The sequence below is a fragment of the Lutra lutra genome, chromosome 3, assembly GCF_902655055.1.
Source record: "Lutra lutra chromosome 3, mLutLut1.2, whole genome shotgun sequence".
In the NCBI taxonomy this organism is placed as follows: Eukaryota; Metazoa; Chordata; class Mammalia; order Carnivora; family Mustelidae; genus Lutra; species Lutra lutra.
The window spans coordinates 104125730-104196540 of NC_062280.1; the positions used below are offsets into that span (position 1 = coordinate 104125730).

General features: G+C 49.9%; 1 protein-coding gene and 1 long non-coding RNA gene across 4 annotated transcripts; both read right to left on the bottom strand.

Annotated features, from left to right (window-relative positions):
- Nucleotides 1-4761: 4761 nt before the first annotated feature.
- On the bottom strand, nt 4762-54966 carry LOC125095462 (uncharacterized). Of its 3 annotated transcripts, XR_007125903.1 has the most exons (5): nt 54684-54966; nt 43524-43614; nt 39224-39440; nt 8865-8989; nt 4762-5370 (listed from the first exon to the last, which is right to left on the bottom strand). It is a non-coding gene; the product is annotated as an uncharacterized LOC125095462 (long non-coding RNA). The 3 variants fall into 3 exon arrangements; XR_007125901.1 differs by lacking the exon at nt 43524-43614; XR_007125902.1 differs by lacking the exon at nt 43524-43614 and having other exon boundaries at nt 8865-8994.
- A 6859-nt stretch (nt 54967-61825) lies between these two features.
- Nucleotides 61826-67628, bottom strand: EN1 (engrailed homeobox 1). The gene is made up of 2 exons (XM_047723038.1): nt 66164-67628; nt 61826-62997 (listed from the first exon to the last, which is right to left on the bottom strand). Exons 1-2 carry the CDS (start codon nt 67011-67013, stop codon nt 62681-62683), a joined length of 1167 nt encoding a protein of 388 aa, XP_047578994.1. The 5' UTR covers nt 67014-67628; the 3' UTR covers nt 61826-62680.
- Nucleotides 67629-70811: the final 3183 nt, after the last annotated feature.

The following is a 70811-nucleotide window of genomic DNA, read 5'->3' on the forward strand; positions in this document are numbered from 1 at the left end:
TCCTTCTTCTCCTTCCTTCTTCTCCTCCTTCTTCTCCTTCCTTCTTCTCCTCCTTCTTCTCCTTCTTTCTTCTCCTCCTTCTTCTCCTTCTTTCTTCTCCTCCTTCTTCTCCTTCTTTCTTCTCCTCCTTCTTCTCCTTCTTTCTTCTCCTCCTTCTTCTCCTTCTTTCTTCTTCTCCTTCTTCTCCTTCCTTCTTCTTCTTCCTTCTTCTTCTTCCTTCTTCTTCTTCCAATAGATACATGCTATGTATCTTTCTCCTCCTCCTCCTCCCCCTTCCCCCTCCTTCTCCTCCTCCTTCTTCTTATTATTATTATTATTTATTATTATTATTATTATTATTATTATTATTATTATTATTTATGAAAATGCCCCCACAGGGCACTTCTAGTTTTAGATTTCCCATCTATGGAAATTGTACTAGAAAATGTTCTTTCCCTTCTCCCATATCATCTTCCGTAAGAACCCCCGACCCCAGCCTGCCTGGTCCCCTAGACTTGGTAGCAGAAAAGCATGAAGATGGGAGCGAATTCCCCAAAGTTGGGCTTAAAGGCACTTGGGAAGCCATCAGTGAAACCAACTGTCCATGAATGCAGAACAAAATCCATCGACACGGGAAAGAATACACAGCTGGTGATCACTGCCAGGTGATAGCTGGCAGGAGATGAACAATTATGTCATTTTTTTCCACTTCTTTTTTCTTTTTTCTTTTTCAAAGTGATGCAAATAAAACAGAATGATTTAGTACACAAAGCAAAAGACTCAGAGATAGGAGAACAGAGTTCTAATGCCACAACTGTCATGAACCAACTTAGAGGCCTCAGCAAATCTCTGGACTTCGGTTTCCCCAACAATAAAAAAGATTGGACTAGATCAGCAAGGGCAGACAGAGTCCCCTTGCATGTCCACTCCAGCTGACCCACAGTGGCTACCTGGACACCTGCACAGAAAGGGATTCTGAGGCTGATCTTTCTTGGCTCAGTAGGAAAGAGTGCTGTGATTGATTAATGATGCCTGCCATGGGCACAAATATAAGTTGTGAAATGCATGCCATGGATAGGCCATCCTTGAGATGAATGAGTTCTGGGCCTCCCAAGATTGCATCCCACCAATGCTGGATTCTGTGAAGCCTTTATCAGGGCCCTGAGAGAATTCATCCTCCCATTTTTAGACTGACCTGTCAGTTCTTTGGACTTTAACTGCCCACCCCCATCTCCAATTCCTTGCTCTAAAATACCTTCCTCAGGCTTGGCCCAATTGTCTCATGTCCCAGGACCCACCTCACCCTGTCATTGAATATGGTGTGAGATGACACCTATCAAACAGGTGAAGAGGAGTTAAAATATTTTTTTCAGAAAATATGGAGCAACAAAGCCATATAAAGTGACTAAAGTAGCTAATGTGTCATAAAGAGAAATGAGCCATGGAATTGGGAGTCCTGGGCTATAGCCCCAGATTCACCATCTACCTGCAGCCTCTAGGCACCCTGCTCCACTGGAGGACCCAAAGCCCTCACTTTCCCACCCCTGGTGGGTGATGTCCTCACCTGCCCCCTCTTCACTTGTTACTGTTCTGAGATTGTGACCACTCCCTGAACTGATTTCTGGGAATTAATGACCCCTTAGACCTAGAACTTCAGAGCTAGAATGAAGCTCAGCCCTTCCCTTGGGTAAGGAAACAAGACCTCAAGCAAAATGAGACTTCTTCCAGAAACCTGAGATGGAGACCAAGTCACTGAGCACCCAGGCAAAGTCAGAAATAGTGTCCCCTCCCATGATCCCCCAGCCCCCCTGCCTTATTCTCTCCTCACCTAGACTGGAGGCTCCAACAGGTAAGGAGCATCGAGCAAACAGTAGCAAGATATCATGGAACGTGAATCCCCTCCCCAGCCTGCCACCACCCAGCTGCTATCCCCTTTATCATGCCATCTCCAAACCCTTGTCCACAAGACAGAATCACATATCCCCTCCCCCTGCACTTTAATCATGCTTCCCTACTTGTGCGGTCACCCAGAGAATGTTAGCTAGTGATCTGTCTTCCTCCCTACTAGCCTTCATCTAGCAGAAAGTTTCTTATTCATGTCTTACTCATGTCCACTGTCCCCCAGACTGCAAAGCCACCCAGAACAAGATCACATCTGCAAACCACTGTCTTCCTCCTGATTAAAAATAAACACTAAAACTAAAACAGCAACATGGATAGCACTAGGCTATCCCAGTTCTTTATCTCACTGGATTTTGTCACTATTTCCATGTTACCAGTGGAGCAATCAAGGCTTAGAGAATGAAGGGACTTGCCATGAGTCTCCCAAAAGAAAGAATTGAAGCTGGGAGCTGAACCCCCACAATGTGGAAACCAGAGGCCCCTCTTAACCACTATGTTGGTCTATCCCTACTGGAACCCTAACTATACCCACCCAGACAGCTGCTCGTGGGAAACCTCCTCCTGCCAGCTTGCCCTGGCGGGATTGATCTGTGCCTCTCTTTGGACTGTCCTTGGCCCTCTGAACCCCAATTCAAGGGCTCGAGAGAGACATAGAAGGTGATTCTTCAGGAAGCTTCAGGACTTCCTGGTCCTCTTCCCAACTGCCATCTTCCCACAAAGGAGGGAGTCCTAAAGGGTGCGAAAAACAGTGACCATGTGATCCTCCCAAGAAACACAGACTAAAGCTAGAAGATGCTTTGAAAAGGGTTTAGATGAACCCAGGGCTGGCTGTCCTACAGCGAGAGGTCAAGGCCAACAATGAGTCATCCAGCCTCTAGCTCCCCATCTGTGCACCACATTCTCCCTGCCCAGAGCACCTCCTGCAAGGGCACTTCATCATTCTTATTCAATAGGAGGGCACAAGGAGGGGGGACAGACAGATTGCTGTGACCTGCTAGCTATGGGGCTGGCATTCATGGTGTGCAGTGTCAAAGTTGGGGCCACCCCACTGGGTGGGTGGTGCTTCAGCCCCATTTCACAGATGAGAACCCTAGGGCTCAGAGCTGAAGTGACTTCCCCAGGGACTCCCCCAGAGGGAAAGGGATCCTAGGGTAACACACCTGTTCACCTGTTTGCAAAGAGGGGGCAATTTGGGGTGGGGAGGCATAATGGTTGAGCCATCTGGTGTGACAGGAATACGTCCACCCTAATTGGGCAAAAAACGATCATCCCTGCCCGACTTCCCTCCTCCCGCCTCTCCCACCTGCTGTCTTCCTTCATATTGCCTTGGCTGTAGATGCACAGGCAAGTGAGAAGTTTATCTTAGCAAAGGATGCCCCCAAACAGAGCCGCAGACCCCGGGGCCTCGCGGCAAGAGGAGGCAGGGGCTGCAGCAGCCAGGCCCTCTCAAGGACGGCAGCCAGTGGCCAGCCAGGACCAAGGAGGCAGTGAACTTAAAGCCAGCCCTCTGGCCAGGAGCTGCTGGAGCTGCCCCTGGGCTAACTGCCACACGCCCAAGTAAAGTTAATAAAGTTGCATCCTAATAGTCTGGGAGATCTCCCGAGCTTACCTTCCCGAAGGTCCCAGGCATCAGGATGTGTGCTTTGTTCATTTATTTTGGCAAGTTTAGCTCTGTAGGCTTCTCACTGCACTTCCTCATCTGCTTTGCAAGGTTAATAAAGTCTTTGTAATGAGGCTTTCCTTCAGTGAGGCTGGGGAGAAGCCACTGAGAAATGGGGCAAAAGTGACAGGGTTTTTTTCTTTTGCCTTTTCTTTTCTTTTCTTTTTTATTATTGTGTTTGCAAGAGAGAGAAGAACTAATGAACTTCTACTCCATTTAGAGGCGACCTTGCCTGTTCTGAGGCTATGCCACTCCCCAGGGCACCCTGTTTTCTACTTAATTCTTTCCAGGTTGAGTTTTCACATGGACACTTTAAGGAAACAGGGTTCAGGGCAAGAAAGACACAGCATTCCCAATGGCTGGGTGAAGGTTCCCTGATACCCACTCCAGGGGAAAACGTCTACATGGCTCCTTCTGTGTGGCCTGCCTTGTGTGAAACGTTGATGGAAGCCACAAGAAAAAGAGAGGAAGCAGAGGAGGAGGCCCAAGGATGGCTCTCCCAGGGACGAGAGGTGGCGGGGAAGGTCTGTGTACCTGAGAGGGACAGCACACAGAGTTTATGCACAAGGCCGGATTGATGACACAGTCAGTGAAGACAACTGCACCTCATGGCCCAGATAGGACTCTGGGACTAAGATTTCTTAGAGAAGGCTGCCTCGAAGAAGGTCTTGACTTCCTTTGGACTTGAAGGAAAAGGAAAAAGAATGAGAACTATGATTTGGTAAACACTGTGTCAGGCACATTACCTTATGCACCTGTCTTAGGAGGTGAGGCATGATATTTTACTGATGAGGTACATAAAACCCAGACAGGTTAAGCAACTTGCCCAAGGTCCCACAGCAAAGTCAGCGCTTAAAGGCATCCCTGTCTGACTCCAAAGCCCATGCTTTGCCATTCTTTCTCACAGCCTCTAGAAAGGATAGGATCTGGAGTAACAAGAGAAATTTAGAAAGAAGTTCAAAGACGGAGAGAAAAGACTGTTAAAACACACCTATACACATATACACACGAAAGGCAAATGAATGTTCAGTCTGTAAAGACGAAGGTCAGAGTGTCTGCAAACCAACTGTAAATTCCAGAAGGAAGACCCAACTGAAGGTCAAAGATTTTCTCCTATGAAAGCAAGCTCTTCTCTGCCTGTCATAAGAATATCCTCAGATTGTCCTAACAAACAATCACAATGGAGGAGTTAAAACAACAGATATTTATTTCCTCACAGTTCTGGAAGGGGGAGTCTGAAATCAAGGCATCCGCAGGGCCACACACTCCCTCCTCAGTCGTTCCCCGCCTCCTCCAGCTTCCAGTGGCTGCTGGTGCTCCAAGGTTTGTGGCCGCATCCCTCCAAGTTCTGCTTCCATCTTCACCTGGACTTCTCCCTGTGTCTCCTCATGATCTGTTTCTTACCAGGACACCAGTCATTGGATTTAAGACCCACTCTAACCCAGGATGATCTCATCCTTCGATGAGTTTCATTCGTAGCTACCAGGGTTTAGGACTCGGACGCATCTTTGGGGGGAAATGAAGTTTAACCCACTGCATCCGCCATCTTGAAAATTTAATTGCACACCTATCATCCAAGTGACTGTACAGCAACCAGACCTATAAAACAGCTTCAGAAGGAATTAAAGACCTTTGGAGGAGTGCAGGGACCTCCTCTTCCTCGGCCTGAAGCAGGCCACAAAGGGCAACTCCCAAGGCCTCCCCATTCCATCCTTTGCAACTTCCGTCAAGGTGAGACCTGTTGGGACAGGTCTCCCCCATGGGTGCTGGGCGTACTTTTCCTTCCAACTTTGTAATGTCTTGCAGATGTATATTTTTGAGGCAGCTTTCTAGAACAGAAAGAAAAGAACTTTAGAGTCCAGTGACCTGAGTTCAAACAATTAGTCTGCCACTGACTAGCCCTGTGATCTTGTGTGAGTCATCTATCTGTTTTAGCCTTGGTTTCTCCATCTATAATGGGTGGGGGAGGGCAGATAAGAGAGCCTATCTCCCCAGGGCATCATAAAGATTGCCAAGGTAATCCACGCAAGCTTCCATCATCATGCCAGGCGCGTGTCAGCTAATACATTTCTCAGATCTCAGTTCTATACGGTGTTGCCACTCCCGCACCTAGCACGAAGATCTGCCTATCAGGAGCAGCCTCAGATGATGGCTGGAGAACAGACACAGAAAGAGGGTCAGCAGGAGGGACGCTTGGGTAGCTCAGTCGTTAAGCGTCTGTCTTCTGCTCAGGTCATGATCCCAGGGTCCTGGGATCGAGCCCTGCATCAGGTTCGATGCTGCTTCTCCCTCTCCCACTCCCCGCTGCTTGTGTTCCTCCTCTCACTGTGTCTCTCTCTGTCAAATAAATAAAATCTTAAAAAATAAATGAGTAGTGTCAGCAGAAGGTCCAGCATCTGGAAGGGCGGTGGATGCTACAGGTTAGTTTTTCAACCTCCCACTTCTTGAGCAACTTCTGATACTACAGAGACTGGAAAGTGTAGAAATACATTTCCCAGAGTCCTTTATAGCTGGTGGGCTCGATGCGATGGGACTCCACTAAGGTTTGGAAGGCAGGCATGAAATGGAGTCTCCTTTGGGTATTTTTTCTCTCTCCTTCCCTGTCTTGCCTGCCAACAAGAAAAGTCATGACGAGCAAGGAATTTCTCCAGCAGCATTCCAGCATCCCTTTTCAGGTCTCTGGGTCTCAGGAGATATGTGGGGCAGTGGAGGCAGCCCCCTGAATCCAGCTTCCTAATGCCTGGATCACAACAACTCCTTGGTGCCCTCTGATGCCATGGCTCCCCTGGGGATGGGTTGTGCAGAGCCATATTCTGGACTTGATCCTGGACACCCAGCCTACACCCTGCCCTTGCAACACTTTTGTAAGCATCTAATTCCCTCTTTGAGGTTTTTCCCTGCTCAGATCATCAGTATGTCCATCCCTTTAATAATACCACATTACCTTGATTCCTGTAGATTTACAGTAAATCTTGAAATTGAGTAACAGGAGTCCTCTAACTTCTTTCTGCCTTTTCAAAAATTGTTGGGCTAAGGGTGTCCGGGTGGCTCAGTTGGTTAAGCGTCTGCCTTCGGCTCAGGTCATGATTCCAGGGTCCTGGGATCAAGCCCCACATCGGGCTCCCTGCTCAGCGAGGTGTCTGCTTCTCCCTCTCTCTCTGCCCCTCCCCCCTGCTCACACGTGCACGTGCTTGCTCTCTTTCTCTCTTAAATAAATAAAATCTTGAAAAATAAATAAAAAATAAATAAAAATTTTTAAGCTAGTATGAGTGCTTTGCCATCCACATAAATTTTTAGAGTCATCTGATCAATTTCTACCAAAAAAAAAAAAAAAAAAAAAAAAGAGTGCCGGCATTTGGGGATTCTATTGACTCTTGCTTAAAATAGCAAGAGTTGATTTTAAAATGCCACTCCCTATCCAGACTGACGAAGCTTCCTCCCTGCCCCTCATTTCTGGGCTGCCCCTTCCACTCAGTTAGCCTGTGGATCCCCGGTCAAACTAATAACAAACACCAGAGCCCTATTAGCCTCGTCTCAAGTCCTGGGCCTTTGGCTCCAACGAGCAGTTGGTGAAATTCTCCTCGAAGTTTATTCTCAGTGATGCATGCCTCCTTCCCCGTTCCCCTCCCCCCCTGCCTGACACTCCATTTTTCTTCCCCCACCTGGCATCCCCTCCTCCCCCCAGCCCCCTCCTGCCACCCACCACCTCAGCGTAAAGTTAAAGGGCCTTTAAATCTCCATGCAGATTTATTTTTGCCCAAGAAAGTGCAGCTCTCTCCATTTCCCTCCCTGGCCTCTCCCTCCACCCCACCCACTGCACCTCCAGCCCGCCTCTCCCTCTCTGCCCCAATATACAAAGCCACAAACACTCTCCCCAGGGCTAGAGAAAAAGATGGCCCAAATCCTTCCTATTTCTGGCCTCCAAATTGCAGGCTTCTGCAGATGGGGAAATATAAGGTGTGAGGCCCCAGAAAGTTCATAAACTTTTATGCAGATTGGTTTTAGTCTGGTTTAAATTAGGCAACAAAATAGAATTTCCAGATGTTCTATTTGGAATTAACTTGGCTACAGAGAAAAGGCTACTAGGAGGAGGGGTTGGTAATAGTGTTATTTTTACATTCCAGAAAGGGAGTCACCCAAAGCATCTGGACTGGATTAGAAGAGAGGAACCTGCTGGTTGGCACATTAGGAGCTCGCTTCTCGTTTATTCTGCTTGAGGACATGCAAAGGTGCGAGGCAACATTCTCAAGCCCCTAGGAAGAGAAAGGGCGAGCACCGTGGGGTTTTGTCCCAGCAGTCAGTGAAAGCAGTGAAGACGTGGGTTAGACACAAGGAACTCAAGAGTGTGTGGCTACTGGTTCTCAAATTCAAGGGTGTGTTTATATCCCCTCATTCAGTGCAGATCCTGAGCGGTGATCAATAACGTCGATGCTGCTGGGCTGTACATTGTAGAACAAGGACCTGGGTGGCCAGATGGAGCTAGGAAAGAAATCCCCTTGAGACCAAGGGTTTATGAAGGACCTGCCGTGGATGAGACACGTCTCCAAGGCTGGAGGGGTGGGAGAGGCAAGAGGGAGCAAGAAAAGTCAGGCTTCCTCATACTCTCTAGGGAGAGTCAAGTATGGATGAATAACTAAAGCAAAATTCGGTCTCTGGTGGCCTCCATGTATGACTTGGGGTTTTACAGGGACCCCGAGGAGGGAGTGGTTAATTCCATGGAGGCTTCAAACAAACCAGGTCTTGGGGAGGGTGGCGCTTCAGGGAAAAGAGGGAAGAGCACTTCTTGTGAAAGCAACAGTATGTGCCAAGTCCCAGGAAATGTTTAGGAAGTGGTGAACTGGGGAGGGGGGGTCAGAAGAGCTCATGGCAGATGAGAGAAGGATTAGCCAGGGTTAGCTGGACTGGGAAGTCCTGGGAGCCTGGCAAAAGAGTTTGGAACTGGAGCAAAAGGAGTGGTAGGCAGGTTAAGCAAGAGCAATAGTGGCTTGGATCTAGGTCAAGGGTGATTATTGGAGAAGAGGGTTGAATGAGATGGCTTCTCCTTTTTCAAAAGAGATAAGGGGACCCTCTGCTTAGGTGGCTTGGACACTAGCCAACACTGAAGGCAAGGAGTTAGACTTGGTGCCCTGCCTCTGCCTCCCTCTTTCCTGCTGAGTTCAAGACCAATCCTCCTTATGGGTTCAGAGGTAGGACTCACGGCTCCAGAAACAGAATAGAAAGGCAGGTGTCTGGGACAACAAAACATAAGCTGAGAAGGAAGAAAAGAAGGGACCTCAGGATGAGCTGGGCACTTTCGTTCATTCAATGAACCTGAGCTACGTACCTGGGCAGCGTCCTGGGTGTCCTCCGGGCAATAGTTCATGTAAAGGTGAGGAAAGCATAGCAAAATCCAGGCCTCAGTAGAAGGAGTCCAGGTACTGGGAAGCTGTGAGGGTGTACTGTGCCAGCCTGCGCTGGGTAGAAAGAGAATGCGGTCAGGAAAGAGGCCCAATGGAGGTGGTCCCTTGGCTGAAGATTGAAGGACAGGAAGGACTGAACCAAAGAGGAGGAAGAACAACTCTGGCTGCTGGCACAGATGAAACCATGGAATGTAGGTCCCTTTCATCAGGAAAGGAGCAATGAGGCTGGGAATGGCTTGGGGTCTGGTGGAGATGTGTGTTGGGCAGAGCTAGATCTTCAAGGGGCCGGGGTCAGAGTGTTAACACCAGAGAAGCCTAGCCCACCATCCCAGCCCATGGGAACTGAGCAGAACAGTGGATCCAACAGGAGAAGCTAGAGGTTGCTTCTGCCAGGAACATCTGAGTCCATCTGCACAACCCAGGCCAGGCTATGGTAAGAAGTAGACTGAGGGGGTGCCTGGGTGGCTCAGTGGGTTAAAGCCTCTGCCTTCGGCTCAGGTCATGATCCCAGGGTCCTGGGATCAAGCCCCACATTGGGTTCTCTGCTCAGCGGGGAGCCTGCTTCCCCCCTCTCTCTCTGCCTGCTTCTCTGCCTACTTGTGCTCTCTGTCTGTCAAATAAATAAATAAATCTTTAAAAAAAAAAAAAAAAGAAGAAGAAGGAGTAGACTGAGCCAGGATCCCACCAAGCACTCTCAGTGATCACTTTGGGTGGACAGGTGAGGTCACGGCCTGGTCAGAGGCCACAGGGATCACATACTGGGGGCCGGGGGGAGAGATGAGGAGTCTGACCAGATTTTGAAGGTGGAATATTCCCTCTAAACTAACCTGGTAAGAGTCTTGCTACAATTGGACTTAGTAGGCTAAAGATGGGGCCCAAGGACAGGCCTAGTCAAAAAGACGACGAAAAGAGCCTGACTAAAGTCTGGCCAAGGGGAGGGTCTTTGCCATTATATGTGAAGGAGGATCTGTCCAATAGAACATGATGTTTCCTCACTGTTGGCTAGAACATAACCGGGGAGCCAGTGCCTCCAGGGTGTTCAGGAGCATTTCTTTGCTTGGGAGCACTAAGTGTCCCTCTCTATGCCCAATGCATGCGCCATGCTGCATGCTGTCCCATCCAGCCTCAAAGAAACCAATTTGGGCATGATGTCCTCTCCGGAAACTTCTTAGATGCCTCCGAGGAGCAAGCAGTACCCAACCCCAGCCTCTCGCTTTCGTCTGCTGTCACTCCATGTGGCACATCCCATCTGCAGGGGCCAGTGTCAAACATAAGACAAGTGAAGGATCTGGGCTCTGGTGGTCTGATAGGGCCAGGGCAAATCAAGCAGTGTCCAGCCTGTAGCTGGTAGAGACAGGCTAGATTGGGGTGTGCTGATGAGCTCATGGTTGTCGAAAACTCCAGTTAAGTGAGCACCTAGTCCAGGCCAGAATTTCTGTTCACTGAGGACCTGCTTCATTCCAGGCTCCTCGATGAAGCCCTTTAACACAAATAACACAACAGTGGTGGTCACCATGGATTGACCACTATGTCCCCAACACTTATAAACAGTATCACACTGAATCTTTCAAACCATCTTATAAGAAAGTGATCACTACCACTGTTTAAGGAAACTGGAGTCTATGCTTGGTGTTACTACCTTCCTTTTTATGGTTGACAACACTGAGGCTCACTGAGGGGAAATAACCAGACCCAGTTCACCGCACTCTTCGTCCAGCATCTACGTGGCCAGTATGCTGAGTCCTATGCCTCTCTGACATCAAAGAGGAGGGACATGGAGAAGTGGCCATTTGGGAACGCTTACCAGGGATCTACGTCATTGTGTGTCATGGTGTGTCATCACCGTGATCCAAGACATCAGAAGGCTTGCACAGCGCCACCTTCTGGGGGTCCCAAGGTGATGACCCACAGGTCCACCATCTGAGTTGGGCATCCCTGCAGTGTTGACAGGGGCCACCCAGCTGGGCCTGAGCATGGAATGTGTGTTGGGACCATTAAAGGAGACCAGAATGGCACTGAAACCAGCAGAACAGAAGGTCCCCAGCACACTGTGGGATGCTGGAGCCCAGATGGGGATGCATGGAACAGTCTCCTGACAGAGGTCCACCCCCCAACCATACTTCTGCCTGCCTGAGTCAACGCCCAGAGCCTTCTCTGCTTCTCCACTGCCTGCAAACAACATCAGAATGCCTCAGCATGACATTTAAGACTCCCCTCACCAACACACTCACATACATGCACTCGCACATGCACGTATGTGCACACACACATACACACTTAATATTTCCATTTAATACTGATCAGTTGTTAGTCCCTAAATATACCTCATGCTTCCCTGCCTCTGGGCCTTTGCTTATGCTGTGTCCCAGGCAAGAATTCTCCTCTCTTCCTCTACTTGCCAAAAACCTACTCGTTCTTCAAGGCCCATCCCGAGCACCTCACACTCATTGCTGTATTCCCTCACTTGGAACAAATCCTTTTTCTCCCAGACCTTCCAGAGGACACCACTCTCACTTCATTTCCGAATTTCCCATGGTGGTCTGACGTTCTCTTTCCTAAGGACAGGATCGTCTCTCCTCATTTAGGGAGAAAAGATGGAAGAAGCTGATCTCCGTGGCCCTCTGTGCTAATCACTGTCCTTGGCAGACAGCAGCAGCTTATTCCCGTTTGTTGAATTTGAATCACAGTGGATTCAGAATGCATATTCAGCGCCTGGCCACATGCATCCCAAGCTGACGGCAGCTCAAGGACTGATTCATTGCCAGTGGAGGCCAGGAGACAGTCTGGCAGGCAGATCCCCAGCAACATGACAGGCGCTGGGAATGAGTCCTTAGCCACTTGCTAGTAAAGCAGAGGTTATCTGTAAGCAGTGGTGTACTGGTAAAAGTCTAACAACCGGTTCTCCACAGAAAAGAAAGCCCTGGTTTGTATCATTTGTTAATTTCTATGGCGTCAGTACGTCATCTTATCTGGTTTCAAGACAGCACCGCGATCCCCTTCTTCCACTGTCTTCCTGTTATTCTAAGATCCTCCACTATCCTATTCAACATCATCATTATCAATAGCTTTCAAATAGTCTCCAGTCTCTTAACCTTGTCTGGTTCCCTCCCCTAATCCACACACAGTTGAATCACGGCATTCCCTGGGTTTAAGACTTTTAGTGGCTCTCCACTTTTAAGATGAAGTCCATAATGAGAACTGGGTATTATATAAGACTGATGATTACAGATCTGTACCCCTGAAACAAATAATACATTATAAGCTAATTAAAAAAAAAAAATGACGTCCAAAGTCATTGCCCACCATCAAAGGCCAGTTGTGATTTTGCCTCTGGCCGCTTCTCCAGCTTCATGGGGAACTGCTCCTGGCTCAGCCACACTAATCGGCTGCTGAGTCTTTGAGCCAAAAACTTCCCTTTGACTGCAGATTCTTGCACACTTTTTCCATCTGTCTGTTACCCTCTTCCTCCTCCATTGTCTCCTTCCGGCCTCAGCTCAAAGCCCTCTTCCTCAGAGATAATGTCTACATCTAGGTCTTCACTGCCTTGAACTTGGACTTTGAGGAATTGAGGAATCTGGATGTATTTCCTGGGTGGTGGGGGCTAAGGAGACATGTACCCATGAGGACGATTACACCAATAAGCCATGTCCTCTGAAGTTTGTTCCTCAGACCTGCAAAGAGTAGATGGATTTAAACTGGCCACGTGGAAATTTCAGAGCCCTGAACCTCAAAACTTCTGACCTCATTAGGGGATCAGGAAAGGAAGGTGTTTTCTAAGTTTGGGGCTAAGAATGAAAAAAGGAGTAGCAGTGTCTCCCAAACCAAAATGTGGTGATGGGACTTAGCAGGAGAGCTCAAGGGCACACTGCATCCCAGGGCCTGGGACAAGAGACAGAGCTCTTAGCACCTCTACAGACACCCACATGGAGGGAGTCCTTCCATGGCCGACAGGGGAGCATCTGGCCATGGTTTTTAGGAAGCATGGCAGGAAACGTCTTTACATTACTGTGATCTACAGTTTCTGATCCTTCACTTTCAGGGCTGATATCTATGAGAGCTGCTGCCTTCAGGGTTGGCCAAGGTTAAGGTGCCCAATGCAGACAAAAGAGTCTCAGGGCAATGATTCCTGAAGAATTATGCACTGGACTGGTCAGGGTGGCTGGACCGCTGCTGAGAAGCCAGGATACAGTGATACCAAGACCATGGTGGACATGAGTGGGGAAGGACAATGGTTCCACCAGGAATCAAAGGAGCACCAACCCCAGCCACCAACCCCCAACCCCGTATCATGTGGCTCCAGCTTACCCTCAGTCAGAGGAGGTCGGCTTCTTGGCTTCAGATCAGCCTGTCAGTCTCTGCCAAGAGGCAAGGCCAAAGGAGAGCCCACACCTTCCCAGAAGGCTGCCCAGGGTGTCCTGCCTGCCACAAGGACCCTGATCAGCTCTTCTCCCACTTCCAAAACATCTCACTCATCCAGTGCCCAGCCTGAGCTCACCCCCTTGATGACAACTACCTGACATCTCAGCCCACCAGACTCAAAGCCTATGCCATATAATTCTGCAATGCGGACCCTTCTGGATCTTTCTCCAATTGAATCACCTCCAGCGTAGGGTGTGTGGACAACAAGTAAGAAATTCTACTTGTGTTTATTATGTTTCTAAAAAGTAGCACACACACAAAAAAGTAGCACAAATTTACAAATACCGAATTCAGGATTTCACACCCGTTGCCCTCACTGGGTCATTAAGTCAGAGCCTTATATGTCACGTGGTAGATAGGGAATGTAGAGGGGACTGTGGCTGGTCTATAGTGTGATGAGGATGACAATGGCCTCCTCACTCCCCTGACTGTTCCAGCATCTCGTGACGCCTACAGTCAGTGTGGGTTTTATGGATGAAATTAACGGGTAGTAGAATGCTTACAACACTGTAATACGATGCGGAGTGGCCACGAGAACCTTTTGTACTCTACAAGGACTGTAAGTCTTCTCATGGCAAACTAGTTTTTAAAAGGTGATCAATTTGGGGGTACCTGGGTGGCTCAAGTCAGTTACGCATCTGACTCTTGATTTTGGCTCAGGTCATGATCTCAGGGTCGTGGGATCAAGCCCCCGTGTTAGGCTCTGAGTCTGCTTGAGATTCTGTCTCTCCCATTCCGTGTGCCCCTCCCCCTGCTTGTGCTTGCTCTCTCTTTCTCTAATAAATAAATCTTTTTTTAAAAGGTGATCAGTTTTAAGACGAATTATACATTTTTCTTGGACAAAAAAAAATGTGTTCTAAAATTGCTGGAGTTTTCTGTGATGAAACTAGCTATTACAGGGTAAATAGCCAGAATATTCTTAATTTTTTAAAAACATATCCTTTCCAGGTCAAAGTAGTACCTTAAACAAGTGATAATAACTCTTTTGCCGAAGTCTAGTAAGCTGTAGTAAAGGACCTTTAGCATGGATGTTTGAAAACATTCCCATCATTGCGTGATTTTGTTCTCTGAGATAATGTACGTAATCCTTTTTCTTGAAAAAACCCTAATATGTGCACTCTTTAAAAACTTGGAAACAATTCCTAACTTATTTAAAAATTTTCCCAAAGAAGAGTGTCATTGGATCTTGAACCCATTTGTTAAAAATATAACCTCTGATTAGCTTACAAGAATTGACATTATGGAAGATGGAAACTGACTAGCTGACTAGATGAATTTCGCTAAAAACCTTTGTGTAATTGCTGGGTGGAATCTTTTTTTAAATGAGCATCTTGATTTAGTAAGCACAGCCAGCATTGCATTTCTTCCATTTGGATCTCTGTGTCTTTGTAGAGCTTGTTTTTTTTTGTTTGTTTGTTTGTTTTCAGCTCTGATAACCATTAAAACTAAGCATTAAAAAACTAATTAATTAATTAAATAATACGGAACCAGAACTTTGAATTCAAAGGTCTATTATAAAGTGTTAACCCCACCTTAAAACATCTTCCAATGTATTTTTCTAAAGTTCCTGACAATTTGGAGTGAGATCAAAAGACTTCTTTGCTGCTAATAAATAAAATTTTTTTTTTTTAAAAACCAAGAAGAATTACTTAATATCCCTCTGGCTCACCTACTTGTTCTTCTATAGTAGTCTCCTTTGTATTCCTTTTTATTTTCTATTTAGTTCCTTTGGTCCTACTGATAAATCAAATATCTTAACATTTTAAAGGGCCACTTGCTTTATTTTTAGCACACTTACTCGTTTCTTTTGTGCATGTTTTATCCTGAATGTAATAGTGGTAAAGAAAGAGATGCATCTTGTTGATAAATAAGTGATCATAATAGAGGACCGAGGATGTCTGATCAAAAGGACGTGGCATTCACTCCCGATTCACGTGAGTGCCTCACTGCGAGGACAGACAGACAAAAGGCTCCGTGGGGACTGAGGGAATGACAGAATCCTCATGTCTACTCTGTCCAACCCAATACCTGGCTGTGGCTCCCCAGGAAACATTTGTTGAGTGGAGGAATGACAGAGCAGTAGTGGACGGGAAAGGATGAATATAGACGTTGGGGAGCCTGGAAATATTCTGCCCCTTCTGGGAATCGCATTGGCCAGGGCACCTGAAGACCAGCACTCAAATCATAGCTTTGCCATCAATTTGTTTAATGACCTTGTGAAGGCTATTACCAGGTCTTTTTATCATTGACTACAAAATTATGTTTCCCAAACTTCAAGCATTTATGTGCCAACAGGATTGTTGCCACTTTCACAAAATTAAACCTAGTACTTCTTTTTTTAATAACTCACTTTTCTCCCAGCTTTATCCTAAAACAGTAGCCTGAAATCAGGTACCAATGAAATAGTTATTTCTGTCTACTACACGTTAAAATAAAAGTGTAACCATGAAAATACAAAATGCTTATATTCTTGTTAGCCAGAGTATATGCCCCACTCTTTAGGAAACATGGGACCAGATGGTATTTCTAAGGTCCATTCAGCCCTAAGCCCTGTAAGTCTATAATTCTATGAATGGGATGAGCCCTCTGATTTCCTGGGAACTCTCCAAGTCTGGGTGCCAGCTTTGGGATTCGCGCTTTCACCTCATTTCCTCAATTCGGAAAACACCTCCTGCTTTCCATCTGGAGCGTGACCTCAGACAAAGTTTTGGGGATAAAAGTGGGATCATTTTTATTTCAAACATGAGAATCTCTGTCGCGGTATTGACCACTCCAAGCCAGAGCAATATGATATTCTATGCATGAATCTCTGGTGATTTTTTTTCTTAAATTGTAAGCTTTTATCTCAAAGCTTCCTTCCCACCCATAAACACAGAAGAAGCAGTCAAGAATTGTATTGTCCAGGCTGTGGGCTTTATACACAGAGGGAGGAGGGGACAGAACCACATGCTTCAAATCGGGGGACTGGTTTCTGGGTCTAGGCTACCGAGAACTGTCTAGAAGTGTCACTGCAGGCAAGGTGCCTAAGCCACCAGGCATAAGTGGAGCTATGACTTCTCCCTTCCCTCCCATGCATGAAGGATGGAGGCAAGTATGACCACTCTTGCATGTGTGTGCATCGTCACTATTGTTCATTCAACAAACACTGTAGGGGCCAGCTCTGCCCCAGGCCCTGTGCTGAGCATGGGGGATACAGCAGCAACCAAAATAAAGCACTCTGCTCTCATGGACCTTACATTCTACTGGGAGGACACAGACAATGAAGATAATAACACATTGTCATGCGGTGTGGGATATGAGGAGGTGCAGAAAAATCAAGCAGGGTCAGGGAGTTAGGGACTTTCCAAGAGTCAGAGACCCCTTCTTCCCAGGGCTGCAATTCCCCTCCATCCCCTTCCTTCCAGCTCCCCTTCCTTCCCTCTCAACTCCAATTTCTAACCCCCACTCCACGTGGGTCAGGCCCCTTTACTCAGGTCACGACTAGTAGTGTGAACCACCCACCAGTCCCCAGACCCAGACAGGATGATGTTTCCCATCTGGTCCTTGTCAGACAAGCTCTTGGACTGTCACTTGACTAAGCAAAGATAGAGCTGGAATCTCAGATCCATTCAGAACCAAGGCAGAAGCCTAAGCAGCCTTCTTGTGGGACCCTGGGTGAGCCACTCAACTTCTCTTTAATATTGGGGCTTCTTTTCTGTGAAACAGGGAGTGGGAATTAGGTTACTTCTAAAGGCTTTTCTAGGGGCACCTGGGTAGCTTAGTCGTTAAGCGTCAGCCTTCGGCTCAGGTCATGATCTCGGGGTCCTGGGTTCGAGCCCCACATCAGGCTCCATGCTCGGCGAGAAGCTGGCTTTCCCTCTCCTAGTCCCCCTGCTTGTCTTCCCTCTCTTGGTGTGTCTCTCTCTGTCAAATAAATAAATAAAATCTTAAAAAAAAATTATAAAATAAAGGCCTTTGTAGTACTCAAATGGCTCAGGGATAATTATACCAACAGCAATAAGAATGTATAATATATTAAGAGAAATGGATCGTACCCAGAAAAACATAATGATACCCCCAAGATCATACAAATGACATTAACACTGAAATAGAGACTGAAAATTGAATGGACCTGGCCCCCAACGCTATCACTCACTCATCTAAGTGATCCTGAGGAAATAGGCACTCTAGAACATATAACCATAACGACACTGAATTCCAATTTGCCCCCACGGGCACTGAGCTAGACCCTCATTTAATCACCTCCACATTCTTGCGAGAGCCCGCTTAGACTTTCCCAACACTTCCCACAAGATGAAGTGCCTAGTAGCTTCTGCCTTTCTGGGCTCCACCTAGCCTCGGGCCTCTCCAGAAGCAGGCAGGCTTTCTGAGCCAGAGGTCGCACCCGGAGGCCCGCGTCTGGCCCGCAGCCATGTTTGGTTTGGCCACACAGAGTCGGCCTGAACTGTATTTTCAGAAGATATTAAGTAAGCAGTTACCAACTAGCCTCACTCCAAAAGAAAAAAAAAAGTCTGGCTTTCCTTGAAAATTCTGGGGCTTTGGCACACGTGTATAGCCAGCATTAACTAGAGCAGATCACAGTCACCCCCTGAGGTTTGCCACAGACCCCACCACTCTCTACCGCCTCCCGATCCAACCCCTTCACTCCTGGACTATACTTGCCTGGCCTGGTTTGAGACAACCCTAACCCCGATTCCAGACCTTTGTCAGGGCACCAGAGGATGTTAGGATCCAGTGAGGAATGGGGACAGTGAGGTGTTCTTGGTTGAGAGTACGGGATGAATGCCCTGAGATGTATGTAGGATCCAGAAATATGAACGGTAATAGCTCCCCTAGACGGAGTGACCCCTCCATCCCAATCACCGTGCAAAGTGCTCTGAACTGATTATTTCACTTCATTTCTAAAAAGGACACAGAAATAGAAGAGCGGTTCAGTGACTTCTCCAAAGTATGGGCATTTTGAGCCCAGACCAGCCCTATTTGCTCCTAAGCCAGACTGCCCCTCCACCCCACCTTGTGTTTGTGTAACGCTTTTGACTTTTCTAAGACATAGACGTGCACTCACTCCATCATTAAAATCAGGATTTTGTTCAGGATAAAATGATGTTTAAAAGGGTCAGTCTGGGGGTGTCTGGGTGGCTCAGTTTGTTGAGCATCTGCCTTCAGCTCGAGTCATGATCCCAGGGTCCCAGAATTGAGCCCCGCATCGGGCTCCCTGCTCCTTGGGGATCCTGCTTCTCCCTCAGCCTCTGCCCCTCCTCCCTGCTTGTGCTCACACTCTCAAATAACCAAATAAATACAATCTTAAAAAAAAAAAAAAAAAACCCAGAAGGGTCATTCTGATATATTTCCTCTGCTATGTTGGTGGCAAGGATGGTGGGGGCTGGGCAGTGGATGGGGGTGGGAAGTACAAGAAGCAGACAGAGATAGGCTTGCAACTGTTGAGTCGTGTCAAATTTGGGAGTGTATGTGAGACCCACCAACAAACATGCCTGTGTCTTTTGCAAGACTTCAGACATTCCAGGCCACCAGGCTGATCAAACCAATTTAACGGGGCTAGGGGTGAGGGTGAGCTCAGATTTGCTCCATGTTATGCCGTGTCTGGGCACGCAAAGGAGCACATTTCTCACCGACTGGTCCATACTGCCACAGCAGGGAGACAATGAAGGAGAAATGCAAAGTCAAAACTATGCACGGCGCTGGTGTTAGGTTATCCTGCTGTTTGCTGGTCTGTTCTTGTCACAGATGAGCCTCCAGACACTGCTCAGCCAGCCCCCATCCTCGTGGGAGAGCCATTCTTTGATCCAGCCCGTCCTTACTAAAGTCGTTTCTGCCAGGTGTGCGCAGACCAACTCAACTCGATCCTTGCCCGGGACAGACGCAGAGACACAGTGCCCTGGGAGCTGGGTAGCTCACCCCCCAGCTGTGTGATTTTGACAGCCTAAAAACCATCCTGGGACTCACTTTTCCCCCTCTCCAAGATGGTGACAGTACGACACCGGACCTCACAGGTTCCCCGTGACAATGACCTCACTACGCACCCGTGAATTTCAGTTCTTATCTTCCTAATCAAAGGTCAAGTTTGGAGGGCAGACACCTCCCCTGTGCCTCCCCTCCACCCAAAGAAGCCTCACATCTTGTTGGGGCCCGAGGGACCCTCAGATAATACTCACGTATTGAGAGGACAGGAAGTGTGCTGGGACCAAAGATCTCAGCATCCTAAAAGAAAGACTCTAGCATCAGCAGAATTCTTGAGGAATTAGAGGAAGGCCCTCTAATTAGAGGAAAAAGAGGAAGGCCCTAAAAACACCTAAAGGTAGGGGGGGGAGATTCAATAGTCTTTTGCAAGCAAAGAACATCCAGAAGGACAGATGCGGATTTTAATTTAGTTGCAAGTATAGTTTTTGGGTGGAGTGCCCCCTAAGCAATCAGGGTGGGAGTTCACAAAGATGCATCATGTCCTGTCCCCTCCCCCCGAGTGTTTATATTACTCAGAAGATCTCTGGGGACTAACTTCACATCATTTAACCTGGTGCCTTGTTTATCCTATAGAGGCCCAATAAGGATTTGATAAAAGTGTGACCAGGTCCCTGGGGGCCCTAACATTGCATGCTAGAGCTTCTTCAAAGCCCACCCACCATCCCCTGCCAGCTCCCTTATCACACAAGCCCCGACCCTGAAGCCAGCCCCAAGCCTTCCAAACCCCTCAGTCTGACCTCTTAGGAACACCATCTATACCAAAGGCTTTGACACCAAATTATACTCTGCCTGCACAGAGCTTCCTCAATCTCACCAGCTGGATACATCCCCCTATACCCGTCATAAGCTGAAAACACTGTTAGATCAAAGGCATATTTACTATACCTCGCCTACCAAACATCACAGCTTAGCCTCCCCTACCTTAAATGTGCTCTGAACGCTTATGGTAGCCTTCAGCAGGGCAAAAACACCTAACACAGCCTATTTTTAAAAAGGGAGGGGGGGGCTGAACATCCCAGGTCATTGATGGGAGACCTTACTGCACATGAGAAACCAAAAGGCTATCGGGGTACAGAGTAGTTTGAAGTGTATCAGCTGTTTGTCCTGGGGACCCCCTGGCTGAGCAGGCGCTGAGCCGCACTGCCCTATGCCCAGCCCCACAAGAGAGCACCTCGTAGCCCTGGAAAAGATCCAAATTCAGAAATCCAAGTACAGCTTCCACTGGCCTGGGTATCACTTTCACACTATCATAAAGTTTAAAAATCTTTAACTGAACCATCCCAAATCAGGGAGCATCCATCCGTATTGTGCCCTGCTTTCTTTGCTCAGCACACGGGAAAAGCACCACAAAAATTAATGAATTAAAGTTCCCTGAAGGCAAGGATCATTCTTTCTCGACATGCCAGGGCTGTTTTATATGTTAATAAATTCTGGCAGCTTAGTTGTGCGGTTGCCACTGACTGAGAACATGTGGACGGCCGGGGAGAAGGGACAGACTTGGCCTCAGTCAGTGGGCATCGATCAGAGGCCAGCAGTGGCGTTGGCCGTGTGTCCCTGGGTGAGTCCCAGGGCAGAACTACGGATCCACACACAGGGGCTAAACCGCCAGAGTGCCTGTTAAAAAGACTAGCCCTCCGCCTTATTCCCCAGCTCGGAACCCGGGCTGTCCCTGCCCCATCTGCTCTACCACCCTGGACCGAGCAAACATTCTCCTGCGAGCGATGCTGAAGTCTGAACCGGCTATGTGTGGAAAGCCCCAACGTGGGGGAAGTGGTTGCTTGCCAAGTGATACTTCTCAGACCACGTTTTTAACAAGTTTAGAAGACATGGGTTCCCAACCCATCGCCCTCTCCTTCTTTGATTGAGGTGATAGGCAATGAAAGGATAGCCTTTGTGTTTTTCCCGAATTAAGGAGCGTAAACCTGTTTAATTAACTGGACAGACAAAACCGACATCTCCCCGGTTTGCATATTTAAAGAAGAAATGCAAGAGACAGTGTGAATTTCCCGGAGGTTGGCACTGATTATTTTTCGGTGGAACAATAAGATTTATAGCTCCAAAACTGAATTCAGGCAATTTCAGAAATTGCATGTCAAGCCCCTCAGGGCCGGGTTTGGTCTCAGACGACTCTTCTGCTAGCACTTGGGTCTAGGCAGGGAAACAGCACATGAAAAGCAAGAGGCCAAGGGCTTGTTAAGGCTGGACGTTCCTCCCACCCGGAAATTCTCTTCTGAGCTGTAAGTAGCTGAAAACCCAATCTACATTCTTAAATTCCAGTGAAAAAAACATCTCACCCTGGTTGCGTTAAATTCGATACGTCTGTGCTCTGTGCAATATGTGTGATATATAATCCATATCAAAATTTCTTAATCCTAAATGTATTATGCATCCTGGAAAGACAGTAATTCTTTGCTAATCTTCGGCAGTTTATTGCATTTGCTGTCTGGGAGTCCTCGTTTCTAACAAATCCACTTCTGGCCTTAAAAATCACTCACGGACATTGTTTGTCTACCTCGTAATGTTATCAATGGCGATGGGCTATTTATTTGATGAAGAGCGAGGACTGTCCTGTGAGACCTCTTTCTCTGACTCTTTCACAACTGCCATAACGGAGTCATTATCCAGGAAACGAAACTCCCCATTCAAAATGAATTTTAGATTTTGTTTCTCTGCTTTCTGTACGGTGAATTGAAAGTTCGTGAGTTTTACGACACCATTGTGAGGGCACAGAGGAGTTCTGGGGAGGGTGGGGAGATCCGAAATCCATGGGATTGTCATACAGAGAGAATAACTGTATAAAATTTTAATTATCTATCTTGAAGTAATAATAAATGTTTGATGAGATAATAATGAGACATGCAGGGAAATGTTAATGAATGTGTGGAACATAAAGCGTTTAAATAAAGGAAGAAGAGGAATTGCTCAGAAATAGGCTGCTGCTATTCATACGTGGTTGACGGCGTTCCGTCTGGAAGTCAAGCAGAGGACACTTCGTGGGTCATACTGTAGTCAGAATAATATTGTGTTTGCTGATGATGGAGACAAGAATCTTTGCATGTTTTTCCCCTGGCAAAACACCTACCAAAACAACTCCCGAATTTCAGTGGGGTCTGGAGCCCTGTCCTGAAATTCTGCTTTGGGTTTTTCTGGTTGTCACCCTGGGATGGCTCCCTATGTCCTTGGTGCTCCCATCCAGGAGGGCAGGCAGGAGCACAAGGACAGCATGAGAAGCCTCCAGTCACTGACTTGTCAGTGATCATGGTGCTGGGATCGTTCCTCACTTAATGGAACAAAAATCAGAGGTTGTTTTCTCTTTCGGGAGAGTTGTTTATTTGGAAAAGCACCGTATAATTAAAACCAGTTTATGAGTTGTTGCAAAAACAGAAGTGATGAGTCAGGCCTCAAGATGCGTTGTTGGGGGTGGAGGCGGGGGGGGGGGGGTTCTACTCAAGCGAGAAATAGAAAGTCTTGGCCAGATGGGACATTTGCAAATAGTTTTTATTTTCTCTGTATGCTCATCAAGGCCGTACGCCAGGACTCCAAAAAGATATGTGAGAGGGAAAGCAGAACCAAAAAGAAGGAGAATGTGAGAGGAGAGGCTTAGACCCACCTCAGGACCAAGGACCTCAGCATCCACCCTGAACCCAGATCTGAGTAACACCGAAGCTCTTGAACTTGGCAGGAAAACACACTGGGGGCAGATGAGCCCTCACAACTAGCTCCAGGCAGATTATGCATTTGACCCTTACTGAAACAAAAGGGCAGAAAGGGACTTTTCCTCTGGTTACAGGGGAGTAGCAACGTTCTAAGTCTTGGAGTAGTAAAGACAACTTTCAAGAGGTACTTACCATGTTCTAAGGGCCCTATTAGGGGAGCCTGTGTGGCTTAGTCATTAAACATCTGCCTTTAGCTCAGGTCATGATCCCAGGGTCCTGGGATTGGGGTCCCACATCGGGCTCCCTGCTCAGCGGGAAGCCTGCTTCTCCCTCTCCCACTGGCCCTGTTTGTGTTCCTGCTCTCACTATCTCTCTCTCTCTCTGTCAAATGCATAAATAAAATCTTAAAAAAAGGGGGGTGCCTATTAAGCACGTCACAGGTATCAGCTCATGAGATCCTCAAAACCCCAAGAAATAGAGATTCTTACCCCCATTTTGCAGATTAGGAAAGTCAAATGTGCAGAGTTTCAGCATTTGTCCCAAATCTCAATGCCAGGAAGTGGTACAGCCAGGATCAAAACTCAGTCTCTCTTAAGCTGTCTGTGGGTTCTCTTTGCACTGGGTGACGCTGGTGCTCCAGGCCCTTCCCTCCGACACGTGTCAACACTGAATGCACACTCCACACCTACTGTGTCACCAGCTCTCCTGAACTCCCGTGTACACGTGCAGCAGAGGCTGGGAACAGACAGCCACCTGGACAGTCAGAGGCTTCCAGGAAGCTCAGGGAACACCTGGTACAACCCTTCACCTTATAGACCAGGATATGGAGGCCTGGTGGGGGCGGGGCGTGGTATAGAAATGATCTCTTTGTTCAGTGCCAGGTTTTCAAGACAGAATCATTCATACACATTCTGGCCAACTTCATTAACCAACGCCCCCAAAGCACGGTGCATTGGAAGTGTTCTGGCTCTCAGAGCATCCAGGTGGGGACTTGAGGAGGGGCAGGAGGGGGCCCAGGGAGGGGAGGAAGAAAGTAAGAGTGACTGAGTGAAAAAGAAAAGGAATAAAAAGAAAGAAGAAGGAAGGAAGGAAGGAAGGAAGGAAGGAAGGAAGGAACGGAGGGAGGGAGGGAGGAAGAAAGGGAGAAAGAAAGAGAGAAAGAAAGAAAGAAAGGGAAAGCTGGGCCTGAATTCAAACAAAACATATTCTGTCCGGACTGAATTCTGTTTGTTCGCATATGTCACGCACTCAGCATTTAGGACGAAGTACTGGCATTCTCACGAAAGTGAGTCAGATGCAAAATACACCATTACAACTTAACATATCCAGTATGTAATGTGTACTTAACAGAAAGGTATCTGGGACCCTCGGCCTCCTCCCCATCCCACCCTTCAGACTTCCTGCCACAGGGTGGGAGGCAGGCCTCAATGCCACCTTTGTTTTCAATCCTCTGATACCAGAGGCAGTTGGGGACCATGGGAGTCCTCCGGGGTCCTCCGGGAAGGGGGCGGAGGAGTCTGGACCCTGGTTCTTCCAAAGGGAGCCCCGGTTCAGGAAATGCGTCCCTGATTTTGGAAAGAGCCCCCAAGGCCCAGAGCCCAGAGAGAAGTGGGAAACAGTACCCCAACCTCTTATTTCAGGGAGAGTTACCAAATCAACTTCCACTCCCGGTCTCTTCTGTAAAAATCAAGGCTAGCCTGGCAGAAGCCGGCTCTGAAGGTGGCCAGAGAGGCTGGTTCCCTTCCAAGACCTGCTTGGTGCTGCCCAAAATGTACTTGGGTGTCCGTGTTGCTCTTCACCAGGCTAGACGCGACACGCTGGGCCTTGCACAGAACAGCCCCCCGCCCCAGGATCTGTAGAGCAAGCTGGGTGGTGGTAAGGACATAATTTAAAGCTGTTGCCTAGTGTTCTCTTAAGCCATGCCGTACTTTGAAAAAAAAAAAAAAAAAGAAACCGGGAAAAAAAAAAAAAAACCTTCATCCTTTAGGCAACAGCTGGAAGGCTTGGCTGAATGGTGTGGCCTCAATGTGGAGGGTCACAGGGTACTGATCTAAGGGCTAAGAAGTCTTGCTCACCCAACTGTTGACACTCAGTAAACGGGACAGGCGGGGCTGGTGTGGGCATCTGAGGAAGAAGGCCCCCTCCCCACCCCCAGCCAGAGAAAGAATAGGAAGCAACTTCTATTCAGGGTTCACAGGGGTCCCTAGCCCCCCTCCGCCCCCTGCCAAAGCCACTGGGCCCTTTCCCTGCCTCCAAGTTACCTTGTATTATAACAGGATTAAAGTATATTTAGCTCCTCTATTAGCATACTTTAGGCCCATTTTGGCCTACTTAAGGCTTCCTGCTAGCTTTGATCAGTTTTGCGTTCTACTGGCCAACAGTAGGGCCCGGCAGGCAAAAAAAAAAAAAAAAAAAAAACAAGTGGGGGTGGGGAGTCAGACTGTGAAATTATCCTGATGCTCCTTCTCTTATTCCCAATCTTCCATTGCTTTTCTTAAAAGGCCCAGTTTACACCCAGAGTAGGCAGGAGGAGAGGGGAAGGGAGCAGGAACCAATAATAATTAGTCTTAGTGGGAAGGGGAGAGAAAGGGTTTGAGCATCTCCTAAGAAAAGGAGGGGGGGAACCCTATAATTTCTACAGTGTCTGCCTTTTTATTGCTTGCATTTGCATATAAATTAAATCCATATTGTAGCTTTAAGGCAAGCCTGGGCTTAGAATTCCACCCAGCTCCGGGTCCCATTGTCTTATATCCCGTTCTAGGCGGCAGTGAAATGAAAAGGGAGGGAGCTCCGAGGAAGGAGAAAGTCAGCTTTGTTGCGTTTTTAATTTGCCTGTTTGTTTTCTCCGCCAATTACAGGCAAATTAATATTTAAACTTCGGGAGGCTGCGAGGAAGTGCTTACAAAATAGGTTTCCGACTCCAGGGTGTGCGGCCTTCTGCTTTCGGCCATCCTGGGGTTGAAATTTCCTGGTGGTGAAATGAAAAATAATAATCGTAATTAAGTAACAGCTTGGACCTAGATCCTGTTTCGATTTCTTCTCTCATTGTGCCAAGGGCCACTGAGATTCATGGTGCTTCTGGAACGATCCCAGAGGGCCGGGGTGGGCTTTGGCGGGATGTCCCTTGTCATAGGGTCTCCTGTGGACCAGAGCTGGGGCCCAGCGCAGCTCCCCTCCGTGAAAGTGGCCTGGGATTACACTCTCATTCAGTAGAGTGTAACCAGGGAGCGATCAGACGCTGGGGTCAGCCTGCTTCGGAACCCTATGTGCTATCCTAGCAAACACATCAGGGTGGAAGTGGTCTCCTAAGTGAGATCTGCGGGAAACATGGGTGGAAAGAGCCCCCATGCTTCTGTCTCAAAAAACATAGAGGCCCGAAGCAGCGGAGAGCCGCGGTTTCTCCCCACCTTGAGTTTTAGCCTGGCCCAGTCATAGGATGGAAACACACTTCTAGAAACTCCTGAATCAAAAGGCAATCAATTACACAAAGTTCTGCTAAAATGTTGGGGAGGCAGGAGGCCCCAGTGGGCCCAGGTGTACTCTCTGTAGGATGTGTTGTTTGGCTTATTTTGTAAGTGAATATGTGTACCCTGCATTGAGCCCTTTTCCTTTCCACTCCCCTCATTTCCCGATTACTGGGACTCCTCACTATTGGTGCTGCTGGGATGTGTCATCTAATGTGGGAGGAGGCGCCTAGTGAATTATTATTGCTATTAAATCCCTCTGACAAATGTCCATTCTGACATGACGTCAATAATCGGTTCCACTATGTCCTTGGAACTCTTTGGGTTCTTTGCTATGCTAAGCCCCCTCAAAGCCAGTGTCTCGAGCCTGTGCAACAGCTTACACACTTCCAGTTGTTCTGCCTAGAGGTTTTCTGGCTCCACTAGCCTTCCCTCACCACCCTCCATAACATTTCTTTCCCGGAAAGAAAGCCAAAAACACTGCAGCTTCCCAAACACGGCCTCCCTTTCCTTGTACTCAGAACCTCTCAAAAAATCCAGCATCCTCCCATGATGCAGACCCATGCCTCTACCCTCCACCAAGGTCTTGTGAATTTCATTTCCATTTCCTTCAAAGACCACTCCAAATGCCCCGTGTTTCTCCCTGAACAGCACGGCTCGGCAATTTTTATTTCTTTGAAATAAGCCCCTTCATGACTCCTCCCTGACCTGGTCCCACATGGGCCCTGCCAGATGGGATGCAGTTTCATGGTGAGTCTAATTGGCTGTGTTTTGCCCATTTGCCTGACCTGTATCTCTGGAAAATGTAAGTTGCCCACACTGAGGATGCCAATTCCAGCATCTCTCACTGTGTGTCCAAAAAAAAAAAGAAAGAAAGAAAGAAAGAAAAAGTTCAACCCGATACCTAAACTTTTTTTTAAATTAATTAATTAATTTGAGAGAGAGACAGAGAGTGAGACCTGAGGCCGGGGGCTGAGGGGGCAGAGGGAAAGGGAGAAGCAGAAAAACAGATTCCCCGCTGAGGATGGAGCCTGTTTCTGGGGGTCTGGGGTCCCCATGTTCCCAACCCATGAGATCTTGACTTGAACTGAAATCAAGAGTCAGATGCCTAATGGACTGAGCCACCCAGGTGCCGATGATAACTAAACTTTTAAGATCAGTCATTGACTGATATATCCAGTTGTTCCAAAACAATATTCATGATAAGAACGACAGCTGACGTTCTTGACTGGTGATTCCAAGTTGGGCTCCACGCTACGTGCTTTATGGAACCAGTTATTTCTCACTTTCTATGCTCACAGCAACTCTAGGTAAACTAGGTACTATTATTAATCCAGTTTTATAGGTTATGTAACACAGAGAGGTTAAGCAATTTACCCGAAATCTCACAGTTTATTATTTGCACAACAAGGATTCCAACCTAAGCCATCTTGCCATGGTCCGAGAAGGTCACCTGCACCAGGCCACAGGGGCGTCTGGGAGACGCTGAGACTCCGGGTATGGTATTCTCACTCACATCAGACTGAATGACAGCCCTGCGGAGTGGATAAGATCACTCCCACTTTGCCGATGGGAACCGGAGACTGAAAGCTTAAGGATCCTGCTCCTATCCATTGCTAAAAGATAAAACTGATACATATGAAAATGTTGAACAGATGAATTGAGAGAACATGGATTAACATGGGGCAGCATCAAACCAAAAATAGTGAGGAGGGCTCCGCCTCCAGGAGCTCAGGGAAGGATTTATAAAGAGAAAATGCCAGAGCAACGGGAGGAAACTGATCGGCTATTGCTGAACCCCTCGCTGGCTGTCTCTGATGGGCCGTCCTTGGCGTTTGGGTTTCATAACCTTGAGGCATTTACAGGCTTAGATTTGGGTTTCCTTGTGTAGGCCACGATGACATTAGAGTCCCCTTGTTTAATGGATTTAACACTATAATCCCCCTCTTTGTAGAGTTCACGCCCAAAGCCAGATCAGCAGGACTCCAAACGCCTTGTTCTTTCTGCTCTCCCACCTGTTCCCAGTGCAGATCTCACCTCAGAGAATGCAGCAGCGTCGGTAATAGCCCCTGAGCTCAAAAGCCAGCTGACTTCGTCACCGTCACCGGGGCACACTGGGGCTCAGCACTACTCAGGCGGGTCACCGCAGGTCACCCCAGGGCCTGCAAAAAGCTACGCAACCATCCCTATCCTCACAGACCTCACCCTGCCGGACTGCGTGCGAGGAGCAAACGTCAGACAGGCACTGGGAAATGGGCCTGCCATCTGACCCAAGTAGCCATTTGTTTTCAAGATCACTCGCATTTCAGATGCTCCCTTTTGATTCCAGTGTACTGGGGGAGGGGTCCCCCAGACCTTCTGAGCCAGCCTAGCTCCTCCCCACCCCAGGCCTTCTCTGGCCCACAGCCGAATCTGCCCCAGACACAGCCTCACTCTCTGGTCTGCGTCCCACCAAGGTCACAGTCAGCCAGGTGGAATTGGGATGATAGGTGAGTTTGGCCCCGAGACCCTCCTCTCTGAATCTTCCGGAGCTGAATTAACTGTCATTTTTTTTAAACCAGGAATAGACACATATGAAACAAAATTCAAAAGAAACAAGAAAGCATACAGTGAAAATTTCCCTCCACCCCAGCCCAGACGTGTGCTCAGCCAAGACTTGTGCTGAGAGCCACCCACTTTCCCTTCCCGGAGGCCCCATTGTGATTTTGTGTGTATCCTTCCAAAGAGAACCTGTGCACATACAAGCAATTTCAAATATGTGTGTATACATATATATTACTATTATATATACACATATACATATATACATATATACAAACACACACACACACACACACACACATATATTACTATTCATGCAAATGGCTGCGTATATTCTGCAGTTACTTTGGTCACATAACAATATGCATTAGGAATTATTCCATATCCATCCAGAGAGCTGGTTCATTCTTTTTAATGGCTGTGTAATATTTAATTATCTGGGTATACCATAATTTATCTAAGAAGTCCCCTATGGAAGTAGGCTCATAATTATTTGACTCTAACCCTCTTGTTGCTGCCAGTGTTTTACTGATAGGCCTGTATCTGCTCACTTTGCAAGTGCGCTAATGTATTTATAAGAAAGATTCCTGGAGGTGAAAAGGAACATGACTTTTTCATTTTGATAGTTATTATCAAATTACTCTTCATAGAGATTTTATCAATTTATGCTTCCAACAATATTGTATAAAAGTGTCTGTTTCCCCACAGCCTAGGCCGGCACTAGGCGATGTAGACCTTTTTTTTTTTTTTTTTTTTAAAGATTTAATTTATTTATTTGACAGAGATCACAAGTAGGCAGAGAGGCAGGCAGAGAGAGAGGAGGAAGCAGGCTCCCTGCTGAGCAGAGAGCCCCATGCGGGGCTCGATCCCAGGACCCCGAGATCACGACCTGAGCCGAAGGCAGAGGCTTTAACCCACTGAGCCACCCAGGCGCCCCATGATGTAGACCTTTTTGACCTTTGCCAACTGGATGGGTAAAGACCAGTGTCTCATATTTTAAATGTGTATTTCTGCTCTTTTGTGTGAAGTTGAGCAACTCTGTAAATGTTTTAAGAGCCGTTTGAACCTCCTCCACTGTAAATGATGTCCATTCCTGGATAAATTTTCTGTTGAGTCGCTGGCTCTTTCCTTTTTAATTTATAATGGTTCCTTGATACTAAAGATATTCACTCTTTCCCAGTATGATGAGTTGCAAACATTCTCCCCAGTTTTTCATTTCATTTTGTTTATGGCATTAGTTTTGGTCTTTTTTTTTTTTTTTTTTCCTGATGGCCTTTTTTTTATAGTCTGGATTCTAGTTTCAACCCTGTCCCTAACTGTGGGTTACTTAATAAGCCCAGTGGTGTTTGGGGATGCTGGTCCTATTCTAAAGGGTGGGAGGTGTTTAAAATGCCCGCTGGAATGCCAATGGCCAGTCATTCAACAGGTCCAGATTGCTTCCCTGGCCTGTAGGCTGAAGGGGTTAGACTAGATGCTTTATAAGGTCCTGCTCGGCTTGGGCATCTGAATCAGAGAAGCAGATGCCCCTAGGCCAAGGGTTTTGCTGTCCACTCTCCTAGCGGGCACTGTTTCTGGATGCGGACAAGAGAAGCATCCTCTTAGCGTAAGGGTCTTGACTGCCCCGAGCCACAGATCCTTGTCCCCTATCTTTTGGGAGAGCCTCTACTGCCACCTCCACAGGGCAACCACACAGGTGTACGAATTCAGACCTAATACTCAGTGGCCTTCAAAGCAGACAGGAGTCTGGGTTACCGCAAGCAGCCCTGAACTTCAGTCTTTCTGCCAAAGCCTCTGAAACAACACCTTCCATGTGGATAGTCCCCGAAGCCCTTGGGTTGGCCTTTGGAGTCACTCTGTAGGCTCACACTGTGAGAGCTATAATCACGCAGGAAAACACACACGATTGTGTTCCATTCCCTGGATAATACCAGCACCCCAGACTTGGGGGCGCTGGACTAGGCAATAGGCTTCGAAAGATCTGGACAGTGGCAGCTGGGCTGGCCTTTGGTACTGCCATCATGGTTTTCTGGAAAAATGCTGATTTCCTTCAGCTGGTCTGCGCCCTCCCCTGGGAAATATATATTTCTTCCTGGCATCCATCCTACAACTTCTCTGGCTACCACGGAGACAAAGAACTCCTTCCCTGGCATTGGGAATGGCTTGTTTTCATCAAAGAATTCCTCTCTGGCCTCTTGAAGAAGGTATTGGTCTGGGTCTAACAAGTTCCTTTCTCCCTCCTGCCCTAATCCATAGTCTCGACTGACGTTTTCTGAGGTCAAAAAACATACCTCCCCAACAAAACAACAAACCCTCCCCCTCATGCCTCACAGCAAAGGCCTGTCGCAAGATCCTTCCATAATTTAAAGGGCATTGGGTCTTCACAAAAGGGAATCTCCTTTTACACTCCTGGACCTGGCCAGACATTTCTATTTTCAGGATCACTCTTTCGGATCAGAAAGAGGGAAGACCATTCTATCCCAATACGCCATTGAAGTGCCCTGGGCTGGAGCTGGGGACTGAGGGCAGAGAGGTGAGCAGGCCAGATGCCCCAGGGTCACACAGCCAGAAGAGCTCGGCCAAGTTCTAGTGGACAAAATTCACTGCCCTGCCTGGGAGAGGAGCCCAGTGTAGCCGGCTTGCTGATGCTCACCTTGGGAGATTCGAAGAGTGTGTTACCTTGACAAGACAAGCTGTCAGGCCAGGAAATGTCATGACCAAGGAAGCTTTGTTGGCGGCATCAAAGGGGAGCAGGAAGAAGAGGGACAGCTCAAAGAAAGGAGGAGCCCAGAGCACCTCCCAGTTTGGCCAAAAGTAAAGCCTGGGTCCAGCCTTGACAGCACGTGCCTCCCAGAGCCAGACCCAAACACCCCTGGAGACCCGTGCTGTAGCCAAGGAAGTACACTGCACCAGAAGCCAGGCCAAAGGCTCACAGGTATTACATTACTCAAACCCAGCACCCTTCCAAAGGAGAGGAAACAGGCTTGCATACGTGGAATGATTTATCCGAGGTTACCCAATTAGGAACTGGAAGCCATGATATTAAAACACGGGTCTGTTCACCCCAAGCCCACAAGTGCACTTGCTGAGTGGGATGAAGGCCAAAGGGACCCAGAAGCCTTTGTCCTTTCTCTCTACTTCCTGCCTTGTCTGCTCCCCAAAACAGACCAGAAGCAGGCCTGGACCCAAAGACACAGGCCTGATTCTCCACGAGACTCAGTGTGTATCCATGAGACTACGGGATATCAGAAAGCACCTGTCTCACGGAGGTTCACATGTGCTCCAAGGAACCCAGGGGGCCCTGAGGAGTGTGGCCTGTACAGCATTCAGACAAGGCTGGCCACCAGGCTGTAAGGGGGCTCGCCATCCTCGGCCAGCCCAGCACCACTATTGTCTTATGAAACTTGCGAACAAGATGTTATTTAAACAAAAGGACTTGGCCCCAAATGTTTACAAGCCACTGATGAAGTCTGACCCCTCACAGGGCCCAGCAGGAAGATGTCAGACAGCCGAGCTGCTTTAACAGTGGAGGCTTGTGCTGTGCTGAGTACTGACCCAGGTCGCTCTGAGTAAGCCCAAGGTCTGGCTGCGTCTTCTGCTTGGGAGCACTTGTGGAGAAAGCCGAACGGCAGGGCAAACCTGCTCCTGGCAGGCAGGGCAGGCCCCAGGATGCCAGCAGCCCAGGGGTTCTGGAGCACCTGGGGGGGATTCAGGGTATCTGAGGGTCCCCAGGCATAAAGGACCAGCAGAAAGTGCCTCTGTTTCAGGTCAAAAGGCCTGGGTTGGGGCAGTGGCTCGCACACAGCATGAAGGCAGTCAAAGGTCTACACATGCCTCACTCAGGCCTCTGCCTCCCCAGAGGCCAGCCAGCCAAGTGTGGGGTTCTGCACCCATCTCAGTGATCCTGTGATCCTGGATACCTTGGTCTCTCTGGGCTTCATTTTCCTCAGCTGCAAAATGGCGCCCATCCTATCTTCCCCATGAGATTGGCCCTCACTCTGGGGCCTCGTGCACAGAATTTGAACTCTTGTACCTCGGTTTCCATGTTAGTCAAAGGCGCTTCAGAATCCCACCTACCTCATACTCTCACAGGAGTTAAATGACTTAATAAATGCAAAACACTGAGAACAGTCTTGTACAGAGCAAATGTTCACAACCATTGGCTGTGGCCATTGCCCTTACTGATCACGTGAAATCATCATGGCCGTGTGGGGGTGCTTGGGTGAGCTCTGGCTCCCTGGCCGATGAGGCCCTCTTCCGCTAGGTGTTCTTCATGGCCCCTGGAATGCTCTTCAGCCCGCCTGGCACTTGAGTTCCTTTTCTGTCTCTTCAGTATTCTCTCCCTGAGTGCCTCCCCTGTGTTAGCAGGCCCTGAAGATACGCAGGTTCCCACAGGGCCTGGTGGCAAACCATTACTGTTTTGAATTGGCTGAGGAAAATAATCATTGGGGCCACACAGCCGGGATGATTTGAGCCAAACTGAGAAGTCCTTTGACTTTCACAATGGATTCCGATGCCATTTTCTAGATAACTGTGCCCGAACTCTCCACCTCAATTGACCCACAGGAGAGAAGCAGGCAGCGTCTTTTGTTTCCACCACGGCATAGGAAAAGCTCTGTCAGGAGCATCCCAACCCTGAGCGTCCCAACCCTGACCTGCCCTGGGCCCACCGCCCCTTCCCCACTCCAGCAAGCCCAGAGCTGGGGGTATTGGAAGTAGCAGGCCCCAGTCCTAGGCTCAGACTCTTGCCCATCTGCCCTGGCATTATTCTTCCTAGTCCTTTGTCTCTGGCTTTCTTCTCCTGCAGCTTCGTGAAGCTTCCAGGTTGCGCCCTTCCGAGTGTTGTTGCCATCATGGTACACGTATACACACACGCACACACACACACACACATCACCTGCCTCTGTCAGGCTCATTTACATAGAAATTCCCCCCCTTTTCCTCCCACCTGGGCTGCAGTCCACTTGGCAGGCCTCCACCTGCCCCCCAGCCATGCCCTGGCGGCCTCTGATGGCTCTGCATTGTGCCACGGTGCCTACCCATGCACACAGGCCCTTTAGAGATTGCATCCAAAGGGTTTTAAAGCTGAGTACTTCCGGAGTTTTCTCTTGCTCTCCTGTCTGCCGCTGATGCAAGTAGGCCAGCGCCCTCTCCAAACAACCCATTTTACTTCCACACCCATAGTTTTCCCCAGAGCCCTACAAGGCAGCCCAGCCTCCTGACAGGAGCTGATGACACCATCCCAGATGAGACATGGAGGTTTCTGTCCCTGTACCTTCCTCTGCTGAGCTGAGCAAACTGGGTGCTCAGGAAGGTCAAAGGGACAATCCACCTGCCTCCAGACAAGTTAATCCCGGACTTCAGCTGTGTTTCCAGAAACTGGACTCACCACCTATTCCAGAATGTCAGAGCTGCAGAGGCTGCCTGGACCCTGCCAAATCTGAGTCCCTCAGACCTGTTCCCTGGGTGACAGGGCAAGAGGCCAGGCTTGGGAGGGAGTGTGACTGCCACCAGCATTGGGGTTCTCAGGACCACTGATAGGGCACCCACTACGCGCAGGCACTGTGCATTCAGTCCTCACCACGGCACTACTAGGAAGGCTCTGTCAGCCTCCCTTCATAAGGAAGAGGAAACTGAGCCCAGAGCTGAAGGAAATTGCCCCGCGATCCCTCAGACACATGAACGAGGGATTCAAGCCCAGCAAATCTGGCTTCCACACTCTCAGCCATCTCGTTGTGTGCCCAAGTAGGACTAGACCCAAGTCCGAGTTCTCTACTCACTTGCTGTGTGACCTTGGGCAAGTCTCTCCATCTCTCTGAACCGCTAAGGCGGCAGCAATAATACTTACTTTACTATAGCTAGCAACAATGCAGAACAGACCTAAGCATAATGAGGCCTTGGTAAATTCACCCATTTGTTCCTGCCTGATCTTGGGAAAACCTGAGAAAAGCCTGCCTGTTGTCCTGGTCTGGTTTGATATGGTTGCTACCTTTGTTTGCATAAATCCATTATTAACAGGAATGAGTTCCCCAGTGAACACATCCAGCCTTATGATGGAAGCTGGCCCGAGTTGGGAAAAGGAAGGGGTCTGCAATGGACTTTCTCAGGGTCACAAGTGGGCTTGCCTATGAGATATACCTCTCACCTGGACTGCGTACTTTATATGCAGATACTTTTAAAAGGCACCATATGGCCATCCATTTAAAACTTCTGTGCCTTCTCACCTGCTATTCCTTCTTCCCACATCCTTCAAAATTCAGTATAGGCAGCATCTCCTTCAGGAAGTCTTCCCTGATGGCATCAATGTTCACACACCCCTCTCTAGGGTTCCTTAGCACTCTGTCCCAGCACTTACAACCCCGCTTTCTTCCAGCCCTTCCCACTCCATCTCAGGGAGCTGCTTCGCCTCTTCCCACTCAGTGGGTGGTCCTCACGCTTCCAAGTGCAACTAAATCCCCCCTGGGTTTTTTTTCAATAGACACATGCCAAGGTGACCTCCTTGAAGCTTTCAGAGAGGTAGCACACGACCCATGGAATCCGGATTTGAAAAGCTGTGGGGGTGGTTTTGCTGTGTACCCAGCGGGGAGCACTCATGGCCAGTCCTGTATCCTGGTCTCCATGGAAACCCCAGCATCTAACAGAGACCAGCACCCAGGCCGTGCCCAACAATTACTTGCTAGGTTAGTAAGTTTCTGCCTCAGTTCCTCCTATCTCCCCATTTTGACCAACCATCGGTGTGTTCTCTATGAATCTGCTTCCATTTTTGTTGTTGGTTGTTGGTTTGTTTACTTAATCATCTGTTTTGGTTTTTAGACTCCACTATAAGTGAAATCATATGATGTTTGTCTTTCTCTGACTTCTCTTTTTTTTTTTTTAAGATTTATTTATTTTAGAGAAAGAGAGAATGAGCACACGTGCAGGGACAGAGGGAGAGAGAGTCTCAAGCAGACTCCATGCTGAGCATGAAGCCCAACATAGGGCTCTATCCCACAACCCCAAGAGCCGAAACCAAGATTCAGAAGCTTAACCGACTACCCCACCCAGGAGCCCCTGTCAGACTTATTTCTCTTAGCATAATACTGCTAGATCCATCCATGTTTTTGCAAATGGCAAGATCTCATTCTTTTTTATGGCCAAGTAATATTCCATTGTGAACATTGTGTACATATACCTTTTTTAATCCATTCAACTAGTGATGGACACTGGGGTTGCTTCCATATCTTGACTATTTTACGTAATGCTGCCATAAACATAGAGGTATGTGTATCTTTTCAAATTTGTGTATTCGTTTCCTTTGTGTAAATACCCAGAATGATGACTATAATCTTAATACTCTTGCTTTGATGGTTCTGGACAATTCTCCAAAGTGTTCCTCCTGTGGAGGAGGCAGAGCAAGGATGATAAAGCCCATTTCACAGATGGCCTCAAATAATTTTAGAGAAGGCAGAGATCTAAGAGATGATTCTGGTAATACCCCATTCATTTTTAGGTCAGGAAATGAAGCCTATGGAGAGTGAGGGGAGCTCCTGATGGCCTGAGTTATAACTCATGTCTCCTGATGTCCCTTGCTGTGGTAAGGGGCTGTGTCACTCAGTGGCTGAGGGGAAGGGAGATCAGTGGCCCTGCCAGCTTGACAGTATAGCTCTACCTCCACCTTGTCCCAACCTCACTCTCTTCCTCTCTGGCTCTTGATGATGATGTGTTGAGGGAAGTCCTGGCATGTCTCAGGGGCACACTGGCCCACAGAGCCAGCAGCATAAAGTTCAGCCCCCAGCAGTTCTCTAGTTGTTTCAAGTCCCCTCTCTGGTTAGATCCTCTGCTCAGTGACTCCTGGGACACAGCAGGCCATGCCTCTTCCCTGGAACTTGCCCCCTGGCTTCTAGAACAGCCTCTCCCTTGCCCTCATCACAGTGTCCCTGTCTCTGGTCCTTCCTTGCATAGCAGTGCTTCTCAGGGCTCTCTCCTGGGTCTCTTCTTGACCCCCCACACCCCAGAACCCTCGTTTCCTCCCACCCGTGCAACAGAAGCCACACCTGCACCTCCAACCCAAACTCTTCCCCAGACCCTACACAGGACCACCATGGCTGTGGCCAACTAAAAGTCTCCCTTGCCACCCAGATTCAATACACAGGTGACAAATATCACTATCCACCTTCACAAAAGACAAGTCCCCTACCTACATTTCTAGGCCAGTGACCCCCTACCCCCACGCCCAAACCTGGCTCGAGCCTTAGCCTCAGCTGCCACCAAACCCTCCACCAGTCTTGTCCATTCTGGTTTATAAGCATCTTCTGGCTATTTTCTCAGCCAGCCCACCAGACAACATCTCAGCTGCCAGCATCACCCCTCCAACACACCAGGTCAGGGCACAGCTAGGCCACATCACCGAGCTCTGTGGGGGCTCAGGCTCCCCACAAGCCAACATCTCCAGAGGGCAGGGGAGGGGAAAGGACTTCTCTTTACTGCCCATCAAAGCGGTAGACTAAGAAAGGTTTTGTGGTGCCTTTCAAACATTTTCTGCCACAAGTCACAGTAAAAACAAAAAATTACACTGCAATCTGGTACACATAATATGCATTTGAAAAAAAAAGCTCACGTTACACTTATCCTTACTACATACAGGACAGACTTACTCATATTTCCCACCCTATTCCATGCAAATTTACCTACTACACTTTCTTTGCGAGTTAGATGCCACCCTGTGAATTGACTTCATGACTCACTAAGGGGTCATGAAACACAGTTTCAGGGTCACCTACCTATTGGAATTTGCATTTTGAGCCCCATGAACGGCACATGGTACCCAGACCTGCTCCTCAGAGGGAGGGTCCAGGAGACCAAGGGTCTTCTGCTGGTGCAGCCTTTTGTGTTGGGAGTTTGGGTGTGTATCCACAGATGGGGTGAGTTACACTATAGCAGGTCCACGAATGTATACAAACGTCTGTGGGTTGCCAGGGAGTGGCAGGTCAGACCCAAATGTGGGGGTCTATGTGGAGGGAGTCTGACAGCCGCCATACAACAGGTCTGTATGGCGGCCAGAAGCCGCTCAAGCCAGTGTGACCAGAAATGTCTGAATACGTGTACCCAAGCGAGTTGATAGACACGCACTCGTTCTGAAAGAATCATAAGAGAATCCCAACAATCCAGCTGTATTTCTCGGTACCTCTATAGACATGAGTGCTTGGCAGAAGCAAGGCAGAAGCCTGAGAGAAGCAACCATGGCCAGGCCCCGGGAACCCAAGGAAGACCACAAATACCCCAGGGGAAGCTGCACCCACCTGAGGCCTGGAGGCTCTATGGACACAGTCACTGATTGGGGGAGCCATGCCAGGAGGCAAAAGGGAGGCATCCAACACCCAGGGGGGACCCCCCCCTCCCACACACATGGCAGCCCCAGCCTTCCTTTGCCCCATGCCTTGGGCACTGTCCTCCAGTCAGGCTCCTCCCAGATTCCTCCCCAGGTCTCCCCTTGGCCTCAAAGTCACAGAAATGTTGCAATGGTGGTGTCTCTTCTGAGTGGCTCGTTGGCCATAGCACGTAGTCCACTCATACCAATTCACGTCCTATTTCATCCGCCAGCACCCAGCATGTGTAACATTTCCAGGAAGGCCTAATTACGCCTGGGTCTGCCCATCATACTTACCACTTCATCTACAGTATTTTCTAATGTCTGATTGTCTACACCCTGAACCCTGCCAGGACAGCCCGGCCCTGCTGAAAGCCTTCCAGGGACTCCCTGCTCTGGAAATCAAACCCAAGAAACCTGTGTCCTCGTCCACAGGTCCTGCCTGCTCAGTCTCCCAGAGCCCCCCCACACACACACATTGCCCCCCGCTCTTCCCACACCTCCTTGAGTGCTGGACGTGGCCACACACCTCTTCCCCCAGAACTTCACATGCTGGTTCCTTCTCATTGTGCAGAACTTGGCTCAAACATTAACTATCCCCCAACAGAGCTGGCATGAGAGGATGGGCTTTGGGTAAAGCCTATGTTAGCTTCTTCCTCCCATAAAATCCTAAATGGCTCACTCTCAAAGGCACATCCAAATAAACTCCCAACTTAAGAAAACACCATTTTGAGACAGACCCCATAGCCCTGCTTTCCAACCAAATACCCCTCCAGACCTTTCCAGATAAAATTCAGCTTTCACCCCTGACCTTCCACTGTAAACATCTGTCATCCTTTTACAGAACTAACATTATGGGAAATCCTTAACTTTGTGTTTACCTGTTTCTTGGTTGTCTCTCCAACGATACTATAAGGTCCATGTTGGCAGAGGTCTTGACTGTCTCATTCAGGCCCGCATTCTAGAACATAGCAGGTGCTCTGCAAACATCTGTTGAATAAGTGCATTGACCATCATTTTGCCAGGCCCACAGCCAAGGCCTCCTTATACAGAGATAATTGTATCCATCACCAACACCTCTGAGTTGTTCAAGACCATCTGAAGGAGAAGGGAAGGAAAGAGCAATAAGGGAACTAATGTTTACTGAATGCTAGACACTTTGCAAACATGATCTCATTCAGTCCTCATAATAGTTGCAAGAAATAAATATCAGACACCCTGCTGGCAGCCCCATCCCATTCTCCTGGCTCCCACCAGCCACATACACCCCCAAGGCCTCTCTGTCAGTTATTGCCCTCCCTGTCCCTCTCCCCAGGCAGCCCAACCCCTCTATGTTCTGCTCCCACAGTTCCTGCCCACCTCATGGGTCCCCCAGTGACAAGAGCAGCAAAAAAGGAGCCCCCCTCGAAAGAAACAACTAGAAATGCAGCCATGGTGAGAAGCTTCTGTCCATCAGGGCACCCCTGGGGCCCGGTGGGGTACAGACAACCGTTTACAATTTTGTGATCACAAAGACAATGTAGGAAAAAAATGTTCTGATATCAATGTCAAAAGAAAGAAAAGGTTGTATCTACCCATGTCAGCATGATGGGAGCAAACAGACAGGAGCTAGAAGGTGCTGGAGAAAAGCGAAAAATCGCGGTTTGGAGTGACGGAGTGGTAGAACTATACTATGAGTAGTTTTTCTCATTAAGTTTTATTCTTGCTTAAATGCTAGTCTTAAAAAGAAAATATTAGGAAGGAGAGAGAAAAGAAAGGGAGAGAGGAGAGGGAATGGGGAGGGAGGGAAGGAGGGAGAAGGAGAGGGAGGGAAGAGAAGAAGTAGGGTAGAGGGGGAGAGGGGAGGAGGGGAGGGGACACAAAAGTGAATCCCCAGCCTATTTTTCCCAGAATCTGACTGCTGTCCACAGAGAAGGAGAGCCAGAGCAGCCCTTGCCACCAGGGGGAAGAGAGGTCCTGGTAGCCAAAGAGAGAGGCAGAGCCAAAAGGATGGGAAAGAGACAGGTGTCTAACCATGTCACCTATCCCCCAAGCGTCAACCATGATGACATCACTCTCAATCTGACCCTTAGAGGGGCTCAGCCTTCTGCCCTCACCATAGAACGAGCCTCCCAGCTCTCCCGCCTCTCCCGCATGCATGCGGTCCTCAGCTCAGTCCACACTTTACCCTTCCATTCCCTGTTTCCTGTTCCCTTTCTCCTTCAAAAGCCAACTCAAAACTCTCCACTAAAAACAACAACAACAACTTTCTTCTTCTTAGAAGCATTTCTGGATTACCTTTCACTCTGTGACTCTTCAGGGACTTGTCAAATGTTTGTCTTCCTCATATAGAATGCAACAAAACTTCAATATTTGAAAAGAACATGGGCTTTAAATCCCAGCTCTGCCACTGCCCAGCGGTGTAATCTTGGTCAAGTCGCTTAACCTCTTTGAGCCTCAGTGTCTGAAATCATCAAATGGAAATACTGATACCCCTCACAGGGCTCGTCTAAAAGGTCAGTGAGATAATATATACGCAAATATCCCTGAGAGGGCTGGGCAGATAGGAAGTAGTCAATAAATTGTAGTTCTTACTATAATGTGTGGCATAAAATTCTGTGAAAGCAGTCGTGCATTTGCACTCTGAATTGCATCACCTTGATAAGAAGGAGATGTGAAACTCGCTAAGGAAGAAAACTGTCCCATTTAAGTCTTATGTCTCTCCCTAACCCCATCCCTATTCTCCTCAGAGCATGCAACCCATAGTTAGCAAAGGGTCAGGTGGCCAGACTCGTAGGTTGTTGAAGTTCAGTCTTAAGACTCATCCCACCAGAGCTGGACTGCTGGTCCACCCAGCAGTTGGGGCCAGCTCAGGACTAAGGAGGAGCTGGGGAGAAGGGTGGGCTCTAGGTGAAATAGGAGACTGGAGACTCTGTTCCCTGGGAGTCAGTGCCTTGGATCACCAGGCCTCACGTGCCTACCCTGCCCTCCTGCACCAGGAACCTGCAGCCAGCAGAAGCTGAGACCATATTTTCTCCTAGAAGGGTCTGGAAACCAGCCCCCTGCACTCCCAACCGTCTCCCCATAAATGTCCCTGCGATGCTCTCCATTTTAAAGGCTCTTGCCAACCAGATAAGCTAGGTTAATATTAATAATAATGATGACTACCATTTATTAAGGGCCAACAATATGCCATATTATTTATAAGTGTTATTGATTTTTAAATGTTCATTGAATAACAATACATATATTTTCCCTTTTTTATTAACCAAAGACACATGTAAGGGGCAGCCAGAGCTCTCGGTCAGCATGAAACAGCATCCATGAGTGCAAGGAACTGCTCTACCTCCAGCCCAAAGCTAGAACATGTCAAGTGTGGGTGCCCAAGGCAACCTTAACAAGCAGAGAGCGGGAGATCTTGTAAGCAGCCACCTGAAAACACTGGAACTTACTACAGGTCCCTCTTCCCGAGGAGACTCCCTTGGAAGACCTCAAGTAGGGAACTGCTGAGCTCATCCAGTCATTTCATCTTGCAAATACTATGCTCCCATCCAGAGATGACAAGAGTCCTAGTTAAGATCACACAGCTGGTTTCAGAAGCTGGCCTCCTAACCTCAGCACCCTGCTCTGGGCTAGAAAGCTCAGCGGGTGGTGGTTAAGACAGTCTGAGAAGTTGCCATGCTCCACCCCTCTTGTTGGGAGTCCTTGAAGCCCCACCCCTGCGTCTCTACGCATGTGCTCCCACCCCTCCCCTCTGCTCCTGGGGCTCTCTTTGACCCTGGATGCCTCTTCCTATGGGCCCTGAGCATAGTTTCCAGAATGCACTGGCTGGGTTGGAGTGCCCACAAATGCAATCCGACATAAAACAGTCTAACCAGGAATTTAGGTATAAGGAAATGTCAAACATCAAAGTACCTCCCCCCAAATTGTTTTATGAGCCCTTGCTTTACCAGCATAGATGCCTTCCTAATTAGCCCTCTTCCTGTGCCCTTGTTTCTAGCAGAAAGGGTGGGTCAAATGGGGCTGCTTATAATATATACATATTACTTACAAAATAGAGATGTGTGTGTGTGTGTGTGTGTGAAATGAATGGAAACAAAGAAACTTACTTGCTAAAGATTAGGCCTTCCCTCACCAACAGTGCATTCTCAGAACATGCTTCATGGCTAATGAATTTTTATACATCATTGTTATCTGCACATCTATATTACTGGAGAAGTCTTAAAGATGCAAATAGAGTTTGCTCAAGACATACCATTACCAGGTTCTCCGACACCAAACATTTTACCGTGTCTTTAAAACCAGGCCTCAGGTTTGCAGATTTGCACCCTAGGAACCTGCCCTCCCCTTCTTGAAATTCAAACATTTACTGGTTGTGCAGTGATCAGTGGAGCAAAGTCCAAGCTGTCCTGGTGGGGTGAGGGTCTGCTGGCTACATTGTTTTGAAAATGGAACTGTTGCCAACCCAAAGCGTTCAGAGACTCCACTGTGTGCTTTGTCGCCTTCCAAGAGACACCCAGGGACTCGAAAGTTTATTCCAATTACAACGGCCATGCTTCAACCCCCTAAGAACTCTTCCGGAAGTGTGCTGGAACATGTCACACACTCTTTCGAAAACCCCCCGTGATAGAGAAGTTTCTTGCTTCTGAGGAAGATCTGAGTTTCGGAAAGAGTGGAAAGTCCTTTTGAGTCAAGTCTGTTGAATAAGGTGAGTGATCTGGCTGGGAGAAGCCATTTGGAACAAGAGTGAGGTCTGGATATAAAATCACAAAACTGCTTTGATTTGTCTATGACAGGGCATGTGTGTGAATATGTGATTTGCACACTAACTCATAGAGGTCGTTCTGAAAGGGACGCTCTTCGAAGATCAGGAGTCAGTACGGGGTGGTGGGAGGAACGGCATATCCGTTTGAGGTCCTTCTTCGGAGTGGTCAACTGTTATTTAGAGATGCCCAGAAAACTGTATAAACCAGGTATGAGATCATCACCTTGGAACCCACTTGGTGACCGAAAGCAGAGATCCCATCAGAGCCTGGAGTGGAACCCACTCCGAGGCCAGGCCTTGGGCTACACACAGGTTTCCATGTCCCCTCAGGGGGCAAGGCTGGGAGGGGGCCGGGCGCCCCCCTCCCCACCCCTTCCCCAGCCTGCTGGCTTGTGGGCTCTGTTCTAAATGACACAGCTAATTAAGGAGAGTCCTACCGCAGCTCTGGGCTGGAACTGCCCGAGCAGGCCAGCCTTCCTTGTGCCACAGCTTCCAGAAGCATCCATATTTCAGGGGTTAACAGCTTATCTGTAAATAAAATAAAATATCCTCTGGGCTGCAGCCAGGTAGCCAGGCCCTGCCTTTGGCCTGAATGTGATTAGGAAGTCGTCAGGATGGAGGCAGGGAGAGGGTGAGGGGGTCAGCGGGAGGAGGGTTCAAAAGGAGATTTTTAAGACCTCTGAGGAGGGACTTTGGTGATTGATTTCCAAGAGGGGTTACACACCACACACACACACACACACACACACACACACGCTCTACCTCCCTAGCCCCCCACTTTTGAAATTAAGAGACAAAACCTCATATAATAAATTAACTGCTTACTGCTCAAGGCCCCAGAGAAGAAACAGGAGAGCAGGGGCACCAGAGAGGCCTTGGACTTGGAAAGGAAATTGGACGAGGGTACAGGGGGCAGCGGGGGGTGGGGGGGAGGGTAGTTGTCAGGTTCTGCCCCATTTGTGGTCAGATCTCGTAGGTGACACAGAGAAGGACACAGCAAGCTAGCAGGGACCCTGTCTACAGAAACAGGCTGGAAGGGAGGCAAGGTGAGACCACAGGGGCGTCTCCTTGAAAACAGTCCATGCAAAGCAGTTCCTTTGATGAAACATGGCTATTGTTTTAAGCCCCCACCGAGCTATTTGCTTGGGCTTCACTGTCATTTTATTTTCTAGACCCATTTTGTGTTGAAGCCCTGTGCGTCTTCTTCAAGGGAGACACGAGCCCTGACACCGCCACATAGACCCCATCAGATCCGACTTCAGCAAGAAGCCATTGGGCTCTTGAGAATGAACTCAGTAAGAGGCAAACTCGTCATTATTCCAGTAACGGTCAAATAGGCAACTGTCTCCACCCCTTTCCTGCGAACCTCAAACCCTTCAAAGGCAAAAGGTTGCTTAATAATAACAATAATAATAATAAGGCGACTTCCCTGAGGTGTAACACATGCTCACACAGCCAAGAAGCAGCAGTCACAGCGGCTTATGTTTTGTTTTCATTTCCCCCAATACTCTCGTCATGTGAGCAGGTGGTATTTTTACGTCTATCTTATATGTCTATCTATTTAGCCTCTTTAATAAGCTTGGAATAATAATGCATATGGGTTACATTAAGGGCTTGAAAATTTTTCTCACATCCAGCAACACAAGAAATTGTTCCCACTATATCTCACTTGTCTGCTTGTCTGCTCCCTTGTGAGCATTCCAGACACCTTTCCTTTCTTTGCCCCAATTTCAGCATGTGGTGAAGGCATTAGCCAGGGTCACATTATTTTCCGGTTCCAGTTAGGTGAGGAAGAACAGTTGACTGTACTTTTGAAAGTGCAGTCAGCTTTGGAAATTACGGTCTTTCTTTCTTTCTTTCTTTTTCCACAGACGGTCCATCTGTCAGAAGCCTATCATTTCTTAGGCCTACGTAGGACTCTTAAAAGCCAACATCTTTAACAATTGTTTTCCTACACGTCGGCGACAAAGAACAAAAACAAAGCGGCACACCCACACAGACACACAACTCAGGCGCTGCTAATTCTATCACCTTCAAAATATTTCTAACAAATGATTCCTCCATCCAGAGGGGCAAAGGAAAAGTTCCCCAGGGCAAGGGCTTGTCGAAAATTGAAATCTATGTGGGACTTTCCTGCTTCCATGAAAAGATTTCTAAGATAGGCGCAGAAAATGAACTTCCGATGATTGTCTCCACAACATGAATGTGTATCTTCTGTGGGGAGAAAATCTGTAACCTCATCAAGGAGTAGAATTCAAATAAATTTTCATTGTCCCACTGCACAAAGCTAAGCTTAGACGAATCCTAATTTGTTATTCATTCTTCTTGTTTCATTCATAATTTGATGCTAAACGTGGTGACACAGCAGTGTCCCACAAATTCGATGGCCTCTGCCCTCATCTATAAGTCTTGTAGCCACACAGGTTTGGCTTTTATACTAAAAAAATGTTTTTAAGCTTACAGAGGTGCAGCATAAATGGAGACTGAGGACGTTCCTTTTTCTATGCCCAGTGAGCCAACGTTAATTTCCCTCTAAAATCACTTTTTACTTTTTTTTTTTTTTTGCTTTTTTTTTCCACTTTGATTTTCCATTCAGGCTAACTGGGCTCTGCAGTGTTTCCCGAATTTGAAGCAAAAATTCATCCTGACGAATGCTTTCGGTTTAAAACTAATGTTTGCCCCAACTGGGTAGCTACCGCAGATATCAAAAGGCTTTCGGAAAATATTCCACAACCTGATTTTTAATTTCCTGCATCATCAGCTACTTTTATGATAATATTTAATCTACTGAAACAAAACCAGCCTGGGGGGCGGGGAGAAGAAAACAACAACAAGGAAGAGAAGGAGAATTTATTTTTAACATCCCGCTCTCAAGTAAGGTGGCTAGTGAGAATCGAAACAGTTTCACCTACAGGGACTAGTTCTCTGTCTCCCTCTTTTTCCTTTCTCAATTTTTGCCTTCTTTCCATTTATTTCTTTCCTCTCCTTTTTTTTTTTTTCCTCCCGGTGGCTGAGCGAATCATGTCCAAGATTATATTTCACTATATACAGCTAATGGGTCCCGATAAGCAAAAGGCTTCAAGAAAGAAACTAACACCCCCGACCAAAATTTGAAAAAAGACATTGCAGAGTTATGAATTGTATAAATAAAAATAGTCAACTGTGGCCCAGATGTGCCAGACCCCAAACTGAAAAGATATCCGGTGAGTGCGTCACCTCAAGAGGTCAAGTTTGGAAAATTTGGCTCAGGTGCCCCAAGGGCCAGGCCACAGTGGTGATAGTGTCATTATCTGTTAAGTCAGGGAAAATCGGGAAGAGAGATAGATAATAAAATGCCTCAAAATTCAGGGGGCTCCTTTAACTCGGGCACCTCAAACTTTTTATTCCAGAGCCCCTTGTTTTAGAGATGACTCAGACAAGAGAGAAATCTGAGGGTTTTGTGGGTCTCTATTTTCCTACGTCTGTTACACCAGATTTCCTAGGAATGAAGCACTCCAGCGAGAGACAGTTAAGCCTAGCACAGTGCAGAGGAAAGCATTCCTGAGAAACCGTGCCCTAAAGAGGCAACTGAGCCAAGCCAATGGCCCCCTCCCTTAAAGGAACTGCTCCCAACCATAAGGTGAGCCCCCCCCCCCGGAGGAACCTTTATGGTTGTAAGCACTGGCCTGGATCTGGCAGCTCAAAGCCATTAGAATGGGCCCTTCTTGAGTGGGAAGACATTTCTGGAAGTTTTGCTTGTGTCTTTGGGAGAAAATGGTCCCTTCCAGGAGCACTGTGCTGGTGAATCCTTGTTCAGCAAAGTAGGAAATGTCACTGGAGCATGAGCCGTGACAACGGGGTGTTCGTGCCCGCACATACCCCGTCCTCTGCCAAGCAGCTGCTGCAGCTGCAAATTGCAAGGCGAGCTCCAGAAGATGAAAAGAGGCCAAGAGACCCGCAGTCACAGTGGCCGCGGCCATGGACCGCTGGGAGAGAAAGTTCAGGTTCTGGTAAGGATGTTTCCCTGGAAATGAAGGGGAAGTTTCCTTTAAGCTCCGTAATTAGCTTGTTGGAAAGCTCTCTGATTCACTTCTCCACGCTAACTCTTCCTATCATGAATTTTGCATCATTCTATGCACAATAATGCACATAAAATTAAATAAACAATTTAATTAATTTAATTAAAATTAAATATTAAACATATTGTGTATAAGGAACCTGCGCTTTTGATTTAATTGGGCGGGAGTACCCAAAGCAGTTTGGGTAACAGCAGAAAATAATTAAAACCAACAAGTACGTTAGCCTCTGGGTACAAGAAATAGTTGGGAGCCTCCTCTTGAGAAAGGTTTATTTAATTAAAATTAAACTAATCTTTGGAAAACATTTGATAAGCATTTCATAATACAAATCATAATCCAAAAAATGAGGCTCAGCCTGCCTATCCACAATGCAGGAAAATCATGTTAAATAATTTATCTCTGGCAGCAGCTACTTTTTTTTACACACGCAGTCATTCAATACACAACATGTTTGCCAGGTTCGAATTCTGGGTAACATCCGCGTCTTCAGAATCTAGAAACACATTAGCAAAGTGCACTAACGCATACTATGTCCATAGTGAGAATGGTGGAGACCCGATGCTTGATTTCAAACTGGGTGTGGATTTCAGAGCCGACCAGCCCCATCGAAAAATATTTTCATGAATTTATTTAAAGAGGAAGAGGCAAATGTTTTGACAAGTCAATATCTTCGTCTGAGTGCTAATAGAGCCGCAAAATACAGAAGGAGCGGGGTCCCTCAGTCATCCTTAGGTACATTCAGTCCACAAGACAGAGGTTTAGTGCTTCATACCAGGAGAGGAAGACCGTTTATATTCCCACTTGTTTCCTTCCTCCAATCGGTGTGGCTAGACCTGTTACCCAGTTGCACAGCGTCGGATAAGATTAGACACAGACCACAAAAGAAAGACAGCAACCAGGCCCATGCGCCTGGCTCCCCGGGAACTATTCCCAGGCCCTGACCTGCCAGAACCCGCAGACATCCATCCACTGTCTTTACCAAACTAAGGCCCATTTTGACACCTCTGGCCTGAGCACAAAAATCATCAAAATCTGCTTTGCGGACCAATTCCAAAGTTACTGAACACTTATGTTTCAGCTAACAAGCACTTTTAGGCATAACTCTGAGCCTAAATCATGTAAATTCCAATTGTCCATCCCTTAAACATCCGGCACCCCTAAAGGAGGAAAATCAAAGTTAGACCATCCATTTGCCCAAATACTCTCCACTTTGATTTCAGTATATAGAATAACTGAGTCTTTCAGAGGAGTTAAGATATTTCCTTATATTCTAATAATTCATAGTGGATAAAGCAATTACATTAACCTCAAAGACCTGCTAGTATGTAACACTGCTTTTTGTTTTATCTTTAGAGCAAAAGATTTTCTCTACCTATCCTGACACCAAATCAAATTCTTTGATGATCATATGTATTCTGAAAATCATTGCTGCAGATTAAACATACCCACAGGTGTCACGCACGTAGAAAAATCTGAATCAAAGCTTAGTCCTGCCTATAGCAAGGTTATTTTGCACTGTCTTTGCACTGTGCTCTGTGAAGAAAGCTATGAAAATGTACAACATGCTATTTTATAAGCAGTAATTCATAATGGCAACTAATAATTATTCCTATAATATCAAGCACTCCTCAAAAAACTCAGCTAAGCTTTTAACCACTTCTCTGTTGGGCTGAACTTTTCTTTGATCAGAAGAACAAAGTACCTTTGGAGACTTCCAGTTGGGCCCAGAGACACAGCGATCCAAAGGGTGGCCTGCCTATCCCCAGACTTAACTTAAAACATACACACACACACAAAACAAAACAAAAAACCCACAAACCTGGAGATTTGGCAAAGCTAAGAAGGATGCAAGCAAACGATCCTAAAGCAATCTCCAGCTCAATTAACTCTTTCACGTAATTATTAGAAAAGGGTGTTTAACCCTCTAAGAAACGCCCAGCAAAGAGCCTGGTGCTGCCCTGGCTTCCTCCGGACAGGAACACAGCTGCAGAAGGGCTTCCCCTCTGCCATCCAGGGCCTGTCAGTGGTGCCCTTCATTTGCATGTCAATCCTTTTACATGATTAATATGTATTTATTGACCAGGAGGCCTTCCCAACCTAGGACAAAGGAAGACCGGCAGTCCCCTTTTATAGGGCAGCCATAACTTTCCTAGCAGGACGGACAATTGTGCACAGAAATAATTCTCTCCTACGTAGAAAGTTCCCACCATTCAGACACATGTTGTGATAGAAAGAAAATAGTCCAAATCCAGTGCCCAAAGCTCAAAGGCTGCCTCCACTCCTTTCCCCATAAAGCCATTCGGCGGCCTTTCCTACTACTTTGGCTGGGGAGGAAGGACAGGCACTTGGGAGACAAACGTGACCTGTGGCCCCAGGAGTCTGGTGGGCTCCTCCCCCTCATGAAGGCCCAGGAGGCTGAGGCCTGCCCCAAGTTACCTGAAGGGAAGGACCTGCCTTCTTCGGACACCGAACGAAGCTTCATCCAAAACATCCCATGATTTGACTCCTCATGAATCTTTTATCCACTCAAACACACGTCACATTTCCCAGATCGACACGTGCAGTTTTATTTATTAAATGGCAAACTCCATTTTTTAAAAAAAAGATCAGCTTTCTCTCTACCATTAAAGATTCCCAGAAATCCTCTCCTCCTGTAATCTCTTCACTCCCTCCCACCCGGGAAAATAGATAAAGAAGAGCCGAGATGATTAAACAATGGCATAAACTTCCATTTCCACTCTGTCGTCTGCCTGTCAGAACGTCAGGGAAGACACTCTAGGTAAGTCTGGAAACACCGCAGGAATTGGGATGACTCTTCAGTCCTGATGCCGAAGATAAGGAGTCAGGTCATCTGAGGGGGCCGATTTTGTCTTGATCCTGGGTGGTTCTGGAACTTACCCTGATCCTTGGCGTCCCACCTCTGTGCATATTAAATCCTCGGCCCCGCAGAGAGGCCAACAGCTCACTGTCTAGGATTCCCAAGGAAAAGTTCACACAGCCTTCTCTTTTATAAGGTCCTTAACTACAGAAATTAATACAGGAAAAAAAAAAAGGGACTTTCCTTGAGGTTGAAGTAGTTCAAATACAGCCTCCACGTAGGTCCCCTAACCTCTTGGAGGAAACACACACACACTTTTCAAGGGCCTAGGGTTTGAGTTCCAAACCTGAACACCAAGGAGACGTGAGTCATCTTTTGGCTCAAAGGCCAGCTCTGAATTCCTCCCCCTGGGATTCAACATCCTCCAATTATATGAAAAGTATTCACTTGGGGTAAATTTACTTGATTTCCAAAGGGAACTAATTCCGGGGTGTCAGTCCCCACCCCAGTCTGTCCCCTACCTATACCCTATTAAACCCCGGGAAGTTAGGGCCACAAGGTACGTTTGATCGGAAGACTGACCACAGACCAGCTCTTCACCCGCAGCCCCGTCTAGGCAAGGGGAGGAAAGCAGTTTAAAGAACCACGATGCTGTCTGTTCCACTTCAACCAACTCTTATTTCACTGTGTCATTTTTATTCAAACTGGTTTATGTGTATAGACCACACCTAAAAGAATCCCAGAAAGAGCCCCAGAATTCCAAGAATGTATATTCCAAGGGCTGGGCCTGCAACAGTGAACTCAGGGAGGCAAAGTAGAAAATGGCCCCAGTAAGATGTTTCAAATTTCTGTCCCAGTGTTGCCCAATCGGAAATGCGATGCTTACGATGGAGAAGGTATTTGTTTTGGTAATAACTCTGGGGAACATTACCCCAAAATAGACCCGGAGCCACTTCGGGGATGCCCCTCTGGCTTTATCTATTTCATGTGACAACCAGAATGCAAGTCACCCTGCATTCCAGCCCTAACTGCCCTATTCCAAACCCAAAGCCTAAAGCTCTTTGACCCTGCTCCGTACAACCACAATTCCCAGAAAAATCCATCCAAAATGGTAGCACAGGGATCGACCACATCCAGGAACAAATACAAGGATAAGAAGGAAAAGCACCCAGGAAAAGCAAACATAACCTCTAAATTCTGTAAATTGGTGGTATATTCTACTATCCTAAACAGATTTGATGTGGGAGAAGTAGGGAAGCATTTTTTTTTTTTTTCCTGAAGCTACCGACATCGTAAACTAAGGTAGGCTCCCCTAAACATGACTTTGTTTTCTATTTCACAGGTTGTAAGTTCAGCCAAGTTAACCAACCAAAAAAAGGTCCCAGAGGCATTGTCTCTGCCATTCCTGAAGTTAAGAGATGGACTCTGGTTCTGTTTACAATATTCCAAACACCCAGCGATAGCCTTCAGGAACCCATTCCGCTAATGTGAAAACCTGGGCTATATTGCACACCAAAACGAGTGCCTAGAACATGTGGAATCCATCCCTGCTGGTGCCCAATTCAGTGCATCAGGGGCACTTGGTGTAGGCCAGGTTGAGCGAATGAATAATTGATCAGGGCCCAACAGAAGGTTTTCCCTCTTATACTTGTCATTGTGAGACTCCATCGTCTGTTTGCGAAGGAGTACCTTTTGTTTTAAGTCTTCAGCTTTCTGACCACCAACTCAGGCATTTTTCTGCAGTGGGGAGAAAAGCCAAAACCACACAAAAAGCCCTCTGGGTTTGAAAGAAGGGTTGCAGAGTCCTGAGCACCTCAACTCTCACGTCGGCCCCCTCCTCATCTAATTTTGCAGGCCATTAATCCAGAATGGGCAGTAGAGCATTTCGGTATTTGCTTTCACATTAAAGTGACTGAGTAATTCATGAAAGTTGGCAACCGTTCGTGCAAGTAGCAAGCCCTCTTTCCTCCTTTCCCCACTCAGTGTGGCGTGTTCACATACCCTTCATGGGGCTCCCCTGGCCCCCCTAGGGAGCTTCACCTTCCCTTTCTGCACATAACCTTCGTAGGCCCTGTGGGGTGACCATGCTCTCAAAACCCACTTAGACTGCCCACTGCCACTGAGGACCTGTGTGGTATAAGAGCCATCATCTGTTAAGGGCAGAAAAAACACCTACAGAGGCCTGAATCCCAGGCAAGCTACATAGACGAGTCACCAGCTTTATAATAAGGAAAAGTACATTTTGTTTTCCAGCCTGGTCCACTGACACTGGAGGGCAGTTCCCACTCTCACACTTCAGTAGCCTAGCTTCCTAAAAACAAAAACAAAAACAAAAAACAAGCCCTTCTAAAACAAAAGCAGCACTTTCACTTTCCTTGCAACCTGTGAGCTGGGAAAGGTGACAGAAGGAAGGGCGGAGGGACCCTCCTGGTTATCCACAGGCACCCCCCACAAACTCAAACAATAGCTTTTGTGTCAGAGAGGCCTCCCAGCGTGGGCTAGCTGGAATGTTGGAGATGCCACTGTGTTGGAGTTAATAATATATTGTCACAAAGGAATTTCAGCCTGAACTCGGGAAATTCTCCTTCCAGGAGCTTCTACTTTTCCCTCTTCAAACTTTCCTGCTCTGTCTCAAAAGACTAAGAACTCACTGTCGTTTTTCTCCTGGAGGCTTTCTCCTTGCTTCCTTCCAACTGTCTCCCTCCACCCCCACCGTGGGAAATGAGCAAAGAAGCCCTGATGAGGAAGGAGACAACCATGGGTCACTCAGTGCGTTTTGTATAATCCAAGGTTAAGAGGCTCCAGATCCATTTCCAAAGTGACCCACCCTTTCCAGAAAGGACTGCACGCTCTTGGGCCTGCATTATGTACTCCAAAATAAAACCGGACAGAGAGCTGTCACTATGAACACAGACACTTGGCCGAGCATGGAGAAGGTCACAAAGGCTGGTGTAGGGTTGGAATGGGAACGGGAAATGAGGTCAGGAAACGGCACATAGGTCTCCTTGTTCCCTCCTGCAATGTACCCCGAGTCCCTCTGTCGAAAGGAAATGGAGGGGAAACCCGGGAGGTGAGGATAACCAGTATCTCCGAATCACGCATAAATTCCATACTTCAGGGAGCCTCAGGGTAGCACACTGGGCAACCCCAACGTACACACACAAACACACACACATAGACACACACTCTTCCCTGGTCCCTAATTTCTCAGCTCTCAAGTCAGGGGTTTGTAGTTAGGTCCTTATCCCATCCAGAGGGAGACCACAGCCACAGACCCAGCAAAGGAGTTCTTCCCTTCCCCAGGTAAGCCCACTGCAGGGGCTTTCCCCAACACCGGTCTCACAGCCAAATGAGCTTGTGAACACGGAGACGGCTGAGGATCCGAGACAAGGAGCTTGCTCGCTCGGTTTTTCCGGGGCCGTGTTTGCCATTTGCGGGAATAAATGAAGCATCGGTAATCTCCATAAAAGAGCTTTCACGCTTCATTCTCTGAAACTAAGTTGGGGCTTAGACGGAAAAGAAAAAAGGGACTTTTAATTTAAAGTAATGATCATCAACGCTCTGGCTCTAGAGGGTCTCTAAGGGAGAAAGGAGTCCCCCACCCCACCCCAGGAAAATGGAGGGAGGACCATGCAGTGCCTGGCCAGGCCCATCTTGCTTTGCATGGATTGGTGGGCCAAATTCAAATGCAGGCAGCTCTCCTAGGAGGAGGGCAGTGGTACAAACAGCTCTCCCTGGGGTGACTGAGGGAGTGCGGAAGCCAGGCTGGGGAAGAGGTGGAAACTTGCCCTGTGCCCAGGAATCACAGCCATCTCCGTGTCTTCTCTGCCCCAACAACATCCCTGCTTACTTTCACTTGGTGGCTGCTTCTGTTTGGGGCCAAAGTTTGCAGGCAGGGTGCACAACGCACAGTGCCTCCTTTCCCCACACCGCATCCCCAGGTCCTGCCAGGTAGGAGAGCCACAAAAGTTTTATTCCCCAAAGTGAACCTCGCTTACTTTAGCTGAATGAAACTGGCCTCGGGGAGACTGTATCCTTCAAATTCTCCCCTCCCCCAACACTCACCCAGCACCGTGGGCCCCTCACTTCCCTGCCTCTGACAAATCACCACACACTAGATATGCCCCGCCAATGACTTCCACCCCGTGAGGGCATTTCAGACAATAAATAAGGAACTGGAGGCCTGATGCCAGTGGAACTGGGTGCAGCCGTCCTCTCTGGGGTATCTACCTTCCGATTCCCCTAGCTTCTGCCTAAGGAGGAGACGCTACTGGGTCAGAGCCCAAGGTGAGGAGCACCTTCCGCGGGGGCTGGAGGTCGATCTGCAGGGGGCACAGGCTTGGAAAAGCGAGAAAATTGTGGAAGGAGGCGTCCCAGCTAGGCCTAGGCCTCTTGTGCGCGCCCTCCTTGCCCGACCGCGCCCTTCTGGAAGCTCCGCAAGGCCTGGGCGGAGAAGACGCAGAGCGAGGGTAATTCGGCGCCGCTGGTTTTAAAGAAATTCCAAGTAAACAGTGAACCAGAGCGGGAAACCGCAGCTGTGGATAGGGAAGTGACTTGGCCAAATTATCTCCAGAAGAGGAGCGGGAAGGTGGGCAAACGTCTGGGCCCCGAAGTTGCTAGCTTTTACCAAGGGAAGAGGTAGCAGGGGATTGGGCAGCTACTAGCAACTTTTCCTCGGCCCTAAAAATGATCCCGCCTGGGGGATTTCGGAAGACGCTCACCTAGTCCGGGAAAATTCAGCTGGCGGCCCTTCTGGGGCCAGGGCCGCCCCAAGCACGCACCGCGGAGGCAGGCGCCGGAGCCCTCTGACGCCTGGGCCTTCGGGCAGGCCAAGGGCGCGCAAGGCGCTGAGCCGGCGGGTCCAGGCAGGGAGCCGAGCCAGCGAGGGCTGGACTCCCCGTGGTGTGTGTGAGCGCGAGCGCGCCTCGTCTAACCGTTCAGGACAAGTTGAAGCAACAAAAATGAAGTCGATCTTCCAGCCTGGAGGTCCATCCCCCCTCTTCCCTGTTTGACCCCAGGCCCGGCCGCTCAGAGCCGGGGCGTCTGCCTCCAAGATTGCACAGCCGATGCGCATTGCTGCCAGGGGAGGGGGGCGGGAGCCTGGAGTCAAGGAGGAGCAGGGGGTGAAAGGAGAACATTGCGGGGAGGAGGGCAGCGTGGCCGCCTCCAAGGTCAGCGCTGGTCCCTGGAGCCGGCTGGGAGAACACAGGAAGGTCGGAACGCGCCGGCCTCCCTCGGAGCAGCAGGGAGCAAACTTGAGAGCTGGGCCGGGTGAAAGAGGAGACGGAAGGCGGGGAGCCCAAGGGACGCCCGGGCACACACGCAGCGGGGGCTGGAGAGGTTGGCCGCAGGAGGGTGGCCTCCGGAGCGCAAAACGGAAACCTTGGAGCAGAGGACGTGGAGGAACTCAGGGGCTGGGAAAACCATAGAAGATGACAGGAACGCGAACCCGGCCTAAACACAAATCGAAACTGCACAAAGAACAGTCGCTTAGGAGAACCTGGCGGGGGGGGGGGGGGGGGGGGGATGGCGGGGAGGGGAGAGGCTGCGGCAGGAGCGCGGGTCCTGTCGCCTGCACGGAGGTCGGGCGCGAGGACGTGACCGCAGTGGCAGTGGCCCTTCCCTTCGCGTATCCAACGAGCGGAGGCTCAGGAGCCGCGGCCCGAGCTGGGCGAGCAGAATTGGGGTTTCGCGGTGCCTGGGGGAAAGTAGAGCCCCAGATTCGTTCCCGTCTCCAACATCCCACTCGACAGAGGGGACTCGGGCGGCGGTCGGGGCCTGTTGCCTGGGCTGCCCTGACCGGAAGTGCATCTGGGAGGCTCCCTCGGCTCCAGGCTGCAGGCCGCTCAGCCAGGCTGGAGCAAGGCCAAAGTCGCTGGGCCAAGGCGGCCTGCTTCTGCCCCCAACCGCCTGGGCACAGGTGGGAGAGGAATGAGGGGAGGCAGACACTGCTGATGGCGGAGGGCGGGGTCCTTGACTGGGGAAAAGACAGAAGCCGCCCCCCTCAACCTAATCTGAGACCCGGGTGGAGTGGGGTTCAAGAGCAGGAGAGCCCGAGTTGAGCCCTGATTTAAGAGGTTGTGGTGGGGGGTGGGGGAGTGCAGGATGGGGAGGTGGGGGTTGAAGATCACTTCTACTTGAGATTTCCAAAGACAGGCACTAGCCCAGAACCCAAGCCTGTGCCCTTCCCTACCTTGTGCCAAAGTCTCCGTATGGTAGAGACAATACTGCTAGGTGCCAAGGCGGATCAGTCTGTAGTCTAAGGACGCATTGTTACAGTGTAAGTTTTCATGTGGTTCTGTGTGACCTTGGCAAGATGACCCTGGACCTCACCTTTCTTATCTGTAAAATGGGGATGATACTATCCAACTCAAAGAAACATATGAGGTTGAATGCAGTAAATTATGCCAAATAGCTAGCAGTTTGAGCTAGCAATAAATGATTAGTTGTTAATTTTAAATTTCTGTAAGTGTCCTCTTCTGAACTGCCTCCATCCTGTCCAATGGACAAGTCTTGCTCATGGAAGTGAAGGAGAGTGGACAGGGTTGATTTCTGAGACTTGCTTTGTTTTCTTCAGCATCTAATTACCTTCAGCTTGGAGTCATGGAAACTATTAATGGCGGCGGCTTCCCCCCAGCCTGTGCAGGCTGCCAAGCGGCAGCAGACCTTTATCGGTCAAGTTTCCCATTGTGTCGGCTTTATCAAACGGCAGAACTGGGAGTCTTTCTGCCTGCATTGGTTGGTCTCTGTCGGGGCCCCAGCCTACTCTTGCAGCCATTGTGGCCAAATTTTAAATACCTGCGGGTCCCTCTCTTCCTGGGACTCCTTCCATCTTGGCCGCAGGGGTCTCCTTCCCCTCTGCGCTGTAATTGTGTTCCTCGGGCACCTGCTGTATAGACTTCAGGCCTCAGGGAGGAGGAGGGCACCCTCCAGTGCACATGCATGCATGGTGGCAGGGGGTAGGGGGCAGGAAGAATCTGCCGGGGAATGTTAGCCCCTAAAAGCCTGAGTGAGTTTTATCCCATCCCCAGCAAAGTTGAGGAGGGGGGATGCTCTCGCTCACCACCTCCCTACCCCCTCCGCCCATCCCTCCCCACCACCCCATTTTCCTACCACCCCACCTCCTTCCTACCATAGTCAGTTCTCTTTTCAGGATAAGATGTGTGTGCCTACGCACCCACAGTAAATCCCGGCTTTTCCACTGACTTGCCTATACCAGAGGCTTCCATTACTGTGATCCGAAATCTTCCCAAATGTCCCCAAAGCAACCCACCCAGCTATCTGTGCTGAGAATCCCTGAGGTCCACCTCCAGAGTGACAGCTCTGGCTGGAAAGCCTGCACTTAGAAGCAAATCCAAGGAGCCCACTGTAATGACCCAGGACTTACCAAGCTCTCTGAGAACTCTGTTTTTAGGAACTTTGTCCCCTCCTGCCGCAGGCCTGCTATTCCTCCAAGAGATCCACTTGGGAAGGTGCAGGGTACACTGTTTAAGGCCAGACAGAGCTGTACTTGTATGTCTTGTGTCTGAGCTTAGAGTCACCTGGACCCAGCTGCCTCCTGGGAGAGGGAAGGGGCTATCCCATCACGCCTCTGGCTACCCTGATTGTTGTCTTCCTGGCCCCCACCCAATCAACCCACCCGCCTCCATCCCAGTTCTCTCTGGTGGACTCCATGGAAGTGGCAGGCAGGTGTGCATTGGATACCAGTAGGTGTATTCCTGGACCTTGCACAAAGGTGTGCCAGAAGCTTCTACACAGGCAGTGTCCCTGTGCTTGCTGGGGACACACCTCCGTATATCAACCCATGTACATTTCTTTGTATACATGTGTGTATTCTACATGTGTACACATGTGTACACATGGAGGAATGCACGCTTGTGCTCTCTGATGTGCAGAAGCAGGTATGTATGTGCAGCGTGGCTGGTTGTGTTGTAACTTAGTGGAGCCCTGGGAAGGACACTGTACTCCTAGGAAAGCTAGGGGTGGGGGGTTGCCTCTTACTTGCTGTGTGTTTTTGAATGAGGTACTTACTCTCTCAGGATTTCCCTCCCACCCCCCCATGCTCCCCCAACCCCCCCCCACTCCTGCCTGTGAAATGAAACCTTTTTATTCCAGAATCCCTGAGGACCCCCTCCGACAATGGGACTTCATTAAAAGACTGGCCTAAAGCATTTGGGGGAGGAGTGAGAGTTGGCAAGAGTCCCCAGCCCTCTCCCTTTCCACAAGTTGCCCCAGGAGAGTAGCCCCCTCACCTGAGTTCAGAGTGGGAGAAGAGCAAAGTCTCTGTTGGGGGTGCGGAGGGTTGGAGTAACACTGTGCCCCCAGAGGGAACGTCCATTCTGAACCCACCCTGAGGTGAGGCAAGGCTAAGAGAGGACTGCTGCTGGGCCTCCCTGCCCCTCCCCACCGCCCCCAGGTCTGCGCAGAGTGGAAGGCAGCCTCTCTTGCCAGAGGAATTGGTTTTCTCCAACACGTAAAGGAAAATCTAGGCTAACCATTGCAGAAGCTGATGACTGCTCTAGAGAACCACCTTCATGGAGGGTAAGGAGGCTGGCTAAGGCCTCTCCACCCCGTAGCCACCCTCTGGCCTCCAGGAGTCAGCCAAGGGCTCACCCCTGCCCCTGCAAGTAGGTCTTTTACTGAGGGCATTGGATGGGGGAGTTGGGGTTGGGAGAGACTGAGACACAGTGAAGTCCCTGGTGAGATGTCTCTGGAAGTCCTACCATAAGGCAGGGGACTGTGGGAGCCAGGTAGGGGGGGGTAGGCTAGCAGGCCTGCTCCTTCTCTGTGTCCTGGGCAGCCTAGCCTGGGGACCTGAGAACTGGCCACATATGCGCATGCTCACAAACACCACACAGTCACTATTGGCAACCATACAACCCAAACACACACTTCCACCTCTCAAGCCTGAACAAATATATTAATGCCTCCCCTGTACAAAAACCCACAAACACAGAGGCACAGACATACCAGGGACCTCCACACACCTCCATATCCCCTCCTCTATCTGCAGCCTCCCCCTTGGCCCTACGGATGGAACGAAGGAACGAAGGAGAATTTTGAGCAAGAAAACAGAGACCTTTGCCCTCAGAAAGAGCCAGGAATCGATACTGTTTAGACTCGGCTAGTATGTATTTCCTTCTGGGCTGAGGAAGATTTAAGTTTATGGTTCAATCCGATCTTTTTTTTTTTTTTTTCTTTTTTAAAGGTAGAAAATGAGGAAGTTGGGATAGCACACTCCACTATTTATTTTGATGCAACCTCAGACTTTTTAATACACAGGCGGCTCACTAAGCCTGCCCCATAAATCAGAGGAATCAATGCCTGTTTATAATTATTATTACTTTCTTTTTTTAGAGGGGGAACAAAAAAAAGAGGTCTGACCTGAGTCCTCTTCTTCTCTCCTCAGCCCCAATCAGGAGGAAGAGAAAATGGGGATGAGGAAGGCAGGGAGGTAGGAAAGTCAAGGCCTGGGTCAGATTCCTGAGGTCGAGGCAGGTGTTAGGAGTAGAGATGACATAGGAAAAGACACACAGCCACAGAAGAGCCATGGACCAAAGATGGTAAGTCATGGGAGCTTTAGTTTCCACTGAACTAAGAGGAAAATTCTCTTTGCCCATAGTGGTTGGAAGATAAAAGGAGTTATGGGGAAGAAATCAAATTACATAATAATGACACATCTATAAGCTTTACTAATACCATCTTAGGGAACGGTAATCACCTCCTCCTTCTCCCAGGGTTGAAGGGAAGAGCTCTTGGCTTTGACCTCCTGAGAGTGGTGAAGAGGAACCTTAAGGAACAGGATGGTTCCTGGAGTTGCTGCTCACCTTGGCCCCTGCCCCAGTCTCTAGATCTGGTGTCTTAGGTATCCTAAGGGCCACAGTGCAGAAGGGCAAAGAAAGGATAGTCCCATTTCCAGGCACTCAAAGGATCAAGTTCTCTGTAGAGCAGAGCGCCTCCAACACCACATCTAGATGTGGCCAGGACCCCTCCTGATGTTCTGAGCTACTCGGAGGAGGGGAAGAGAATCCTGGGCTCCAAGTCTAACCCGAAGCCCTGAAGAGCTTGAAGATCCCACCAAGGAAGGCAAAGGATGTGCTTCCAACCACCAGAAAACCAGTCACTGGGGGGCCATCCAAGGAAGGGCCCTGGCCTCTGCTTCCAACTCTTCACTCAAGGAGTGGTCAAGCCCCCATTAGGTATAGAGGTTAGTCTACCCACCCCAAGAAGGCACGACAGGGAGGAAAAGATTTACTGTAATGAAATTGGGAACCCATGGCAAAATCAAATACATTCTCCAACTCCACATCACTGAACCTCAGGCCCCCAAACCCTTGAGCAGGGACTTGGAGCCTATTAGCCCTGTCACTTTCCCGGATATAGGCCCAAAAGAGCAGGAAATTTTTCAAGGAAAAAAGCAGAATGGCCATTCTCACCTCTCACAAAATCAATCCTGCAAAAGCAACAGGGAAAAAACTCAAGGGAAGAACACAGAAGCAGAGTTCCCATGCATGCATGAGTCCCACAAACACACCTACAAGCATTCTGGTGTGCAAACACTAATGAACACACGTATGCATGCCATGAGTGCACAGACATCCAAGTGTGCATCTAACTACAGAGGAACGAACACCCAGTGAACACAACACGCACACGTGCAGGGACACACATAACCAGGTGGCTCCTCAGATGTACCCACATTTGCACATGATCACAGCTACACACAAGTCTGCAAGTTCACCTGCATCTCTAGGCACACAGAGACAGGTACGTACGCATATTTCAGAAGACAGGAAGGAAGGAAGAAAGGATTTACCATGAAAAAAAAAAAGAACCCTGGACAAAAGAGAAGTGATACTTCTTGAGGAAGGACTTCCCGTTCCTCCTCCTAGTCCCTGAAGGTTAGGGGGCCCAGTGCCTGCCCAGGAAGGGAAGTCCCCCAGGGTCAGGGGCAAGACTACAGACATTTCCCTCTGGGATCCACGTGTCCTGAGGGTTCAGGAGGCTGGTGTCTGTGCCCCCTCCCCACCTCAATTAGGAAGCAACCTCTGTTGGCATTCTGATAGTGACCCCCACCCCCCCACCTCGGCTTAGGTTTTATGTCTGCGTGAGGCAGGCCTGTGCCCACATGGGAATTCAGGCCCCAAAATGATCCCGACAGCAGACCGAGCTGCTGCTTTGCCTCACTTCCCAGCATCGGGGTCTCTTCTCCCTGGGCTATGTGGGACCAGGAGATCTGGGCCAGGAGAGGCTCCATGTGTCGCAGGGGACCTGCTGCTTCACCAGCGGAATCACTTCTCCAAACTGAGAGCGGTGGAGGCCAGGCAGCTGAGACCAGGCCCAAAGGCTGCAACCAAAAAGCCCCTCGCCCTCATGGGCAGCCCAGCACTACAGGCCTCCCCTTGCCTCTGCCCAGCCTTGGCAAGGCCTTCCACTTCTGGAGGGGAAAGCCTCCAGCAACAGGAGGGCCAGGTTGTTAGGGGAGGAAGGAAAGAAAAGGGAAAGGTGCAGGCTGAAGCAAGGAGAGGAGCATGGTTGAACAAGAGGAGGCCAAAGCCAGGTGGTGCCTGACCAGGCACAGGGAGCAGCCAGACAGTCCCGGCAATGTTTCCGAAGTCAGGACTGGGGCTAGTTTTGGGGGGGGGGGGGTTGTTTTGTTTTGTTTGCCTTTGGGCTCCTTTGCACGCCATCGCCATCGGAGAGCAGGCATGGGCCTCCGGACCCTCCAGACCCGGACCTACCCGGCACTGGGCCGCCTCTATCGCCGCGCTCTCCTCTTGCCCCCGGTATTCGTTGTGCGGTGATGGGAAGGCCGGCCTGCCGCGCGGGGATCGCCGCCGATGAGTTCGCGGTGCGCGCGGGAGCACCGGGCCCTCCTGTGCCCTGCGCCCACGCCCTTCCCGAGCCCGCAAGGAGGAGGGCCGTCAGCGGCTCGTGAGCACAGTGTACACTTTATTTCAGACTACAGGTTTCTGAACATAATAAAATCTTTGGCTTGTAGCGGCGGTTCAGTCTCGCAGTCTGTGGGGTCGTATTTCTCAACAAGTCTCCGGAAAACGAAAGGGGAGCAGGACCGACAGACCGACAGAAGGGGCTTGGGAGGTGGGGGAGAGGCGAAGGGCAGACACGCGAGGAAAACACACTCTCACGCACACAAAGAAAAGTCCCAGAGAAACGAGGGCCGGCGATGCGGGGCGGGAGGCACCAGAGAAGCGACAACATTCAAAAGAAAAAGGCAACGAAAACGAAACTGGGCCGGGGGCAGCGAGGCGGAGGTCTGGGATAAAATAATTATAATAATTATAATAATTATAACAATAATAATAAAGGAGATTAATAAAAAGTCCAGCAAATAGAGATCGCTACACATATTTCTTTTCCTTACCTGAAATTAAATATATACAAGGTCGTAAGCGGTTTGGCTAGATAGAGCTTTAAGGAGTTCGCAGTTTCCGCCCCTTATACTGTGAATAGAGAATAGATCTTATTTTTCGATAGCACCTGTCCGAGTCTTTCTCCCTTTTTAAAAAATGGTTCGTTCAAACGTGACTCTCCATTCTGAGAATCTGTCTTCCCTGTTGCTCCCTCCCTCCTGTGCGCGGATTCTTTCTCCCCCGGCGTGGTACCGGCCAGGCGTCGGCGGCGGTGGCTGCGGTGGCGATGCCAGGAGGGGGCGCGGGCGCGGCGGCCGGACCGCGCTGCCCCAGCCGGCTGGCGGCTACTCGCTCTCGTCTTTGTCCTGGACCGTGGTGGTCGAGTGGTTGTACAGTCCCTGCGCCATGAGGTGCAGCGCCAGGCCGTTCTTGATGCCTGTAGCTTTCTTGATCTTGGCGCGCTTGTTCTGGAACCAGATCTTGATCTGGGACTCGTTGAGGCTGAGCTCCTGGGCAAGGGTCTGCCGCCGCTGCTCCGTGATGTAGCGGTTCGCCTGGAACTCCGCCTTGAGTCTCTGCAGCTGCTCGGCCGTGAACGCCGTCCGCGGCCGCTTGTCCTCCTTCTCGTTCTTCTTCTTCTTCAGCTTCCTGGTGCGCGGACCTGCAGCGGCGGAGAGGGCCCGGTGGTGGGGTGGGGGGTGGGGTGGGGATGGAGGGCAGAGGGGAAGGGGGTGGGGAGAGGACAGAATAAGCCGTGAGAATTGCAGAGCCGAGCGAGGATCGCGCCCCGCGCTTCCGGGGCCATAGCCGAGGCCCTGCTGAGTCCCTGGCTCCCTCCCTCCCGCGGGCCCCGAGATCAATCGCCTGGCTGTTGGGATCGCCGACTTCCCTTCTGGGGGGCCAGAAGGGGCGCGGAGGAAAACTGGCCCTGCTTGTCCGTGCACCCCACGCCCCAATTCGGAACAAGAGAGCCGCGCGCCACGCTTAAATCCCATAATCCAAGATGGAGAGACATTTAGAGCCCCATCCGGTGGATCCCAGAGTTGGAGGTCAGGGGTCTACTGTCTTCACAGCCCTGGAATAAAAAGAGGCTCAAGCGAAGACCAGCGAAGACACCGGGCAGGAGTGCTCTGAGGGAACTGCCAGCCTGCAAACTAATCCTCCTTTCCTCCTCCAGAAGTGCACCTACGCCCAGCACTTCGGATAAGACCCCATCTGCTTGTAGCAATTGACCCTAGAAAACATGGGGATAGAGAAGGGGCTGTGAGGGGCTTCCTAGATCTGAAGTCTTTGGTGTATGTTCTCTCTGCTCCTCCTTTCTCTTTGGCCTAAAGGAAGGCCTTTTTAGGAGCCTAGGGAGACACTGGCCCTCTTCTCTGAAGGGGGAACAAGGCTTTCACCCAGTTGCACACCTTACCCACATGACCCTGGCCCCCAGGGTTCTCTGCCTTTCCCCTCGGATGGTGCCAGTAAGAAAGAGGACTCCCCATTCCCCCACCCAGTTGTACAGGCAAGGTCCCCCTTCTGGCTCTTTTCAACACACAATGCTCCAGTTTCAGGACTGAAAAGTCCTGTTTAACAAAAACAGGCCATATCTGCTTCCCCTGCCCATCTATGACATTTGCAAGGGGACTGCATCCGTCCTCCTCCCCATTCATGAGCAAAATACAGGCAGAGGGAGAGACATAGAGGGACAATACGGACACAAACCTGTGCTTTGCCCCTATGATGGTTATGAGAGGAGGCCCCAGCAAACCTCCATAAGAAGGTGAGGTCTCTCCCAAAATCTAGTCTGGAAAGAGAGCTACTGTGCGGACCAGCCTTGGAGAGAGGAGGGGGTAAGAGGAGGCAGCCTTCAAAGCCTGCACCTCTGTTTCCACAGCCCCAGCCCCAAGCCTTCCATCATTTACTTGGTGGGCCCTGTCTTGGTTACGGGAGCTTCCTGAGCCAAGTTAAGTCCTTGTGGGGCCTTTTCATATCTGAAACTGTCTGGAAAGAAGGGTCTTCACCAGCATCTCCAACCCTAGCAACAGAGGGGCAAGCTGGGCTGCTGTCTCCCAGGGAAGGCCAGTGCCTGGGGTCACCAACTGTCCTATGACAAAAGAGTCCAGGCCTGGCTGACTGCAGTGACTCAGGTCTGGGCTGAGGTTCACCTCCCTGAACTCCCGGGTTGGGAGGAGCCCGTCCTCTGCCTCCCCAGGCACATTAAGAGGGAAAGCAGCCAAGAACAAAAGGCAAGGCCCGCTGCTGAGCTCTGTGCAGAGAGGACTGAGAGGTGGGGTGGGGGGGGGGGGGGAGAACGGCCTCAGTTTAGATTAGTAATTAGCTGAGCGAACAGAGATGGCCCAGGAAATGTGCCCATCTCCGGAAAGGCCCCGCTGTGCGTTGTGCATCCCGGACCTTGTGAAGAGTGTTGTTGTGTACGTGTGTGCAGAGGCACGGACACTTGTAATAAAATCGTAGCCTCCTGGCCAGCCTGAGCCGCACAGCCTGACAGCTCAATCACTCTATCCATCAGGCGAGTCAATCAAAGCAGCTTTTCGGAGGTTCAGGGAGCCCGACGTGTCAATAACGGGGCTCGAGATGGCGGGGGCTGATAGCGTGCATCGATCCGCGCCCGGCCGGCAACCGTGGGGAGGCTAGACACCAGCCGGGGTCGAGCGGCGACGCATGGCTACGCTGTGCTCGGCCTCCTACCGAACCTGGGTGCCCCGAACAGCAATTGTAGGCTAGAACCCCTGCTGCCCTCCTCGCCGCGCCCATCGGGGCCTCTCGGCCACTGCAGCCCCGGGAGGCGGGCAGGCCCCAGCCTCCTCTCCTGGGGCCTAGGGCTGTCCCAGCGCAGGTTTCTCGGCCTCGGGGTTTCCAAGCGCGAGGGACACGCGGGGAAAAGACCAAAGGAGGTCTAGAAAAACAATCTACAGCTGGCAAGAATCTGCTAACTAGCAGATACGGGGAAGAAAGGAGTGAAAGAAGGAAGGGGCAGGGCCGAAAGGATGTGCGAGCCGCGCCAAAGGAGAAGCTGCCGGGGAGGTTGCCAGTCATGCCCCGTGCCCCCGCTATCTAGCCAGAGCCTGACGGTCTCCTCTCCGCTCCCACTGTCTGTGAGCTCTCTGGAACCAGGAGCCAGGGACTCTCAGCACCGATCGTTCTGGCAACCATCTTTCCCTGGATTCTACCCACCCGGGTCAGACTCTAGCTTACCAGGCCTGGGGAAGAGGCACAGCGATCAAAGGCTATCCTCTCTTTCTATGTGCCCTCCAATCTATCTCTCTATAAATGAACTGGCCTTAGAAAATATCGAGATGGTGTTTGTGTTTGTAAATATCGAGAAGGTGGCAATTATTTCTCTGATCTGAGCCTGGCTCCTCGGCCTCCGCATGACCAGGCTGGCAGGATATCAGACCCAGATCACTAGGCCCACCTTCCCACCGGCTCTAAACACCCCCTCTCCCCGGAAGAAAAATCAATGGCTGTGTGTGTGTGTGTGTGTGTGTGTGTGTGTGTGTGTGTGTTTTCTTAGAATAATAAAGGTAATACACAAAGAAGGCCCGAGGGGCTCGGAGTGCAAAACCGAAGGATCCAGACTCGAGCTTCCTGTGCCAGGAGCTGTAGCCAGCCTCTCGAGTGGTAGCCACAGAGGCCAGGAGCGCAGAACTGGGGGCACACCGGGCTGTGACTGGGACCGAGGTGAGGAGGAGAAAGCAGGCGTGAGAGAAGAGAGCACCCAAGGCCGGGTCGGCTCTCCCCAGCACGGCGGCGGCTAAGAGTTCTGGGGCTGTCCGCGGGTCCAAAAGTTACGGCGCAGCCGGGGGTTAGGTACTCACCGGAGGACGGGCGATCCGAGTAGCGCGTGCAGTACACCCAAGCGGGCCATACGAGGGGCTGCTGCGAGTCAGTTTTGACTACGGGCCCGCCGTTGGCTGAGCCCATCAGAAGGATGGCGGGGTTGCCGTGCTCCGGGTACTTGGCACCCTGCGCACTGGGGCTCCCCACGCCGCCTCCACTGCCGCCGCCGCTGTCCGAAGGCTTGGCCGCCGCCGCCGCCGCCGCCGCCGCCGCGGCCACAGCCGCCGCCGCCGCCGCCGCCGGGTTCCCGGCTTTAGACGCACCCGCACCGCCGCCAGCTGCTGGCGGAGAGCCGTCGGGTGGGCCACAGTTTACGTCCGGAGCGCATAGGAGCGAGGCGGCGCCCGGCGCCCGCGTGCCTAGCGGGTGGACAGGGTCTCTACCTGCGCCGGTCTGGCCTCTGTCACGCTCGACCCGGCCTCCTCCTGCGCCTCCTCCGGCCGCCGCCGCCACCAGGAGCTGCGGCGGCGGCTGCTCCTTTTTGCAGCCGAAGTCCGGCCTCAGGATGTTGTCGATGAAAAAGTTGGTGGTGCGGTGTAGCTGGGCCGCGGGCTGCGGCTGGTGAGCAGGCGCCGCGAGATGCTGCGGCGGCGGCGGGGGCGGGGGGTGCGGGGGGAGGTGCGGGTGGTGGGCCAGGGGCGGCAGGCAGGGCGCCGCGGGCGGCGAGGGGGGCGCGGGCTGCGGGGACACCGGCACGCTGTCTCCATCGCTGCCGCTGCTGCCGCTGGCGCCGGGGCTCAGGCTCAGGCTGCCCGGGGCCGCTGCCACCGCCGCCGCGCCGAGGCCCGAGTCGCGCTGACTTTTAGGTTCCGGCTGCTGTTCTTCCATGCTCGGCCGCCCCGCCGCCCCGGCCGCCGCGCCGGCCCCCGCCCCCCCCGCCTCGCTCCCCACCCCACTTTGCCAGCGGCCCGTGGGGGTGCGCGGAGGAAGGAGGCCGGCGAAGCCCCAGCGAAGGCACGGGGCGGGTGCAGGAAAAAAAGCCCAGGCGTCTGGCCTGGATCGCTCGGTCTTATCGAGCAGATAGATCTCGCTGTCTCTCCCTCTCTCTAATTTGTAGACATCCAGATATGGAGACACTTGGCTATTTCTTTTTTTCTTTCTGCAACCAGATTCAATGATTTGTTTTAAATGGGGAGTAAGCCACGGCCAAAAAGGGGGGGAAAAAAAGAAAAGAAAAAAGAAAGCAAGAAAAAAGGAAAAAAGCTCCAATAATTTTTTTTCTTAAAGGGAAAAAATAGTCTTTAAAGTCTAGCCATCTTCCTAGGCAGTAGTGAGGGGTTTGACTTCCCCGAGTGTCACGCTCAGCTGTGCCCAGAGCGCGAGGCTGGCAGCGCCTTTAATCGCCTTTGCTTTTTTTTGCAGGGAGAGCGCGTCTCCGCCAGCGCCGGGGCTGCCTTTTTTTTTTTTTTTTCCCTCAAATCTCTGACAGCTCGGATCTTTGCACAAACTCTCTCGCTTAAAAAAAAAAAAAATCACCCAGGCACACTTTTTGCTTTCAAACCGGAAGCACGTGAGTCAGGCCGCACGTGTGCGGGGCCAATGGCGAGCCAGGACTCGCGCTGACACCCGGGCCTCGGCCCAATGGGCGCGCGCGGGACTTTGCGGATAAATAATCCGGGGGCGGCGGCCGCCGGCGGAGAGGGGGCGCAGCGGCAAGGGCCCTGCGCCTCCGGCCCGCCCTCCCCCACCCGCGCCCGGGCCCCTCCCCCTCTTTCAAGGCAAAACCGAGGAAGGGGCAAAGGAGAGACCAGGGAGGGGTGGATTTCGGGGTGTAGGCAAATAGAGCAGCAACTCCATAAACAACTTGTTGGAGAAATGCAGGATTATGGGTGCGTGTGCGCCGGGCACAGGGTCAGGAGGCAAGGGCCTCGGCTCTTGTACATCCCTATGCCTAAAAAACAGCCTTTTATTTTCTTTTTCTTGTTATGAAGGGTGAAATGTTGTCACGTGTGCGTGTGTGTGTAAAGGGAGAGAGGTGAGACGAAGAGGATCGGAGATGTGAAATAGACCTTGAGTTGGTTACTTTCAGAGAAGCCGTTTATTTTTTTCTTAAATAGCAAACTCCGGAGGCCAGCTGCGCCTAGCTAGCACCGGCTGTTTGTAGATTTTGCAGTGCATGCCGGCCAGCTGCATTGCATGTCCTTTCCGGAGTATTCGTACTCTGTCCTATCCTGTCCGGACCTTCGACAACCCCTGGGAGCTGTCCTGGCGCCATTAAGCCAAGCCCAGAGGGCGCGAGAGAGCCCGAGAGCCGGTCGCGCCGGGCGCCTGTTTTTTCCCCTGGCCGCGGGAGTTGAAGCCATCCGGGCATCTTGGAGATGTCCTGGGAGGGCCCCTGGGCTTAACAAGTCCGAGTGCGGATGTGCGCGGGGCACGGCTTTTGGGTTCACGGCAACCTCCGGTTAGATTTTCCTGCAAAGTGAAATCAAACAAATGAAAGTTCTGCACCCTAAGTGTTTGCCCTAGCCAGCTGACGATGTGGACAACGAGTTTACCCCGATTGCCCAGATTTCTCTGGAATTGTTCCCGACTCCTTGGAGGCCTCTGGCTCTAGCCCTGCGTGTTCTTCCCAAGCTTTGGGGGAAGCACGGAGGCTCATGCCGATTCCACGTTCACGGAGACCCGCCTCCATTGCGCTGGGCTCTTTTTCGCTGTTTCCTGGTCGAGGCACCCTAAAAGTTTCCCCGTCGCTAAGGATGGGGTGGGGGAGGTGAGACGCTGGACACCGGCAGGGTTTGACTGTCCAGCTGTTTTGGAGGGCCAAGCTCAGACTGTGTCCTGAAGCCTGCTGTACTGAAGAGTTGCTAGAAAGCCTCGGGCAACTTGGGCCTTCTTTGGGATGTTAGCTTGGAGCTCCATTGAACCTGTTCTCCCTGACTGCCATCCTCAACTGGGATGTCGGAGAAAGGGTCTCTGGGGATACTGTCTTATAAGATAATACAGAATAACTCCCCTGTGCCCCCTGAAAAGTCACAGAGGGTTAGGAGGAAAATAAAACGAAAACCGCAAAAGGCCGAACCACCGCAGGAACCGAAGTTCCTCAGAGGCGCTGGTGGAGAGCGAGAGTTCGGATTGCTGGCTGGATCTTCCGGACAGCCAAGGGTCTTCCTATACTAACCCTATACTCGGGGTTCTCGCAGATCCTGGTTATACCTGACCAGCGGCCTGGGTCCGGAGCCATTTTCAGAAGCGCTGCGCAAAGCAGGCCCGCGGTGATCTCCCCAACCCTCCCAAGCTGCCCCCCAACCCCACCTTGGAGTCTACCCGGTCCTTTTCAGTTATACACCCAATGGCTCCCCGAAATCTCCCGGTGCCCCCACCTTTTTCTCGCCGAAATGGGGGTGGGATTTTATTTATATTTAAGTTCGCAAAATTGAAATCTTTATCCCGCAAGCGAGCGTGGGTACTTAATTAAATTCTAATTAGGACACTATCAATATCCTATTTAGCCGCGTAGCTTTTGTGCGCCGCGGTCCCTTTCAGCTCCGTAAATAGGGTCTCGACGCCTTATCTCGCCTGCAGGAGACGCCTCGAGAAGGGCTGCGGAAGATAATTTATAGGTTTTAATTACTCTTCATTCCGCCTGATCAGCTTGGCGTTCATCACAGGCCTGTGAATAAAACCCTGGTCAAAAGCTCTGTCACATCGCGCTGGCAAGACGCTTAATCAAAGTGAGCGGCCCCGCGCGCCGCGCGGCCCGGCTCTTCCACGTAATTTCCAGCCAGCTGATAAAGCCAGCTGAATAATGCGGCGGCCCTTTGGAGACACCATTTACAGAAATGACTTTATTGACGGCTTAACGTCGGTAATTCATTTTACCTTTCATGTAGTGGAGCCCGGATTTGTTACAGTAATGGGATGATAAATGCACCCGCGGCCCACGAGCTCCGGCTGGATTAGGCGGCGCTACCGCGCGCTGCTTGGTCCCCCCCCGCCCACCTCCCCCAGGCCAAGCCTGCGCCCCGGATGCTCAGCACCCAGCACCGTCAGCTCTCCCCGACCCCCACCCGGGCCCACACCCTCCTCTCCTTCCTGAAAATGAACACACTATGCTAGCGGGTTGGTGTCCTAGCAAGCCTGGAAGTGGAGTGTGTGTGTGCTGAGAGTGAGCAAATGTTAGCCGGGATGGGTGTGTGAGGGGTTGCGGAGGGCTTGGAGTGGGCTCAGCACTGGGCGTGTGGGTGAGGAAGTACCGGCTGGGTGAGTTGTGAGTCTGTGGGTAAAGGGGTTGCAATGTGGATGGAGCCCTATGTACTCGTCTGAATACGTTTGTGTGGCTGTGCGTTTGGGGTGTACTCCTTTCTGCCTTTGACAATTAAGGAGTTTCTTCCAACTTGATAGATATCCAGGTGGGGATGGCCAGAAGGTAGTCTGACAGGAAGCAAGTGGGAAATCTACAAGCAAGAGAACCTAGTCCCTTTCTCCAAATGCCCTCTGCTTCTGGGTCAAATGTATGGAAGTTTGGAGGCACCCACTGTCGGTTTCCATTGCCTTAAAGTTCTGAGTTGTGCAGGTTCCCCAGGGCAAGAGGCTGCACAGGAGGCCACTGACATAGCCACATCTGTGCAGTAGATAGTCCCCAGGCTCCACTTCCATTCCCAGCCCACGTTCAGGTGGAGAATAAGG

Coding starts and splice junctions, on each gene's coding strand:
- EN1 (XM_047723038.1), bottom strand. CDS start 67,013: ATGGAAGAACAGCAGCCGGAACCTAAAAGTCAGCGCGACTCGGGCCTC. Junction 62,998..66,163: donor CTCGGATCGCCCGTCCTCCG/GTGAGTACCTAA, acceptor CCGCCGCTGCAG/GTCCGCGCACCAGGAAGCTG.